General features: G+C 41.8%; 1 protein-coding gene across 1 annotated transcript; it reads left to right on the top strand.

The window, feature by feature from the left end:
• The first annotated feature begins 41,610 nt into the window (after positions 1-41,610).
• On the top strand, positions 41,611-54,595 carry Minar1 (membrane integral NOTCH2 associated receptor 1). Its single transcript, XM_038324073.1, has 3 exons — positions 41,611-43,911; positions 49,849-50,103; positions 54,388-54,595. The coding sequence occupies exons 1-3, from the start codon at positions 41,611-41,613 to the stop codon at positions 54,583-54,585; spliced, it is 2,754 nt and encodes a 917-aa protein (XP_038180001.1). The 3' UTR covers positions 54,586-54,595.
• The last annotated feature ends 17,494 nt before the right edge of the window (positions 54,596-72,089 follow it).

The following is a 72,089-nucleotide window of genomic DNA, read 5'->3' as shown; positions in this document are numbered from 1 at the left end:
GTGGTATAGCACTTGCCTAGCATGTACTAGGCTGTAGGTTTGATCCCTAATACAGCAAAACCAAACAAAAAGAAATCAAAACTGCCTCAAACTGATAGAATGATGTCTATCTGACTTAGGGAAGGCATTTTGCATTATTCATTCTACCAAAGTAAATGTTAATCTCATTTTAAAATGTCTTCACAGAGGCCCCTCCAATTATGTTTGTCCTAGAATCTATGCTCCCTATGGACAAGTCAGGCTGACAGGATTAACCAGCTTACTGGCTGAACTCTAGTAACCAGAGTTCGATCTTGGAAGGTTTGTTCACCCTGTGTCTGCATGAATGAAAAATAAAAAGAGAAGAGAATTTGAGGTTCAGGAATTAGGAATTTAAAATTTGGAGGTGGGTGTTGAAAGCAGTGACAGACAAGAGCTGGAAGGGTACCGAGGGAGCCTGTGCTGAAGTAACTCGGATTCTGAGCCAGGCAACGTGTCCTTTTCCCAGCATATTAAAGGGCTCTAAGCAAAGGGGTGAGCTCAGATTTGCATTTTAGAAAGGTCTCCAACCTGCCTTCCTATATTGGGCAGAACACTCCTGGCATTCATTACTCAAATGCTAACCTAACTGGGCACTGGAAAGGCTAAATCAAAATTGTATCTGCAAGAACTGTCAAATATAACCTTGCTCTTATCTGTAGAGACAGCTGAAATCAGGGAGGTGCAGAGCTACTGTGGCCAGCATGGTGTGTTCTCCAGTCCCTTGGAGGCAGGCCCTCCTCTTCTCCTAGAGCTCCATTTACCACTCATGACACTTCTCATCCCTGGAATGAGGATGGTTTTGAGTTAAAGCAGATCAGGAGCTGTTCCTTCTGGTCCTTGCTATAACTTCTGTGACTTCCCATTGTGTCAGAGATGTGATCTAATCAATCCGCCCTTCCCCCAGTCCCTGCGTGGCTCCTGTCTTCTCTCCAGCCTTTGTCTGTGCGCTAGTCAAAGGAGTCACCTTCTCTCCCTGCCACCTCGGGTTCTCTTTCTAATCTCAGTTCTTTCTTTTTCTATCCCTTTCCTTTGCCTGAAGCATTTTGTTCTCATTCCTCAGTGCAAGGATTTTCTTAAACCCTTCAAAGCTCAGCCTCAGTATCACTTTCCCCAAGAGTTCTCCTCTCACTACATTATCCAAGCAAGTCACCTGTTCATTTTTTTTGTCATGGTATTTAATTATGGTTTTTAATTGGCTCTTTTGGTCATGTGTAATCATTTCATCTTTGACTGCATTTAATTAACTCTTGTCCACATCCCTTGCTACAATGTAGTGCCACACCATCAGGGATATTGACCTACCTTGCCCATCTTCAAGTTTCTACTAGAAAGAATACTGCTTAGTAAGAAACAGACACATGATAATCACTTGCTGATTAAATGAACAATACCAAAGTGATATTCAGCCTGAGGTTGATGAGAGCCACCTAATTATCACTATGGTTAAATGCTTGCTATTAGATATGACCAAGAGGCAGAAAATGGGAAAGGAGATGATAATTGTAATGTTGTCCAATTATATCACTTTTACAAATATTAGCTAATCTAACGAGGACTGAGTATATCATCTGGAGACTCACATTGTCCTGTGAATAATTGATATTTTCTTCTGATGTCCAGACGGTTGGAGAGTTTAATGTCAAAGGACCCTCTGCTTCCATTCTCCAACAATGAAATCAACATTCATGATTAGTACAGCCATGTCCAAGTAGTGAGCAACATCTGTGGGTAAGCACATGACATACTAGCCAGTTTGCATGGCAGGAGCTGTAATCTACCTGACTGGGAGCTAAGGCTCATGGGAACAAAATTTCTTCCTAAATGCTGAAAGGGACAAAAGTAAAACCTGAACTTGGGTTTTCCTACTCCAAAAGACCAAACACCTTTTACGCTACCACATAGAGTAGCTACTACAGTACAGCTTTGGAGTTTGTAATGTCCCTTTCCATGGATATATTTTTAGTTTATAGAAAAATTCCAGTCACAGAATAGGTACTCAATAATTATAATTAAATGAAAGAATGAGGTCAGTCCTTAGGAACCAGTGTTTTCTAATGGGGGTAATACTTGGTATATTTTTGTGATGTAATAGCTAGCTCACAAATATTTGTTGATTTACATTTTTATTTAGGAAGTAAGGAGAAAGTAGGTTTTTTGTTTTTGTTTTCACCAGAGTACAAGAAAGAGACAGAGGCCTCCAGAAGAACTGAGGGGTGGTTCTCTCCCAGGAAGGACTTTTGTCCCCAGAAAACTTTTGTCAGTGTCTGGAGACAATTTTGATTGTTGTAACAGGGGACTTGGCATCTAAAGGAGAGAGGTGAACGCTGTTTTAAACACCCTGAGATACAGAGGACAGCCATTCGACAGAACAATACCAATCCACATGTCAGCACATCAGGACTAATCAGAGAAGATGCAGTGGTGGTGAAGAGGACAGGGTAAAGGAGGTGCTTCACGTTTTTGCCTGTGAATGTCAATATGTGAGAAAGAAAGAAGATAAGAAGAAAAGAAGTGGGAACAGAATGGGCAACGACCTTCCTCTCAAACAGTTTGTACAATGGAGTGTGTTAGATGCCAATGCCTAGTGCCATTTTCAAGCAGATGTGGTCACAGACTGAAAACCCATCAGTAAGTTTTCAGACTGAGTTGGGGAGTTACTTTGGAAGAGAAATTCTTCGTTAGGTATATTTTTCATGACCCCTCATTAAGCAATATGAGCAGTGATGGAGGTGAGGGCAAGGAAAGGAATATCTTGTCTGGAGTCTCCCAGAAAGAAGAATGTACAAAGCACTCAAGACACTTGTCATCAAAAGAATAAATAATCTGATAAAAATGTTATACAGACCTAAACAGAGAACTCTCAATAGACAAGTCCTAAATGGCTGAAAGACACTTAAGGAAATGCTCAACATCCTTAGCCATCAGAGAAATACAAATCAAAACAACCATAAAATTCCACCTTACACTTGCTAGAATGACCAAGATCAAAAACACATGACAGCTTATGCTGGAGAGGATGTGGGGTAAAAGGAACACTCCTGCATTGCTAGTGGAAGTGCAAATTAGTACAGTTGCTTTGGAAAATAGTATAACAATTTCTCAGAAAATTAGGAAACAACCTACCTCAAGACCCAGCAATACCACTTTTGGTTATATGCTCAAAGGATGTGCAATCATACCACAAAAACATGAGCTCAACTGTTTTCATAGCAGCATTGTTTGTCATAACCAGAACCTGGAAACAACCTAAATGCCCCTCCACTGAAGAATGGTTAAGGAAAATGATACATTTATACAATGGAGTACTACACAGCAGGAAAAAAATTAATGACATCTTGCAATTTGTGGGTAAATGGATGGATCTAGAAAACACTATACTAAGTGAGGTAACCCAGACCCAGAAAGACAATATAATATATACTCACTTATAAGTGGCTTTTAGACATAAACTAATGAAAAACCAGCCTACAATTCACAATCCCAGAGAACCTAGACACAAAGAGAACCCTAAGAGAGGCATAGATGGATCTAATAATTTACATGAGAAGTAGAAAAAGACAAGATCTTCTGAGTAAATTGGGAACATGAGGATCATGGAAGAGGGTAGAAAGGGGAAGGAGGAGAAAGGGAGGGGGTAGAGAAAAATATATTGCTCAATAAAAACAGTAAAAATGGAAAAAACTCTCTAAGTCAGGAAAAAAGAAGAACATTTGGTAAGTACTTATGGGAGGTGATTTATTTTGAGATGTGGCCTCTGGGATCAGTAAGACAGATGGGGAGAGAGGGCAAAGGGAAGCAAGAAATGCTGATCAGGACTGTGCTTTTGAGTTTCTTATTGATTGCTATTGATTCACTAAGAAGCAATGCAGAATTGACCCATGAATGTAGAATGAAGTTTATGTCCTGCCCTGTCCCACAGACATTCGGTCCCAACAAAACACACAGAGGCTTTTTATTAATGCTCATGGTGATGCACAGATTAATGGAGATGGGTTAAATTAAGATGTAAGAGTTAGCCAATAAGAAGCTAGAGCTAATGGGCCAAGCATGGATTTAAATAATACAGTTTCTGTGTGATTATTTTGGGGCTAAGAGGCTGGAAATGAAACAAGTGCCCTCCTCCAACATATTACTTATAAACTGGTTGGCCTATTAGCTCAGACTTATTATTAACTAGCTCTTACAACTTAAATTAACCCATAATTCTTATCTATGTTTAGCCATGTGTCTTGATACCTTACTTAATGATGGATTCTCATCTTGCTTCCTCTGCATTGGCTGATGACTGCAGACTGAGCCTTTTCTCTTCTGAGAATTCTCTAGTCTGGTCACCCTGCCTATACTTCTGCCTGAGTACTAGCTAATCAGTATTTTATTAACAAATACAAGTGACAAATCTTTGCTGGGTACAAGAACATTATCCCACAGCACATAAATATGCCCAGAATGTGGGATTTTTATGTCACTGGGCATGAAGGAAGGGTTACTTAGTTGACAGGGATCATTGTTCCTGATTATCCAGACACACTGGACACATTCTGACATCTCTGGGCACATGGTTTACAGTGTGTCCATCAGCTACAAAAGAGCGGAGCACTTGTCAGAACTATTTAGACTGCTTAAACAAGGTGAAATCCCTGCTGCAGTAACCTGTCCTGAAATCATTATTGATGTGCATTAGCATTAATTCTTATTTTGTGTGTTCCCTAGAATTCATACAACTTCTGTGGTTTGCCTGGTTCTTGGTGGGGCGACTTATTTCTTTATCCCAAAATATTCTGCACCCTTACCGCACTTGCCATATAGACTGTCCTAAGAGGATCTCAGCATGCCTCTGTGTTCCACATATGCTCCTTTGAGACCTCACTACTGCCACTCTAGTTTCTAGGAGCCATTGGGGACAACATACCCTGCCAGTGTGGTGGCTGTTTTCCTTACTTTCTAATTGACTGGCAAGCGAATCCAAAAATGACTAGATCATTGTCTTCACATCCAAGTTCAGTGGAATGAATCTTAATGTGTTCCTCATTAAGCTTCCCCCTAGATACAATCTTGACAGTCTAATTTAGTTATAAAAGCACACGTTTTTGCAAGAAAGGCTTTAGGAATAAAGGTGAGAGATATCACAGCTACTCTGTCTTTAGGGTTCTGCACATACACATTCTAGATATCAGGAACATTATGCTAGGCAAAGTCCTTGTTTCATCAGATATTGCACTGTGGAGGGAAGACTCCAAATTGTATGGACATTGTCCCTATTCAAAAGACTGCTCTTACCCAGTCTTTTAAGAAGATCTTCATTAATTTCCCAAGGTCTTTCATCTGAGGTAGTAACCACCACAAAGTCAAGTGTCTCCTTTGTTATTAAGAAAAAGAATATCTGCCAGGCTCTGGTGGTGCATGCCTTTAATCCCAGCACTTGGATGTCAAAGGCAGTTGGGTCTCAATTAGTTTGAGGCCAGTCTGGTGTAAAGATTGAGTTCCAGGATAGCCAAGGCTACATAGTGAGACCCTGTCTCGAAAAAACAAAACAAAACAAAATCCACTGACGTGAAAGAATATTATTTAAAGTGGCTTTGTACCCAGTCTAATATCCTGTGAACCCTTGCATGAGGTTTGGAGGTACATTAACATTAGGTAGGAAGACTAATCCTGTATGTGAATTAGGTGACAATTTCAGTAAAGTTGAATTATGTTACGTTGTAAGATGGAGGGATCTATTATCATCATCCTGGTATATGTGGCACATGGTTAGTGGTCTTAAAGGATTGTGTCAGATCAAAGTTCCTGCCTGACAGGACAGCTACTCAGTTGCAAAGGGAGTTAGATTGTGTTGGTGAGAAAAGCCCAAGCCTGGGCCCATTTATAATTTCCATCCTGCCTCTGTGCCGTCTCCATTTATGAGCAATTGCTCAAGCACTAATGAGAAAAGCTAGCTGCTACCCAGGAGACAAATCTGGCAGTAGAATCTCCCTTTAGTGTGTACTCTCTCATGAACATTAATGTGAAACAAAATTCTATGTACTGTGAGCTTTGGGCTTCCTATCGAGGCTCCCTGTGAGCCTCCTTAGACCTAATTCTGAGCACACAAACTTACCCCAGCTTGAACCTCACCCTTGCTTGAATCCAAGCAGGAACCAAGGCATGGCTGAGTAGTTTGCTAGATGTCTTTCAAATGGGAATTAGTTCTCTGCTGCAGATGACATGGCTTAGACCTAGAGAGCTAGAGGTTCTAGGTGCGACTGTCCTGTTGGGCTTGCTAGAACTCGCCACAGATTCTTCCATCCCTATTGGATTTTTCTACTGGGCTTGAGTAGTTGGGAGCTTGATACAAATTCATATGAGCTTGCATCTGCTAGAGAATCCTCTTTCATTCTTGCTTAGCTCAAAATGTCAACACATCCAGTCGACTTATAATTGGACAGAAATAACATTCTAAAGGGCTCTATGTGCTTTTTTCCAAAATTAAACAAAGAGAAACAAAACCCTCAAACTTCTAAATAAACACAGTCACCCCCAAAAGAACCTGTTAAAATACATTATCAGTCTTAATGTGTACAAGGTATCTCAACCTATGTTAGAAGGAGGGGGGAGAGGAGTTGAGACAGGGTTTCTCCATGTAGCTCTGGCTGTCCTGGAACATGTAGACTAAGCTGTACTAGAACTCAGGGATCCACCTGTCTCTGCCTCCCAAGGGCTGGGATTAAGGCACACTTTACTTGCATAACAACTCCTTAGTCTCATATGTTTTGTTGATTCGTTGGGGGCATGCCTAGATTTCCAAGAATGTAAGGGGGGAGTTAGAAGAGGAGTTAGCCAGGGGAGATAAACTCATTGAAAATGGATGCCAGAAACTGGAAATCTGGGTCTAGTTCTCAAACTGGATATCATTACTGTGTGGCTGAGTGTAAATCACTTGAATTCTGCTGGGCTCTTGATTTTTCTCACCTCTAAAATGGAATTGGTGAGAATTCTTGCCTCTCAGGATTGTGAGACTCCAAAGGGAAAAGGTGCAGAAGTGTCACAGGTAGGGGCAGAGAAAGCAAGTGCCCAGGTCTCTGTATTTACATTCACCCTGCTGGCCAGCTCCCCTTTGGTTTCTGTTAATTACATTGTCCCAATAAAATGTAAACTAGGAAGGTAAAAGGAACTCAACATGACATAGATTTCCTTGTTAACTCAAGCACATGACTGCTTTCAGAAGCATGGATCTGTAATTATTTTTTGCTACAGTCTATAACTTGCATTACCAAGAAGGCCACAAGAAGCCCCTGGTGCCTAGCAACCCACTTGCAACTGTACCATGAATCCTGTAAGGAGGACAGGAGAAGGGGTTACATTCACAGGTGCAGGCAAAGGCTCATTTATGCATGATCTAAATCTTTGTTTAGCTCTCTACTTTAGGGTCCAGATAGTCAGTGCCAAGGCTGTTAGCCAAGGGATGTCCCCGCCGGTTCCTATAGATAAAAACCATATAGAAAATCAATGTGCAAAACCTTTATTTTCCATTATAACTCAGACACACTGGCCCAGATACGGCTAGCGAACCAGGCAGTAACGATAGGGGCACCGTGAGTGCAATCCAGGCTGTTTGCAAAGTCAGAAATGCTGTTCAGTGTTCATGCAGATGGGCCCACTCAACATTAATTTGTTGGATGATTATTCCCCAAACAAACCTCAGTTTTCTTCACATGCAAACTGAGATTGTTAGAACAGATTTTAATACATGGTTTTCAAAGCTAATGTTCCACACGCTTTAATTGAGCATTTGGCCAAATAAAAGCACTTCGAATGTTTTCTCCAGCCTTCTGCTTTCATTAGAAAATTCTTGGTTTGTACCATAGCAAAAGAGGACATTTTCCCCCTTGTGCTTTGTTGACAGCCACATACTATGGATGAAAATATGTAACAGTGAAGAGGTCAAATCAGGTTCTCATTTGGCTGGAGCTGAACTTTGCATTCTAGTTGGCTGCATGCACCTGGAGATGAATCATCTAGTTGCTCTGAGCTCAACTTTTTCCTACCTGTAAAATAAGCCATGGCATCTACAGGAAATTAGTGACCTTAGTTGTTCTCAGAGAGATAAAGTGATTACCCAGGAACAAGTTTTAGGACATTATGTGCTATATCTGATTAAAGCTACACTTGATTGTACTGTTACTTTTCTGGGTACCTTGCATATCTTTTTTACACTATGAATTTTACAGCAGACATTTACCACCTATTCACGATGCAAACAAATATTTAAAATCCAATAAGTCAATTGACTATAAGCTTACACATTTTCTCCCAACAGAAAAACATGTAATATTATTTCTAGTCTAAAATTCTATATTCTTGGGATGATTCATGACATCCCCTTCATTTATCATCCTTACAGACTAATAAATAAGATTTTAAATGTGCTATCTCTCTAGCAAACCAAGAAAAGTGACAGATGAAACATCTCATTCTCATCCAGGTCATTAACAAGTGTGAAAAAGGCCAGTTCTGTTCGTCAGGATAAAGCATCCATCCTTATTAGTGGAGGCATAGGAGATAGTGACACCGTCACCTAATTGCATCTTCTTAATCCGTGGCAGCACTTGCAGGGGCTTCTGAGATGTGCCCAACCAAGAACTGCCTTTAGTTCCAGGACAGCAGACAAGAGTTTTTATTGCCATCAAATGGAAATTGGTTTAGTTAATATAATAAATTACACCACTAACTTAATTTAGCAGGAAATGCCTGCCATTTGGGACCTATGAGATGTTGCTTGAAAATTTCTGCACATGTATTTAAACTTCAGCCTGTGGGGGTATATAGAAAATATATATATATAATATATATGTATATATATTATATATATATATATGATATGCACACACAATCTCATAGATGTACAATAGATAGGACTGTGCCTAGCACAAGGAAGAAGTAAAATGATGAAAACTGGCAGCGACATCTCAGAAACAATGATTTTCAAGAGGATTCAATTTAACCTGTAATTTCACAAGTCGACCACAATAAATTTCCAGAAGCAAGTACTGCATTTTATATAGGAAGAGATAGAAAGGAACATGCAATCTCATGTCAGTTGTGTGTGTGTGTAAGAGAGAGAGAGAGAAAGAGAGAGAGAGAGGGAGACAGAGAGAGACAGAGAGAGAGACAGAGAGACAGAGAGACAGAGACAGACAGAGAGATAGAGAGAGACAGAGAGAGACAGAGAGCGAGACACAGAGAGAGACAGAGCAAGAGAGAAAGTGTCCTTTTGACTCCATACCCCCAAACATCCTCTTCATATTTGTCTTACTGAGTTAAAGCTCAGGAGACATTCTGATTGTTCACAATTAACACTGACAAAGAGATTTGTAGGATTGCAGGGCCAATAATTTTGTTAAATCAAGTAAGACATGTGGAAAGAAACAGTTGCAGAGAGGGTGGGTATCTCACCTGGTATTCGAGAGACAGGGAGAGGCAAAGCATAGAACTTGTTTAGTATGCTTTATGGTTCTGAAGATCTCTTGACTTCTGGCAGGAGAATGAGGAAACGTTCTGGCTAGGGAAGAATAATTTGTGGTATCATAAAGGTAAAGACACAGTTGAGTCCTTCTGAGAAGAGGCTGGGAAACCAACAGATATAGAACCCGCAGTCCATGGCTCCAAATTTTGTTATTCAAATTCTATCATCCTTTTGAATGATTATGCAATTCACAGGAAAGACATAGCATTGGCAGGTCCGTCATTCTGCACCACTGGCAACTATCTTTAGAACTCTAATTCACCATGTTATTGGACCACCAAAGAGCATAGCATATGGCAGGTGTTCTGCAGAGCCTGGTGGAGGGGCTGCTACTCTACAGAAGTAACTTGAAAGCTTGGATACAAGAGTCTGTGTTGACTCTTTCAATGCACATCTTGGTTAGAGTAATTACCTTCTCAACATAGACCTAGGATCATCTGAGGAGGGAAAATTGCCACTCAAAAAAAGGAGCTTTTACTTTGTCTCTGCTGATTATTTATTATTATTTTTTACAGCTGAAAACGTATTTGTTGAACCTAGATCATGTGCCATCACTAGGAGGTCTTAGGAGAGTAGAGTTCTGTGGAGCAGCAACTTTACAATCGTTTTGGGATAAGAGACACATGTAAGACTTGGGTAGTGTTGTCCGACTCCTCTCTGGGGTGAGGAAATCTAATGTCACCATTTCATGACTGTACAGTATTAAGCATGACTCGTAGAACTAAACACATTGTGCTATTTTAATTTCATGATCTTAGAGTTTTGATTAGATCTCTTATTTTTAATTAAGCAACTAATAAAACATCCCTTTTTTGTTTTCTTGAGAAAGGGTTTCTGTGTGTTGCTTTGGAGCCTGTACTGAAACTAGTTATTGTTGATCTGCCTCTGCCTACCGAATACTAGGATTAAAGTCATGTGCCACCATTGTTGGGCTCCCAGTGAAACATCTTAACATTTACTAAAGCTTGAAGGAGGCTGCAAATTGTTCAGCTTCAATATCTATATTTCCTTAGGAGAAATGTCCTGGTTATATTTGTTATTCTGATTTTGAGATGGATTTAATTAGTGATAGCCTTTCTAGGAGGAGACCAGATATGGAAACCATTAGTCAAAATCAATAAAAGCAGTGCCTAAAACTTCTGCAAAGTGAACCTAACTAGAGGAAATTGGTCATGAATTTAAGTCAAGGCTCTACTCAGCTGGCATGCAACCAGAGGTAAGTCAGAGCAAGAGTGCTGAGACCAGGGTCTGGAGGCTGCTGGCCTCTTCTTTCGACATTGGTCTGGGGTATATGTCTGTGTAAGCTGCATTCAGAGTAAAAACAGTCTACCATAAAATAAGAAACCCAAGCATTTATTGCAGGTGTGTGTTTTTATGAAGCCGCTTGTTTGTTCTGGCCACTTGGCAGCTCAGACTCAAAATAACCACATAAAAACTGTATTAATTAAATCACTGCTTGGCCCATTAGCTCTAGCTTCTTATTGGCTAATTCTTACATATTAATTTAACCCATCTTACCAGATAAGGTTCCCAGCATCTGTCTCTGGTGGGGCTTCTCTCTGACTGTGCCTCTTTTCTCCCAGCATTCAGTTTAGTTTTCCCCACTTACCTAAGTTCTGCCCTATCAACAGGCCAATGCAGTTTCTTTATTCAACAATGGTATTCACAGCATACAGAGGGGAATCCCACATCAGGTTTGAATGTGGAGGACATAGTTGGAAACCCGGAAATGGCTGACAGTTTTAGCACACAATTCTGTGGGTTGTGGGGAGGTAACCCTCTTCCCTTTTTGAATGCTTTTTCTATTCTTGTTTCTTTCACACTGAGGTAATACTTTTTAAAGAAACTTTTGTAGAAAAGTCTTGCAACTATTTTGCTTTCTTCCCCATACCTTCTGATTTCTGTCTACATACTAAGGGATCTTACTTGAATATGGTTTCTTTAGATTCTTTTTTATGGCATATCTTAAAGTTGTTTCTCTGTTTAAATGTCTGTCTTACTGGAGTGATCTAAGAATACATCACCTAAGTGGGGATGCCATACTTTTCAAAACCCTTTTTTTAGTACTATGACTGTTTTGTCTACCATAGCCTTATTCCGCACCTCTTTGCTTCCTACTCCACCTTAAAAAATGAGTCTTGAAATTCTTAGTGTAACTCAGATCTGGTAGCTTCCATTTGTATTTCAAGTATCTCTTAAGTTTCTCACTTGGCACATCTGGAAAGGAGGAGCTGATTTGTGATGGAACAGATTTCTTGGCCAGTTAGCATCAGCTGCCTATCATAAGAGAGTCTCAGCTTGCCAGTTCTGTTATCTCTGCCCAGGCGACACTATCTCATTTCTCCTGAACAGACTCACCTTATTAATAATGACTTTGTTCTCTGAGGGAACTATTCCCTTGCTTTTCTTGTTAGAAATTCCCCATTCTCTTGTGAACTCTGATCTTCAAGGTGAACAGTTCCAAGGGGGAAATCCACTGCGGAAATAGCTTGAGACACTAAAGGAAGTAAGAATATAAAGTAGACAAGGGAGAATAAGTCTAACAATATACCCCTGACTAGCACAAATTCACAATAGTCTACAAGGCAGGCTGAGAACATGAAGACTGCGCAAGGACAGACACTTTAGTCTCCGAGAACAGGTATCACAATCTGCTGACAGTTACAGAAGCCATCAATCCCCAGCAGCATCTTCTGCTCTCAGCACCCCTCCATGCCCATCTAAAGCACAGTAATGGACTGTGTCTAGAACACCAGAGTTTATACTACTGTTAACACAAATGCCAATGAATAAAGACAAGAACTGGACCTTCAAACTGTGGTTTATCCAAAGAGACAGTGATTCGAGAAGACGCTAGGTCTTAGAGCTATTTCATCTTTAGCTAGCAGATCCTATAAAGATGGGAAAGGCAGTAAACCATATAAAATCTCAGTCTTGGCCCACAAGTTAAGAGGTCAGCCTTGTTCCGGAGATTTATGGCCTTGGCAACCCTGTGCTCATCATCTCATGTATGTATCCTTCATCATTATCTCCCTGGGCAGCTGGGTTCAGAGACACACAAGCATGCTGAGATTAGGGTCTTCAGTCTGTCTTACTGTCTGCTTGGGTAGGGTTTAGACCAATAAAGGCATTAAAAGTGTATGCTTGCTGAGCTACTCATAATGTGCCTATCTCTTCTACAATATGGAGTACAAGTATACCCTTGAAATATAGAATGTGATAGTGCCCATATCTGTCCTTCTACTCTATCAATGCTAATTACCAATGAACCTTTCTACCATGGGATCAGGTAAATCTGCACCTTCTCAGGGAACTTCCAAGTCTCTGTTGTGTAGTACTGTTCTCTGGCTGTGACATGACCATCTTGAAAACGAAGCAGCTGTGATCAATCACCCACACAGCAGTTGTAAGGTTAGTTGACAAGAGGATTCTGTTTATGAAGCTCTCAGAAGGGCGTCACCCATGATGGGGTGGAAGTTTTTCATGCTGCAGCCATTCTGGGGTCCTCTATACCTCTATAAATAAGCTCAATAAACTTATTGGTTTAACTGGTCTTGAGCAGAATTGTTTCTCTGGTTTATCATCAATGCCATATCTGAGCTTAGTAGATGTTTGCTCACATCTCCCTTGGGCAAGCAGTTGGCAGGCATTGTATGCATAATAGGAAGCTTTGAGTGAGCTGGGCTGAACTCGTTCATCCCAAGAGAGAGCCAGCATGCTCCAATTGGGCTGTTGCCCTATCAAGTTCATTTCTTTTTTCTTTTTTCTTTTCTTTTTTTTTTTTTTTTTCTTTTTTTTTTTTTTTTGGTTTTTCGAGACAGGGTTTCTCTGTAGCTTTGGAGCCTGTCCTGGAACTAGCTCTTGTAGACCAGTCTGGCCTCGAACTCACAGAGATCCGTCTGCCTCTGCCTCCTGAGTGCTGGGATTAAAGGCGTGCGCCACCACCGCTCAGCCTCAAGTTCATTTCTTGATGGGGGTTACTTTTCTTTCATGTGTACTCCGGATGTGAGGATTTGAGTTTCACGTATTGCTCAGTTCACATAGTTCAGTTCTTAACAGTCACAAGTATGTAGAATACAGATTGGAGAGCTGTTAACTTAAGCACTTGTCTATTAAACCCAAGTAGGCCCTGCCATCCCTGCAGGCAAGTCTTATTAAGTCTAGTTAATGGCTTTCTAATCAGCACTGTAGTTCTCCTCCAAGGCTGGCCTCAGAAAGCATCCATGGTACTTGTAACATATGGATCCCGTAGACCAGCTTCCGCACCTCTAAAGCTACAAGACTTTAGTGTTGCATTCAGATGGACAGTACCCTTTTGGGAATTCTCTTCCCTCATCACTAGATCTCTCTTTGGCCTTTTTCCAGTGTCTTCTCTCAGCTTCCCATGACCTGTTTTGTAATTCCCTGTTTGCAATTCCCCCTGCCTTGTGGTTTCTAACTCTTGTAGGTGGCACAGAATTCTTTTCCATTTCTGAAAATGTGGAGCAAGCACACAGCAAGAGTCCAGGTGTCGAGAAGACAGAATCCTGATCATCAGGTAGTTTGGGGTGGTGGTCTGGGTTAGAAGCCTAGCACCAAAAGATACAAATTTATGCAGGTGAAAATAATTTGCAGGGCCTTGCAACATAGCTGTTTCTGAAGGATTCTGAATACCAGGTTATTGGTGCTACTTACAGGGTTTATCAACACACCCCATGAAGTTAAGCTGCACGAACAAAGATAGACTTTGGTCTAGTCACAGAATTATCATATATTTTTGATTCATGTTCTCTACTTTGATGAGTCATTTCTGTAATGTCAAGAACAAGTGTAGCAACTGGGAAAAGGTAGGATTCATCCTATGATTATCCTTGGAGATAAAGTACAGCTAGTCTAAGAGATGTTTATGGGAACAATTTGATAGGCCTTGCTTGAGAACTCCATAAAAGAACTGGCAGCCACGTAAGCACTTGATTCACTGGACGTGCCTACAATGGTGATGCTAGCTAAGCCTAAAATGATAGTTATATTAAAATACCATCACACCTTTTGTTGTCACCTGATGTTTATAAAAGCTTTGGATGTAGATACGGTTTGGTCACTTCTTTGGGATGTATGGTGGATAATGGTCATTGACAATCTGCCTGGATTTAGAATCACCTGTATTCTATAGTAATTTCTTTCAAATGAAAACAGTCCCTCCAAGAGGTCGCTAAGACTCATGAAATAGCCAATAAGTATAAGCCTCAGAGAGCATAGACTATAGGATTCATAAGGCCTTTCTGCAAGGCTACACAGGCAATAGTAATTACCAGGGAGAGGAGGTTCTCTGATGGGCCAGTCTCCAGCAAGTCATGCAGGGACCCAGGGAGGAAGCTGCTGTGAGTTCTCACCCATTCTTGGGTGGGCTTCCTGGTGATACAGCTGCTTTTTACATCATTCCTAAGTATCCACAGTAAATTCACAGCCATTAAGCTGGACTTAGGTGGAACTGTTTCTTTGTTCTATCACCCATGCTCCCAGTGGCGGGGGCTTCCTCTTGGATCCAGGATCAGTCACAAACCACAGCCTAACTCTTGTTTTCACCGAGAGATCTTTTTTTTTTTTTTTTTTTTTTTGAGACAGGGTTTCCCTGTAGTTTCTAGAGCCTGTCCTGGAACTAGCTCTTGTAGACCAGGCTGGCCTCGAACTCAGAGATCTGCCTGCCTCTGCCTCCCGAGTTCTGGGATTAAAGGCGTGCGCCACCACCGCCCGGCTACCGAGAGATCTTTTATTGAGTGGGGAAGAAAAATTCAAGTGGCTGCTTTCTGACTCAGACAGAAAACAGCAGCAATGACCTTGCAGGTGTAATTTTTTTCTTTTTTTTTAATTAAAAATTTTCACCTCCTCCCCTCCTCCCATTTCCCTCCCCCTTCCCCCACTCTCCCTCCCCCTCCTTCTCCAGTCCAAAGAGCAGTCAGGGTTCCCTGCCCTGTGGGAAGTCCAAGGTCCTTCCCCCTCCATCCAGGTCTAGGAAGGTGTAATTTTTAAGAGGAGAAGAAGGAGAAGTCTGTGTTAGAGTGGGGAAGGGTGTGGAGGTAAAGGAGCTAGGGGACAGGGAGAAGGGGGAGGGGACAAGGGAAAGGGGGCAGCGGTATTTGTCCTGGATGAACAAAGGGCTGCCTCTGGATAGAGAGGAGAGAGACATGACCCATAGCCAAAAGGCTGTCTATAAAGGTAAAGGAGGAACCCTGTGTTAGGATGAGGTGCTTAATTTTAATTGGGCATGTTAATTAGGTGAGCTAAAAGGGACTTTGGATAGCTGGACTTTGGTAGTCAGCTTTAGGAGGAGGAAGAGGCCAAATAAGGGATTAGACCTTGGTGGTTAGCTTTAGGAATGCAATATAATGGTTTTTAGCAAGGCAGAGGGATGGGGGAGGAGGGCAAGGCCTGCCAGAGCCACATGCTCGAGGGGCCCACTGTCCCTTCAATATTTCCACAGGAAAAGTCACATGACAACCCAGGAGACACACCTTTAGCCGTGTCTCTGTTTCCAGAGAGGTTTAGATGAGAATAGAAGACTCACCTTGAATGTGGGTTGTACCATCCTAAGGCCTGGGGACCCAGGATGAATATAAAGTAAACTGAGTGACGCAATTCATCTCTCTTCTCTCCACTTCCCCACTGCCATGTGACCAGTCACCTTCTGTTCCTCCTGCCATGCCTTCCGTGTCATGGTGATTTGTACTCCCTTAAACTGTGAGCCAAACTAACCCTTAAGTTACTTGCTTTTATTTTGTTAGGCATCCCCTTAGCCGATGCACACAAATAGACCAATAGGAAAAAAAAAAGAAGGAAAGAAAAAGAAAAGAAAAAAGAAAGCCACTTTGGAATACTTCACATCTGGTACCAGTACCTGGCACTGACCATTATATTAAGTATTTGCTACTGCTGAGCTTAGAATTCTTCAAGTTTTACAGACTAGCACCTTCTCTTCTGTGTGACATGAAGTGGGCTCACCACTCCCTGTTGCCTTTGCTCACCCTCCCAGGGTTAGAGGATCCCGTCATCCACCACCCACCCCACAGAGCATTTCGTTGCACAGATACCCACATCTTCTGAGGTGGGGAGATTTTTACACAGCAGTGAATGATGCGCAAACTGTCCCGTGAAAGACCACTGCATGCTTTTTTTTAAAATTTCTAATCTGCTCAAACCAACACTTTCACATATTAATATGAAAATGCATTACTAGAACAGTAGTTACAGCAATTATAAATTATCAAGAAAGTTAATGCATTAAAAAATTACAATAAAGTCAAGGAAGGCATGCAAAAATAATACAGAGTTGCTTATGAAAGTCAACACTTTGAGAGAAGAATAAATAAAAAGAAAACCAACACACACATGTCGAGGTGTTAAGAGATTTCCAAAGGTTTAGTCTACTTCCTTTCTCCTGTCGGGGGTGGGGAGGCGGCAGTCTGGGGGTCATGGTAGCCTGAGCATCACATTTTAAGCAACAATGATACAGAAGTTGCCGGGACCTGCCTGATAATAGAGTGAATGATCAGCAAAGGACGGTTTCAAACCCATGGGTTCTCCTTCCACGTCCAGGGAGGGCTTTGTTCCTCCTGTAAGCTTGCCACAGCGTCCACCTGAAATCTGTCTCTCCTTCAGCCAGGGCAGGAGAAATTCTCTGAGGTACATAGCACTTAAGCTCCAGTGGTGTTGAAATTCTGGAGTAAGAACCCCCTTGTACTTTCAGAAATGGCCTCCAAAATGATAAAATGATGGAGATTCCATTTTTTTTAATGATGAAAAGAACAGTGAAAGAATAAGTTTTCTAAGTGTGACAGACATGATTGTGTGGCATAAAGAAGACCTGGACACACACTTGCCCTTACTTGCCCCTTAAGTGCAAAACTAGCACTTCTCCAAGCAAGACAGCACATCCCAATTTGAAATCTGACAGCCCTGTGTTTGGAAGAAAGCAGGAGAGAGCCCGTAGCCTGGTGGTGAGAACTTGTTTAAACTTGCTTTAATGTTGAGAGAAATAGTGGAAATCTGGGTAGATGGGGACATACCCTAGGTCAATGAACAGTTTGTCACCCGAGGAAGAAGGAGCCTGAGCAACATGACAGCAGCCTGGCAGGATCTGGGTGAAGCTGAAACCCTTCCTAACTCTCAGCCTTGTGTCTCATGCAACCTCGTAAAAAGCCACATTCCTCAAGCAGAAGCTTCGCCTTTCTTCACAACCAGGTAACATCATTTGGAAATGTTCTTTCCCACTTAGATGAGTCAGGTCTCCCAAGATAAGTTTCAGTCAGAAATGAATAAACACTAAAAAATTATCACGGAGCCTTAAGTAAGAAAATAGAGGGGAGATGGCTCAGTGGTTAAAAGCATTTTCTGCTCTTCCAAAGGTCCTGAGTTCAATTCCCGCCAACCACATGGTGGGTCACAACCATCTGTAATGAGGTCTGGTGCCCTCTTCTGGCCCATAGACATACACACAGACAGAATATTGTATACATAATAAATAAATAAATAAATAAATAAATAAATAAATATTTTTTAAAAAAGAAAAGAAAATAGAGTATGGAACAGGGATTCAACCAAGCACCCAACCAAACACATAAATGACTAGCGAAGAAGCTTAATGGAAAAATACTGTCACAAAATTGGGCTGAGTATATGCCATGGTTTCCAAAATAAATGTAACCAATCAATATATATAAGCAAATTTCAAAGGACAGAAGGGAAAGGAGAGGGGAAATGTGTTCAAACAGCTAAAGAGAATCATGAAAACTGGCAGAAGACTCAAAGGAGTGGAGGAGAAATGAAAGAGTTTCAGAACTGAAGCCCCAAGTGAAGGACAGTGTGCGCTGACAGAACCTAAAGAAGGGTAAAATTTCAATATTGATACATTAAAATTTCATATGCCCTTTCCCTCAGCAGTTATACTTGCAAGGATTTGTCCTGCAGGTATTTAATCACTAATGTGTGAGAGGGTGTGCATGAGGACTTCAGTTGCATCAACATTTACAGCAGTAAAAATCTGGGGAAGATCTAGGTATCCACCTCGAAAGTCATTAGATAAGTGCACTGGGACGTTAAACAAAAGCAATAAGACAAATGCATGCAAATCTATATAATCTCAAAATAAAGTTTAAGAAAAGAGTAAGACAGAGAGAGAGAGAGAGAGAGAGAGAGAGAGAGAGAGAGAGAGAGAGAGAGAGGCACAATATATAGTAGTCACCAAAATATTTTTGTGGTGGTAAAAATTAATATGTAAATAATGTGTATGGGATACTTACCATTGAATAAAATAACACTATGTTAATTGACTTTTATTTCATTGTCCACATATGGAAGGGCTTATAAGAAGTTGGCAAAGTGGTTTTTCCAGGAGAGGATGGCTCTTTTGGTAACTAATACTTGCTGTAAAATTTTATAGCATTGTATCTTTTACCTATGCAAAGCAATAAATCAGTTTATCATGAAAGTGACACTCCTGTTGTCCTTATGACCCTTCAGTCTCCACACCATTCTGTATTTAATTAATAACCCCGAGTTCTAAGAACCTTTTTTGTGTCTATTTCTCCCAGTGGAGAGTAAAAGATTTTAAAGTCGAAGCCATGTGTGACTTATCTACTCTCCTGTGAAGATACAAGATAGAAGACAAGTTCTAGACTCAAACTTTCTGGACTCAAATCCCTGACCCAGTGCTTATGAGCAATGTGACCCTGGGAAGAGAACTAAATCTCTCACTGCTTCAACATTCCATCTGTGAAATGGGAAGAAAGACATAACCTGCTTTATAGAATTTTATAAGGACTAAGTAAAATTAGCCCTAGGACAGATGCTTCATATATGAAAAGTTCTAAATAACTGTTAGCCATAGGCGACACCATTGCATTCAGGTGAAATTAGTGTTCATGTTGTGTGTACATGCATGCTACCCTGTGGTCTATGCTAACCAAGTTGTCTTTTCTTCTTAGTTCAGAGATGGTGCTGGGTGGTACAGGTTGTACAGTAACCTCAAGACCCTGAGACGACAATAAATGGTCATTTCAGCAGAAACCTGGAGACACATGCATTTGTGCCAACCTTAAAAACAGTTTTGTTTATCTCAAGGATCCAGCGAGCTTCGGGGATGTAGTGGGAATCTCTAAGGGAGGCTTGGTTTCCAGACTGTCTGATGGAAACACCGGGCTTTATCTGATCAGAAAACGCCACTCACAGTTCCAGCAACGCATGCAAGTATCAAGGGAGTTTTCGTAACCATTCTTCTGGATCGTGTTTCCTTCCGATGACTTCTCCTCTGAAGACAATATATTTGGTGTGCTGAATTAAGATCTAATTCTTTCTGAAGCGCAGCCTACTGGAGAAAATGTCAGATCAGCGTTTGACAATCCCCCCTTTTCCAAACGACCTTGGTGAAGTCCTTTCAGTCTGTGTGTTCACCCATCTGTCACGTCATGATAAGGAAACAGACAACCTCTTTCCCTTCAGGGGCATATTGTGAGGTTAATGCTAGGTTCCTGGGGAGCTACCTAGATAGAATGCCATGGAAATACAGAGATGGGTCTGCAAACACATGCAGAGACCCTCTTACATCTTGGGCCTTCTACTTTATTTTGGGGACTTACAAGTGAGTGAGATTCGTTTGAAAGAAGTTTTACAAGAGCATCTAAGTTATGAGGTAAATATTTACAGAGTGTCCATGCTTCAGGCACGGTTTTCTTGCTTTGTATATATTAACCCAAATCCACACAAAGTTGTTGTTTTGGCTTCCCAAATCTCTTGGGTGTTCTTGAATATTTGGGTGCTGTTGAGAATAAATAGAAGAAACTCTTAACTACTTCTTTCAAAGATTTAAGTTTCAATGTAACAAAAACTTTATCTGTGAATGATATGCCAAATGAAAGGAGGAACTGTGGTTTCCCCTTAGTGTGGTATATGGTTACGGTCCATATGGATGCTGCAAATTAACTGGTAATGAGAATGGCTTGCTCCCCAAAGTACATTACCTGAGTGTCCCCCATATATACTGTATCAGAACAGCAAATCTCTCTCTCCTTTCTCACATGATGAGATTACATAAGGCATGGGAATACCTCCTCCCTTTCCTGCTTTCCTCCCTCCTTTATCTCTCCATCATGATAACTCATCAAGAGGCCTTACATATTTGAATGTAAAAAGCTAGAATTTGGGATGTTTGGGGACTCTCCTCTATAAATACCAGGATTCTTAAACCTCAGAGCATCATAGGTGTCTAGGAACATCTAGTGCCAACCTCTTCATGGAACAAGTGAAACAGAAGGCCAAAGACTGTAGCACCTGGCCCAAAGAGTCAGACATAGTAGAGCTGGGAGTGGGAACCAAGCCTCTCACCTCTGTACAGTGGTCCACACTATGGTGCATGTGCCATCTGGCAGAGTTCTGTATCTGTGGAGAAGCAGGCAGTGGGTGCTGTTGTGGCCCTAGGAATACAGTTCCAACACCTCCTTCTATTACGTACAGCTCAGAGCCCATATCTGGGATTTCCAAAGTATGAGTTTCCAAGTATTCAAAGCCAATCTTCCTATATTAGGCAGTCAGGACTCCGAGCTACTATCATCAGACACTGGCTCTGCCTGCTTGGGCAGCAAAGGAACTTACTGGAAGGAGTTAAAAAGCTCAGTAGTTGGGCTGGATAAGCAGCTTAGAAAATGCACAGAGACTGGGGAACCTGGAGGGAGAGGAAGGGGGGCTGGAATCCCATGCAATGCCATGCTACACAAAGGGTCTGTTCAGACCCCTGCCACTCCACAGCTCCCTAGGTCACGGTTCCACACACACCACAAGGGTGTGGAACAATGTCTAAACTTAGACACTGTTGCTGGCTTCAGATTCACAACCTCGAGCAAGTGAATGAGAATGGCCAACCGAGGCCACCTGCGCACACTCTGGCTGCCAAGGTTCAGAGGTGCAAACATCAACACTCCGCAATATCAGCTTCTTCCAAGATAAGGTAATAACAAATCTGGACAGTCTTAAATAGCAACAACAATAATATTAATAAAAACGAATATCCCCTGTCCTTTCAAACATACTACCAGCCTCTAGTTGTATTTGGAGAAGCTCCTGGACAGTGTGGAGGTGCCTTGGATGTGCACCCGAACTCAGTTGAGGAAATTCAGGGAGGAGTTCACTGTGAACCCCGTGTTGCCCTGGAAAGAACTCCATTCTATTTTCAGACCTGCGGAGTCTGGTTCAGAAGTTTATAGCTCCTTCTGGGCTTCATTTGCATGATCAGCAATCTGCTAATACCAGTCTCTACCCACTGGACACACAGCCAAGGATACAGGGCTGGGAAGACACTCTGTTCACTGAATCCAAGACTTATGTCTCATATGACCTGATGCTATTTATTCCCAACAGTGTCGAAGGTCCTCTGGGAACAGGCATTATAAACACGATCAGCAGGAGGTTAAGTTACAGGGTAGAAGCTGCTTTTCTATTATTTGAAACCAGCATCTAAATCTCTTGAGATTTCTTTCTGCTTAATACGCATCCTTTTAAGTCCTTAGACATTCTACAAGACTAGTGAGCTTTCCTGGGATGGGACCTGGAAAGCTCCAGGTAAGCGCTGTACTGACGGGTGACAATCCTGGAGCTCATGGGAGCTTTGAGGACTCAGGATTCTTGGGCTGCCCAGAAGAGCAATAGACGATGCTGTTGATCACTGACCTTTGTGCCGAGCCCACCTTTTAAATCAGCAAGGCAATATCTCTCAGGAGGCAAAAGGAAGCTACACTTTACTTATGCAGCCTAGAAGAGGGAGAGGTTTCCCTTGTTCCTTGGTACAGTCAAGCTTTTGCCTAGATCCCCAAGATATAAGGGCTTACTTTTCTTCTTCTCCTTTTTCTTCTCTCTCTATGGCTCCCATCCTCCCTCTGTCCCTTTTCCTTTTTTTCCTTTTATTTTTTCCTCCCTCCTACCCCATCCTTTCTCATCCTCCCTCCCTCTCGTCTCTCTTCTGCCCTTTCTTCCTTCTTCTTGCTTGCCACATACATTGACTGAATGTCTGTGATGAAACTTACAAATGCGGGCTTCCCCCCCCCCCCCATTTTCTGAGCAATCCTATGAGACTTGTGATTTCACTTCTATAGTTGTGGGAACCAAAGCTCAATAGAGATTAACTCAGAAATAGTCTCAAGTACTTATATAGTTTTCAGGCAAGGAGAGAAAACATCTTTGCTTAATGATACTACAGTCTATGCCCTTTCTGAGATATATTTTAGCACATCCAAGGGAGATTTCGTGATGGACAAAAAGTATCCATGTGTGAACTAGGGTCTGTCCCTAAAGAAAATTCTGATCTTGCTCATTTTCTCCATCCTCATCTTTCCTCTGTAGTAAACAGATAAAGTCTGTATGTATGTAGTATATATAGTATATGTATATATACATTTATATATACTTTTAGCCTTGCCTGGCCCTGGAGGTAATAAGGGCAGAATTCTGGGAAAATCTGGATGGCAACTCATTACCCCATGAGGCTTATTTAAAGTATCCATGTATTAGCAGGTTCACTTTTAGAATGCAGTTGCTTCCAGTCCTAGCAGGAAACTCACGCAGGGAAACTGCCATGGAGACTTGCATCCCTCCAGCCTCCACCACCTCCCAAGGCCAGAATACGGACCAAAGCTCCCTAAGCTAGCATTTGACTGAACTCTTGGAAAAGCCGCCTACTGTGACCCAAGGAGATGGCGCTATCCCTAACAATTTGTTTCCCCAATGCGTAGGGGTTTTCTTTTCCTTAGAGTCTATGAGTTTGAAACTGTGACTCCGTTTTTGTGTTGTAAAGCGCCATTGGTGTGACTTCCTCAGCCGAGGGAGAAGATCTCTATAGATGGTAGCACCACAGGCTGGCTGCCGCGTTTCAGTCCCACTGCAGCGTATAGGGTGACTTGTGAAAGGCCTCCGGTCCTGATCAATGTAGATGTATCCAATTGGACTTTTGGAAATCTATTCGGTTGTGTGTGTGTGTGTGCGCGCGTGTTTGGGGAGGGCTGGTCACGTGGCCGCCAGGCTCTCCAATCTGGATACCAATAAAGCAGACACCGGCCAAGAGGGAAAAATCAATGAGTGAAGCGGCCGGCCACTTTGCCCTGGCCTCGCGGAGCACTGCAGAGTCTGAGGCCCCGGAAGGGCGAGCAGAGTGAACGGGGAGAAAAGGAGAGCGGCGGACACCGTTAGCTTCTGCTTCGCCACTGGGGGCCGCAGTCACCTTCAGCATCAGAAACTAGGGAGAAACGAACCCCGCGGGTGAATCTGGCCGCTAGGTCCCTCAAGCTCCAGTTTCTGCTTGCTTTTGCCCCGGCGCCGCAGGCACGACCCTGGGAAGAACAGGGCCTTCTCGGGGCTCTAAGGATGCGGGCACCCACTCTGTAGGCGACTGCAGCCTCTGGCAGGGCACGCCCTCGGCGGTATTGCCGCGCCCCTCCCGGGTCCGCCCCTCCCGCCCCAGGGAGCGCGCACCCGCTGCTGGAGAGTCCTGCCCGCCTCACCTTCCCAGGCGGGAGAAGATGGAGAAGACAAACTGGGTCTCCGGCCATCGGATTCCCGGCCCGAGCTGCCCAGGATATCAAAGCCCGTGACGTGGTGGCACTGACCGAGCCTCAGAAACCGAGGTTGGGGCAGATCTGGACGCTGAGGCCGCATCCCCCAACCGCTGAGAGTCCCAGCATCATGCATGAGGGTCCTGCCTGCCGGATGCCCAGGGAAATCCGGGAGCAACCTTAGCTTGGGCTTCAGATCCCGACCCGGCGCTCTAAGGGCTGAAGTCGCCCTGTGCCAGGGGTGTCGCCCCAAGTGCAGAGTGTGGGCTGCTCTGGAACCTAGGGCTCTTTTGGTTAGGGAACCTTCGAGAAGCACGCGTTGGAAGCCGTGTGGACCACCACCTTAGGGAGCCACGGGAGACGTGCGGAGGGCCAGTAGCCCAGGGCCCCGAGCAGCCTCAGAGGTAACTTCGGAGAGCGGGAGCCGGAGACCGGTGGGGACCTGAGCGCACGTGTGTGCAAGTGTGTGTAAGTGTGTGTGTGTGTGTACAAGGTGTGATCGCTATGTGCCGGCTGCTAGATTCACAGGAGCACTGTGTAAACTCCTGAGCTGCTGGCGCTTTTCCCAGGCTCCGCTGGGTTCCCGACTGCGAGCCACCTGGGAGCCGGGGTGGGGAGGGGTGGGCTTTTCGGTGATCTAGGTACTCTAGTGGGAAAGGGGTGTGCGTGTGCGCGCGCATGTGGTGTGTATGTGTAAGCGTGAGTGTGTGGTATGCATGTGTGTGCGTGCGTGTGGCAGACGCTAGGCTTGGCCATATCTGGTGGAGGGAAGAGAAGGAAGAGACACAAGGCCAACGACTATGTAGTTTTGGGCAAGTTTTCCTGATCCAGAATTTGTTTCCTGATTGAGAATTGGTTTCAGACAATGGTGCTTTGGGGGTTAAGTAGGTGAGCTGTCTGTGAAAAACCCCGACATATCAGAGGTGCAAAGTAAGGTAGAAAACTGAACAAATCCTAGAAAAACTGACCCGTGTATCCCATTCTTAAATTGAGATTTCCAGTCACGTTGGTACGGAAAAGGGGCTTCTTTCCTCCCGGAGATGGTCAGCTTCACCTGCCAGAAAGCACCAACGCCAGGCCTGGCTGGCAGCAGGGCTTCAGTTCATTCACACACTAGCTCACCGCTCTGCAGCCTTTCCCACCTGCTCTGTCGCTATCCCTGCCAAGTCCAGTACTCTCTGGGGCCACCGAACCAGCAAAGTAATCATTGGTCCTCTCTGCAGGAGTGCAGGGGGAAGGTATTTGAGTAGCTTGCTCAAACAGCGTTCAAGAAAGCATTGTTTGTGTGAAGTAGTGGCTGTATTCAAACCTTTTACACACGGCGGCGGGGTGGTGGGGGTTGTGGTCGGATTGTCTTTTCAGTGGGAATTAAGTAAATGTTTGCCAAGATCCAGAGGAGGAGAGATGTCATCTGTGCTATTAACGACACACAGGTCTGTTGTGTAGAACTTACATTTTCTTTTGTGTGTGGGGTGATTTCATTGGGATCTGCCCTTGTGACTACGATTGGGGGTTTGAATATTTGGCTCTACTATGATGTTATGCAGCATGACCCAAAGAATTTCCAGGAGTAGTTGAGAGGCAGTACACTTGACTGGTCCCCCTCGCCATCTCCCTGCAAACAAGCTTCCATTACCGCTTCTCCTGATGAAGTCTTCCTACAGGTAGAAGCTAGCCACTTGCTCTGGGTATAGGAGCCTTCTGAGATGAGTTCCAAGCTCATTAACAACCTGGGGAGGGGGCCCTTTCAGAGACTGCTCAAAACAGAGTAGTGGGAGAGAGTTGGGTGATTCAAGTCCAATCCCTTTGAATAAGCTTTCTTTTTGTATATCAGAGGATAAGGTAGAATGAGAAAAGCTAGCATGTCTATGAATCAGCCAGTTTAGAGATTTTCTTAGGTACTGGCACCTGCAGGGAAAGCCTTAAATGTCTGGTTCAGGAAAGCCTGGTTCTTATTGTATGGGTTAATGATTTGTATAGATCTGCAACTATGTAAAAATAAATGTTAGTTGCCAGGGAAAGAGCAGCTCAAACAGTTCATTTGCATTTCTGATGAATTTGGTGTGTGAAAGTGTTGCATAGCACTTAATAGTTGGAAGAGAGACAAAGGTTTCATTGTCGGTGCTGTAGTCCTTTGGAATTTTGGATATATAATGTCATTATTTTCTTGGCCAATACTAGAGGCAAAAATTAATGTGCCTTTCCAGCATCTAAAATGGCTAATGTTCCCTTTAAATGTGCCTTTGGCAAGTTGTCTGTTCTGTCTTTGTCCATAGCACACAGAGCGAGTATGGGATTCTCTTCTTTGCTGTTTTCTCAAGCAAGCTCTTTGGAAACCTTGGACAACAGGATGCAGAAAGCAGGGCTGTGACCATGGCCTGTGCCTGGGGATGGGGGGTGTGGGATGGGAAGGCCAGGAGCAGGAAGGGGAAGGCCCTGCTTGCTGCACCAGTCAAGTGGCAATGCATGTGTTCTCAGTCTAGCTGGGAAAAGGTTCCAGATTCCTCCGTGAATATGGTGCTAATACTCCCTGATTAGCTTTTCCCGCTGACATTCAAATGTTTGTTTTTGGAGCTTACCCTGCTGGCTCAGTGTAAATTAAAAGGAAAAGAAAAAAAAGAGGGATATTGAATGTAAGGCAAGCAGAGACAGTTGTATGCTTTTAATTCATTGTGTGATCTTGGTTAATGCTTAACTTTTTGCATGCTTTTGGGCATTTATATATATGCAATATATATAATACGTGTATATAGAGTATCAAACCAGATTCTTGAACCATGTCTTTTTTTTTTTTATCTTTCTTAGAATAGAACCCTTTATGTTAAGCTTACGAAAAATTTAAGTGGATGAAACTGATTAAAAATCGGGGGAGGGCCACGGAAGCCTATTCATTCTCAGTGTGGTGTCTGGCTCCCTCTGGAGCACTGAAGGGCTCCTGGGAACTGGAAGGCTTCTCTCAGGATTGTGGCACACCATCTCCTTTGAGCTTTCCAAATGGAATGTTGTGGTCTTTAGTTCAGTGCTGTCAGTGTGCCATGTACCTTCCGCTGGTCCTGAGTCCTTCTTAACCCAACGACAAGCACATACCTCGAGGTGGTATTTTTTTCTCCATCCCTGGCTACTGTGAAATCCTTTCTCATTAAGTATTATGGGAGTGGGATGAATTCATAGGATGAATGGGCCATGCAATATAGCTATGGCAGACTGATATAATTTTTTTATTCTTTATTCAAGTTAGAGAATGACCTTCAGAATAGACTGTGGGTTGCGTGCGTGCGTGCGTGCGTGTGTGTGTGTGTGTGTGTGTGTGTGATTTGACACTATCATTCCAGCATGATTTATTGAACATGACCACTGTATGGTTTTTCTGGTGCCCTGAGTATTATTCTATGGCCTCTAGTAATGAGAGCTTCCATGGCAGACTTTTCTGTTGCCTTGGCAAGGCTTGCCAGTAAGTGATGCACTGCCCTCTGACTCGAGAGTCTTCCTCAGTGATGCCATTCTCTGTGCCCTTGCTATATGTAATTTACTCATGTTTGGTAATTTTAACCCATTGTGGTGTGATGGTCACAATGCAGCATCTGGGATAACTCTGAGACTTCGAAAAAAAGAACCATTTCAAGAAGTATGCTAACCATGCAGCTTTCTGGATATCTGAGGAACCCTACAACAAGTAGCAGGGAAAAGAAACCAACATAAAAGGTCAACAAACTTAGAGGGACTGGAGAACTTCAGAATGTCATGGAAGCTTATGTGACCAGTAGCATGAGAGGCCACCATCAGAAATGAGGGAAAGGTTGTTGGAGGATTCGTCAGACCTGTAGAAACTGAACTCTTTTTGACTATGTGTGTGGGGGAGTGTGGATAGGTAGGAGGGGTAGAGGAGTACCCCATGCATGTGTGAGCAGTGTGGGTCCAGAGTATGGGTAGGTAATGCCTAGGGAATGGGTAGACAGTAGGTCTGAAGGGGCTGGGTAGATGGTGTGGGTTGTTGGTAGGCAGTGAGTGTGGAGTGAAGGTGGAGGGTGGGAGAAGTGTAGGGTATAGAATATGGAGAGGTTAGATGTGCAGGATGTATGTAGGTAGTATTTGTTGTGTTCGGGTAGGTAGTATGTTCGGGGGAGAAGTAGTAGTCTGCGTGAATGGGATGTATGTAGGTAGTGTGAGGGTGGAGTGTGGGTAGGTGGTATGTGTTGGGTATGGGTAGGTAATGTGTATGAGGTGTGGGTAGATGGTGGTGTCTGGTTTTGGGCTGATACTGTGTGTTGGATATGGGCAGTTGGTATATATGGGCTTTGGGTATATGTGCAGTGTGGGCTATGGCTGGTGACCAAATCTTCAAACACAAGGTTTTGGGGGGAAACTGACCTGAATAATATCAGGAGGTAAATACCTCACTTGGTGCTTTTCCACTTCAGAAAGAGAATATTTTTAGGCTCCTTATGTTTATTAATATTAAAATGATCAAACGAATTGATGTTCTTTTCTGCTTCATTTGTTATAACATATGTTCTCCCTTTGCCTTCCTTCCTTTGTAAACTGGCCATTTTTTGTTTTGGGTTATTTATCCCTTATTAATTTTTAAGAGCTCTCAACAAGATACAAGAAGCTTCTGCTCCCTGCCTTTTCCAAATTTTATAATGTCTAGAGACATGGTGACCAAGCACTTTTCATTTATCTAAATGAATCTGCCTTTTTCTCACTGATTTGAGCATTTGGGATCTTGTAGAATATGCTTCCAGAATCCCACATTACCTAACCCTTGACTCAAGCTTTTGTTGTTTTGTTTCGGCTTTTCTGTGCAGACCATGAGTAAAGGTGAACTCACTTGTTTAACCAATAGTTTACTGACTATCCCAGTAATACTTAACCAATAAACCACTGACACATAATTATTTCTATTGAACAAACCACAGTCTTGTAAATTGCCTTGAAATGCTGCCTCTTGTCATATGCTGTATCCTGACTTATGCCTTCATCTGCTTCTTGTCATCCTGTTCCACTGATTTATTGAAGTTTTAATATTTAGCCACCCAAACTTTTTTTACTTTGACCAGAATTCTTCTGTACTTATAGTATATTTTTATTTATTTGTCTGTGTGTTTGTGTCTGTGTGAATGGATGCCGCACACTCCAGGAGGCCAGAAGAGGATATCAGAGCATCGGGACCTGGGATTATAGACAGACGTGAGTCCTCAACGTGGGTGCTGGGAAAGGAATCCGGGTCCTCCTCTTAGCCAGTGAGCTTCCTCTCCAGCTCTACTGACCAGGATTCTTTTAATTAATAAATAAATTAGTTATTTTTAAAATGATCTTTTCTCATTTTTCCATACCTATCCCAGTTCTCACACCATCCCTTCCTCCTGCTTCCCCTACCTTCCTCTCTCTTACCTCCCATCCATTCCTCAGAGAAGGTAAGGCTTCCCATGGGGAGTCAGCAATGTCTGACACATCACTATGAGGTACAGCCAAGGCCCTCCCCCTTTATATCTAGGCTGAACAAAGTATCCCTCCAAAATGAATGGGCTCCAAAAAGCCAGTTCAAGTACTAGGGATAAATCCTGGTCCCACTGCCAGTGTCCCCATAGACCGCCCAAGCCACACAACTGTCACCCACATTCAGAGGGCCTAGGTTGCTGACCAGGATTCTGAATTAGTTACCTTGAGCAAATCGTTCTTTCCTGTTTCCTCTAACATGAAGAGTTTTCCTCATGAAATAAAGCTAGGAAACTAAACTGGCAAGGCACAAATAGTAGCAAACAAATAAACAATATGTGTGGTTGGTTTCTTAGTGGCTCTTGCCTTGGTCAAGCCGTCTATGTAAATTAGCACCACGTTTAACATGTCTCAGCCAGAAGGGAGTACGTGGGAACTTACCCTTCTAGTGTTACATTTTATGTATGTATGTATGTATGTATGTATGTATGTATTTATTGGCAGAGGTATTATGTTGTAAAGCAGGCTGTTCTGCTACTCACTTAAGCCCACATTGGCCTTGAACCCCTGACCAAGTTGCCTTAGTGTCCCAAGCTCACCACCATGCCTGATTTTACTTTTTTTTCCCCCAAGACAGGGTTTCTCTGTAGCTTTCGTACCTGTCCTGGAACTAGCTCTTGTAGACCAGGCTGGCCTTGAACTCAGAGATTTGCCCACCTCTGCCTCCCAAGTGCTGGGATTAAAGACTTGCGCCACCGCCCATCTTATTGGTTTTTTTTTTTTTTTTTCGGACTTTACTTTTTTTTAATTAGTGCATATTTTCTAAAAATTAAGACGAGTACAGAAGGCAATCATAACAGATGCCCATGCGCAGCTGAGATTTCAAAGGTGGTAATGGCTGTCATCTTTGCTTCAGTGCCTGGCTTTTGTTTGTTTAAGGAAAGGGCTGTTATAGTTTATTTCCTTTTTGTTGTAGTCACCTGCTATTCTTCCCCTTAATGAGAGAAGATGCCCATCCCAGATTAGCTGAATACGTGTCATGTGACCCTGGGATTGACCATCACCTACTAAGGAGCCTGGTGAATGCTACATTCTTCCCAGGGCCACATGGGTAGGACTTGGGAGTAGTGTGAACAAATGGGCTGTGGGATACAGGGTCTGTGATCTCAAAAGGTTCTCACAGGAGGACATGATTGGCCTGCTCCAATAATTACATGGGCTGCAAGGAGCCCATCCCTGCTACTGGGAGATAGGTAGGAACTGTACATGTCCCCTAATAAGGAAGGTTGTATAAAGGACCTTACTATTGGAGCAGAGTAGGAACTTGTGGTTAAGCTTTCTGAGGCTCTCCTGATTTCACCAGATGTCAAGGTAGTCATAGCTGAGCTTGAATTTTTTTTTTTTTTTTCGAGACAGGGTTTCCCTGTAGTTTCTAGAGCCTGTCCTGGAACTAGCTCTTGTAGATCAGGTTGGTCTCGAACTCACAGAGATCCGCCTGCCTCTGCCTCCCGAGTGCTGGGATTAAAGGCGTGCGCCATCACCGCCCGGCCTGAGCTTGAATTTTAAGACTTTCACTAGTCTTTCTGTCCACACCATCCCAAGCCTGTTGTTTTCATTTCCACATGTGCTTTTACGTATTCTTTTAATATGCCACTCCTACATGATATTTGGATTCTGTTTTTGTTACATTGATGGTGTGGTAGAGCCATGTGGAGGCTTATTTTTCAATGTGTTCTTTATTTTTTCAAGTTTATTCTCAAATTTATTAAAAAAATATATGGGTTTATATTTTGAGTAATCCCAAGCCAACTCCTCCACTGCACTAGTCTCTATTAAAAGAGTAGTTGGTAACAGTTTTATTTACTTGTGAACCCATGTTAGTGCTTAAGTTAAATAGATTACCGTAAAAGAAATACCTTTTGTTCTTTAGAGCCCTACTACAAAATGATTTATTTTAAATTGAGAGCTTTATTCTTAGGTTCAGAGTCTGTTTATAACATCCTTCTTGTATTTACTAAGAGCCTAATTTTCTTTCTTTTGGATCTCTCTCTCTCTCTCTCTCTCCTCTCTCTCTCTCTCTCTCTCTCTCTCTCTCTCTCTCTCTCTCTCTCTCTCTCTCTCTCTCTGTGTGTGTGTGTGTGTGTGTGAATGATATAGAAGTCTCAAGATGAGATCATGAGTTTGGCATGTTTCCTATAATTTTGTGAATTTTACTGCATTAATTTATATGGTGAGTTGTTTCATAATTTTTTGTAGCTTTCTGAATCTCAAATTCTTTTTCCAATTTAAAGTCTTCCCTTCTATGTTAACATAATAAAAATAATTGTAGTGCCTACTTAATATTTGCCAAGTACTGCTACAAAAATAACTCAGTCGTTTGAGGTAGGTGCTATGTCAGTCACGTTGTTAAAGCTAAGGAGACATGTACAGAGAGACCTGCCAGTTATGAGAGTCACATAGCTGGAGGACAGAATAGCTTAGATGAAAACTTGGGCAGCTTTTTCTAGAGTCTGTGATATTTACCTGCTATGACTATGAACCACATTTTGATATTTTTGGACTGATAGATCTGATTTTCTTTATATTTTTACTATCTATGTGATTGTATTTGTGGCTATATCTCTTTGGCTGCTTTATTTCATTTTTTACAAATACAACTTCAGTCATTGTCTTTACACAAGTTCATACTCTTTACATTTATTGTGATATGTATCTAGAAATAATTCTAGCTAGGCAATGGTGGAGAGGGTGCCCGAACTGGCATTGCCCTGTATTCAGATTGATGATTATCTTAAATATCACCATAGAACCTTTGTCCAGCAATAGATGGAAACAGAGGCAGAGACGCACATCAGAGCACTGGACTGAGCTCCCAAGGTCCAGTTGAAGAGTAGAAGGAATGAGAATATGAGCAAAGAGGTCAAGACCATGAGGGGTTCATCCACTGAAACAGTTTACCTGAGCTAATGGGAGCTCACCAACTCCAGCGGAACTGGAAAGGAACAAGCATAGGACCAAGCTTGTCCCTCTGAATGTGGTTGACAGTTGTATGACTGGGGCAGACTGAGGGGCCACTGGCAGTGGCACTGGGATTTGTCTCTGCTGTATGTACCGGCTTTTTGGGATCTTATTCTCTTTGGATGTATACCTTGCTCAGCCTAGATGTAGTGGGAAGGGTCTTGGACCTTCCACAGAGCAAGATACCTTACCCTCTCTTAGGATTGGAGTGGGGCTAGGTAGGAGGGTGTGCGAAGGGAATGGGAGGAGGGGAGAGAGTGGGAATTTGAATTGGTATTTCTTTTTAAATTTAATAAAAAATAAATTAAAAAAAAGGAAAAAAGAAATAATTCTATCTTTGGTGACTACCCTAGTTGTAAGGAGTGATTGTGTTTCTACATGTAGTATTGAGGTAGTATAATGTTCTCAGTGTTGTAGTTAAACTACCTATTCTATATATGTATGTATAAATACATTGGTGATGTATTTATACCTTTTAAAACTGTGGTTCCACTTTGTGAAATTCTTGGACTTAAAATCTTGTTAGCTGTTTTATGTCTTTTGACTCATTGTTGACCCCCCCCCCCTTTTATCTGCTTTTTGAGACAGGGTTTTTCTGTAGCTTTGAAGCCTGTCCTGGAACTAGCTCTTGTAGACCAGGCTGGTCTTGAACTTACAGCACTGCCTCCAGAGTGCTGGGATTAAAGGTGTGTGTCACCACTGCCTGGCCTAACCATTTTTTTCTTTTGTGTTTAATTTGTAAAATTATGACTCTTATTTCTTCTCTAAGACAGTGATCTCTCACAAAAACCCATAACTGTCCAAGGCAGTTTTATATGTGTTCCCACTTGTATGCTGGAGCATCAACTTTAGATGTAAAAGTCTTTAAAATGTTTACATTATATATATATATATATATATATATATATATGTGATGTATACACACATATAAAACATATAGGTAAGGTATATATCACATATGTACATCTCTCTCTCTCTCTCTACACACACACACACACACACACACACACACACACACACACACACATATATATATATATATATATATATATATATATATATATATATGAGACATAAAACAAAGTCTACATCTTAAAGACTTTTTTGGGTCTGGATACAGAACCTAGGCAGAGAGTGACAAACTGACAAATGTCTTTGTTTCCTGTTTTGGCTAACAGACACCTTCACCCCTTTTCCTTCTGTAATTTGGGTTAGATAGAAAACAGTTCAATGCATACTGCAAGTTCCTACTCTCTGCCCTCTACTTCTCCACAGTAAGACTTCCTTGCCCTCCAGGACAGCCTAAGTACTTCCCTGCCTCCTGTGATTTCCAGCTTTATCTCTGGTTTTCTGAGCATTTGTCTTGCCCTCTTGCAAGTTTAGCATTGCATCTTACAAACAACAACAACAACAAAAAGCTTTCCAGAATTTCTAGACTATCAGATACCATGTTAAGAAAGTACCTTCCCTTCAGATCTGGGGATAGCTTTATAACTTTGAATTCTAAACCAAGGGCTTGAAGCCTGGGTCAGGCTTCTCAGGGACATACTAGAAAAATGGCATCACAGTTCCCTTCCCATTTCCTTAATACCCTCTTCATCAGATCTGTATGGAAAAACTCAGGCTCTCTTTCCTTTGATTTGAAATTTAAATCAAGGGAAACATGAAGAATGAAGAGCTCCAGACCACAAATTTTAGATCTCTAGACTGAGACCTTTCTTTTATAGTCCTGAGCCCACATTTTCATTAAATCACAAGAACAACAATCAACCTGGAAAAAAAAAGAAAGAAACAAGGAAACCACAAGCCAGGATTTCCAGCGACCTGATGATGAAGTCTCCCGAGGTGTGCTTTTTATGCCTGTGAGTGAAGTGAGAACATTGTGGCTAGTTCATTTTGTGTTTTGAAAAGTATATGGCAGTGCCTTAGTAGAAATACTTTACAGCTGACTTTTGCTAATCCAGTTCAAGGCTTATGCTAGCCACTCATATGAGTTGTTAGTGACAGAGGGGTGATTAAGCCTTTAGGAGTGAGCAGGAATGATATGCAGAGATCTCACACAGCACTCCCAAGACTGTTAGAGCAAGTCACGTCTCTCTTCTGCTCTATTTTGATTAAGATCCAATGTCAGCAGTATGAACACTTATGTCTGGGGGGGGAGAAGGGCAGACATTCTCTTTAGCTTTGTAGGCTGCACACTAGCCTTTATCACTGCTAGACCGTGGCTTGAGAAGTAACAAGACGCCACAGTGTAATGGAGGTGGGCTGGGAGAAAAGTCAGGCATCTGGTTCCTGCCCTTTCCAAAGTCACAGACTGTTCTATGGTGAGAATAGCCATGGATCAAGATTCAGAAGAGTCTGGAATTTTCCCCTTGTCCAGACACATCAGAGCTCTGAAAGGTAGAAAAGAATATACATCTGAGTATGTGGATCCCAATCTGGGCATCCCGTTTTTGGGGTGGTCAGCTTAACCTCACACTGTTGCCCCCACACCAACAACCTATGGCACTGTCCCAACTCTTGTTTCCTATGACCTCCTTCATTGGAGTCAGTATTATGCCTGTCTTAGGGAACTGTTCTACTGTTGCAGAGTTCCTAAAACTGGGTAACTTATAGAAAATGTTAATTTATCATTTATGGCCCTGGAAGCTAGGTGGTCCATAGAAAGGCAGCAGCTTCTAATGTCTGGCAAATGTTTTCTTGCCACATCCTCAGCCTAGCAAAAGGTGGAAGAGCAAGCATGTGGCAGGCTGTATGAAATGTCTCTCTAAGGGACCCTAATCTGACGTATTAGGCACTGTATGGCTTAATAATTTCTTAAAAGTCCAACTCTTGATTGTACCTGAATTTTGGAGGCATCTTTCCAAAGCACAGAGTACCCTAACTAATTCCCACCTGTTTGTCTGTTTCTCTTTTCTCTGCTCATCCTGACCAAACCCATAGACTCCACTCTGTTTTCCTGCACCTTTTGGCTATCTGACATTCGCCTGGAGGACTTTTTGTCCCTCCCCCTCTGAACTCAAAACACTCATCTCTTCAGTCTTTTAGTGTAGTGAAAGGAGCGGCGGGCTGCATTCCCAGTGCCTGGCCGCTTGGCTAGTTTTCATCCAAAATAATTACACAGAAACTGTATTCATTTAAACACTGCCTGGCCCATTAATTCTAGCCTCTTATTGGCTAATTCTCACATCTTGATTAACCCATTTCTAATAATCTATGTAGCACCATGAGGTGGTGGCTTACCGGAAAAGATCATAACCTATGTCCGTCTCGGGTCAGAGAATCATGGTGTCTGCCTGACTCTGCTTTCTTCCTCCCAGAATTCTGTTCTGTCTACTCCACCCACCTGAGGGCTGGCCTATCAAGAGGCCAAGGCAGTTTCTTTATTAACCAATGAAAGTAACACATAGATGACCCTCCTTCACCATTTTAGGCCATTGGAGATAGTACCTCCTCTACAAAATTGTCTTCCCTTTACCCCCTTAGCTGGATTCCATCTTGTCACTGACTGAGGCACCTTGATTAAGCTCCCCTGACCCTTGGCATTCACCACTAGCATGTTGTATGGAAAAATAGGATAGGTGTCAAGAGTATTGGCTACCAGGACCAGATTTCCCACTACTTCCACATGTGGCTTTGAATGGTTTAGCTCACCATCTGGGCTCCAATTTCCATATCTATAAACTGAGGTACTTTGTTGGTGATCACTGTAGTCCCAACCAGCACCGATCCCAAAGACCGTTTTCCTTATGGAGACCATGGACACCAGAAAGAGATGGTGTTAGCTTTTCCACCTGATCCTTGCATAGTGTTGTACACATGCTTGGCACTACAGAAATAGAGTTTTGTGGTTTTGTGTGTAATATACATTCATGTGGAGACCCAGGAGAGACAAAAATTGTCGACTGCTCTCTACCTTACTTTTTGAAATAGGGATTCTCAGTGAACTTGGAGCTCACATCTTTGGTGAGACAGACTGGCCAGCCCCAGAAATCTACCTGTCTCTGCTTCTTTAGCAGTGGGATGATTAACACATAGCTCTGTAACTGTCACTGAAAAACTGTGGATCCTGGGAGACTGAACTTGGCTCTGCATGTTTATGTTACAAGTGCTTTATCAATTGTGCCATTCTCCAGCCCCAGAAAAAGGAACTATAGGGCTGAATGATTGCAGATGAGAGACTAGTGCATGGGGTGGGTACAGGGTAGCAATGGTCATGGAGAAGTCTGGCTTGGGAGTCACATGGCTTGAGAATTGAGAAGACATTTTCATTGACTCTGAGTGGAAACTTCACCTTTGGTTTTCAGAACTTCCCTACGGGATGAGTTTATGATCTCCCTTCCTATTTAATAAGAGTTGAATAATGAGTCCCACAATCAGCTTGTTATTTTCTCTCTGAGGAGAAGTGTAATCTAGGCAGAGGCAGTAACTCATGGGACTAATGAAGGTCCCTGGAAGTGTGTGATTGAGGATGGAGTTTTCTACAGTGGGAAATTAGAAGACTCTAAAGAACTTGGAAATGAAAAAAAATAGGGAGGCCCAAATTGTGCTTCAGGCAAGCTGTCTTACTCTTTATACAAAACGGAGTCAATTTTCAAACTTGATGCCACATGGTAGCTACATCAGTCTACTCGGGAGAGTCCTCTTCCCTCTACTTCATTGCACATGGACATATTTGCTTCCTTTAATACAAGGTTGAGTCTGGTGCAATGGCAAAAGGCTTTGGGCCACTCATTCATTATTGGACGTCAGGCAACTTGAGCATTTTCTCTGATTAGCATGGTATTGTCAGTCAGTTCCTTCGTTTCCTTCTCTGTAACTAAGGATGCTCTTCCTACTCCGTAAAGTTGTTTGTGTGGTACGTAGCCTGTCGGAGGCTTCATAGTGCACACTGGCTCCTGTTATTGCCCAAAGAGCCTGGGAGCTCATGGTCAGCACATTCCCACTTGGCTCCTGTTGCTCTCTGGGTATCTAGGAGTTACGTAGCCAATCTTACAGCTTCTCTAATGTTGGACCACCCCTAAGTCTGTGCACCTGTTTCCATCCCTAGGCTTCTAGTGCCAGTTGTGTGTGGTGTATGTATGTGTTCATGTGGGTACATGCACATGGGTTCTACTTTGCTTTCTGTTGCTGTGATAAAATATCACAACCAAAAGCAACTCAGTGAGGAAAACATTTATTTCCTCTTACAGCATAGTCCAGCTTGAGAAGGAGTCAGGGAAGTAGTTTGAGGAGGGAACCTGGAGGTGGGAACTGAAGCAGAGTTCATGGAGGAATGTTGTTTACTGTCTTGCTCTCCACGGCTCACTCAACTTGCTTTTCCTACAATGCAGAGCCACCTGCCTAGGGATGACACCATCCACAGCAGCCTGAGCCCTATTACATTAATCATTAACTAAGAAATGCCCCCAGAGACTTGGCTAAAGCCCAGTCTGATGGAGGCATTTTCTCAGTGAAGGTTCTCTCTTCCCAAATGACTCTAGTGTGTGTCATGGTGACATAAAGCTAACCACAAAATACGTAGATATACATTGTTGGCATCTGGTGATCTCCTCTATTATCTCTCCACCTTAATTTTTGAGACAGGGTCTCTCCCTGAACTTTGAGCTCATTGACTGGGCTAGGCTGGCTGGCCAATGAGCTCCGGGGATCTGTTCATCTCCTACTTCCTAACTCCAGTGCTTGGGATGCAGTTGTATACTGCAGTACCTGGCTTTTTTGTGTGGATGTTAGAGATTCAAACTCAGATGGTTATGTTTTCTCAGCAAACAGTTTACTACTGAGCTATCTCCCTAGCCCACTTCGGTTAGTTTTAATGATAATAATGATAATGATAATAATATAATTAAATGATGCAGCTTTACCCATAGCATTTATCCTTCCATCAGGAGACAATGAGTCTTAGTTTTGTAAACAGATTTTTGCAAATAGATATTTCAGGGATATATTTCTGCCAAGTAAAGCAACAGTGAGGACTGAGAAGGCCTCTCTGGGGAGTCATATCTTGGGGCTTTCCTGGGAGGTACATGGTGGACTTGGAGTAAACTCAGCTCAGCAGTCCCGGATTTAGGTCTTATAGCTCTCAGTTGCCACAGTCCTTTAAGTTCCCTGGTCCCATTTCCTCATCTGTCAGAGAGTAATTGTGAAAGCAAAAGAGGTTTTTTAAGGTGGTTACAGGGATTAAAGTAAAAAATTGCTATGAATGCGATTTGTGCCACCAAATCCATAAAATACGATATGCATTTGCTGCACGCTATTCTCTAAATTACATTCATTTGTCCTATGCTGTGATAGCTACACCCATTTATTTACTTCAAGACCAAGCGTGACAGGTTGTCCTCGCCTCTAGCAAGCTAGAACATCCTGACACAGAATGTTTTCATCTGAGAGAAGTGAGGGCTGGGGCAGGGCAGAGGCTCTGTGTGGGCGAAGTCTGTCTCCTGGTGGCTTGTTCCTTCCCGGCAGGAACAGAACCTGTTAAACTTTATTTCCCTTTACTATGCGAAGTAAGGGCTAGCCACGAGTCTCCAGACATTTATGGCAGGGACCATACTAAGATTTAGAAAAGCCTATTAGGACCAGCTGCCCTCAGATTGGAAAAAGAGCCTGCGGCGTTCCACTATTGAAGTATTGTCCGAGGAAATTAATTGGTTTTGTGGAGAATGAGCTAGACCTTCCAGGACTGTGCCAATTTAAAAATCAATGGCAATTAAAATATGTCTAGTGTTCAGGGAACAGAGTTAGGCTGGACTGGATCTCACTATGTAGACCAGGATGGCCTGGAACTAGTAGCAATCCTTCTGCTTCTGCCTTGTGGGTGTTGCGATCACGCGGGGTGGTAGGTGGTGTAGAAAGGGCTTCAGTGGGCCCCTTCTAAGCAGCGTGTGATCAGGGGAACACACAGTGGGTGTCACTGATGTATTTTAAATTTCAGAAGCGGTGCCTATGCTAATCCATGCAAAGTTTTCTTATAGAAATCCTATTTGAGTTTTAATTTTTGTATTTCAGTTTAGATCATGCTGGGATTCTCTTCCATTTTGCTTCCCTCTTCAGTTGAATTTAATGCACTGATGGCAGGCATCCACGGGGTGGCTGCATGTGGTGAGGAGGGTCTCCACCTGCCAGTGGACCTTTGGGCAGGAAGGCTGGAACTTTCTCTCCCCCTCTCGGGAAACCACTGATGTGGCCTATGGCTGGTGTCGGAAGCCCGGTTCGCTCAGGATCCACTCGAGGTCTCTACAGGACAGCTATCAATCAGGGTGGGGAGAAAAAAAAAGGGGACAGTCGGCACTAATGCAACCATTACAAACACAGGAGAAACAACAGATAATAAGCAAAGATTATATATGCTCAACAAAATGGCAGCCAAGAATGCCTTGCCCTGCAGACTGTCTAGGATGGCCTCCCTGACCTCCCCTAGCAACTGACATCAGATGCTGAGGCTCAGGGGTGGCTTTTCCCCCAGGGGAAGTTTGCAGGCCATTTTTGCTTGGCATTCAGGGCTAGAGACAAGCTCCAGCATGTGGCTGGCTGAAAGATGCTCTCCTCGCATGGCCTGCAGAGGGACTGCAGCAGCTCCTGTCCAGGGAGTCCTCTGCAGGCTTGGCTGGCCAAAGCCAAATTTATTGTTATTATTGTTTGATGACTGCATAGTATTTTCTCATTGTAGGAACTTTAGAAAAGATGAAAAATTATGAAGAAAAATAAAAGTTGTCTATAAAATAAAACAGTATTAGGGACTTTATGGACAAGAAAGGGGAAACATTCTAGATTTTTATATAAGCATTAGTTATATAGTTATATGGTTTATATAGACATTGGTTACTACATAGGCATACATATTTGCCAAAGCCAGACAAGGTACTGTTAATGTTTGTGTCCTTCATTGTATGTAAAGTTTATAGAAAAAAATCAAAATAACCATTGGACTCGCAAAACTGATGTGCATTGTAAATTACTTAGGGGTAAGTGCATAGATTCCTGCAAGTTACTTTAAAGAGTATAAAAAATCAGGTGGCTTGATTATGGATAGATATGTTATCAACCAAATATAGTAAACCATTAATGGTAGGATCCAGATGGTGCATACATGAGTGTTTGTGATAATATCCTTCCAACTTTGCTGTAGCTCTGAAAATTTGCATGATAAGATACGGAGCTAAAGAGAGTACTGTTTCAGAGAGCAATCCACATTTAAAACTCAAACTTAACTACTATTTACATTTGAGTACACATCATCTTCTTTCATTTTGGTTTCTAGGAATACATGATTGCACATCATGAAGGCCTTACTTTATGCAGATTTCTTTTCATATTTTTTTTACTCAGTAGTGTATCTTACTTTTATCATAAAAGTTTTGGATAATTTTTAAGTTAAAGCATCCTTTATAAGCCGTAAAATTCACACTTTCAAGTGTATAATTCCATGCACTTGATGGATGTATTTTGCAAACACAACTGCCAAGAGATAGACTATTGATCTAGATTATTTCTCCATACTCCCCACTACTGATCTATATTTCAGAGTGGAAATAAAATAGAACCATATAGTACAACGTGTAGTCTTTTGACTCTGGCTTCTTTTTCTCATGCTTTATTCGCATTGCATATCCTAGCAGTTTGTTCTTTTTCTAAACTAATAAGGTTGCATTATAAGAATGTACGCTTATGGAATTTTATGTTCAGGAAAGCTCGTTGTGCATTATAACTTGTTTTATTTATGTATTTCTTATTACTTCGATATTTATAATATTTTTTGCTATTATGGATATCTTGTAGGGAAGATCGTTGTGTCTAATTTTCCTTGGTTCTTTGAGGTAGATTCCTAGGAAAGGAATTGCTAAATCAAATGTAAGATTTTAAAGCCCTGAGACATTTTGACATTTTTAGTCATTAAAATGTTTTTCTTGTTTTTTTTTTCTTTTTCTTTTTGAAATCGCACAGGAAAGTCTGGACTCAGAACTCTCCCACTGTTTCTAACTGTCTCTCCTGCTTTCTCTTCTGCTGTTGTTACTATAGAACTGACTGATATTCCAGTGCAGTCAGTGAGCTTGCAAATTCTAAATCATGGAGCCCAATCAGGAAGTTTCTCTCTTTTTGGTGAAGATCTTAGAAGAACTGGACAGTAAGCAAAATACTGTTTCCTATCAAGACCTGTGCAAGTCACTATGTGCTCAGTTTGATCTGTCGCAGCTTGCCAAACTGAGAAGCGTGCTTTTCTACACAGCGTGTCTCGACCCCAACTTTCCAGCCACTTTATTCAAAGACAAGATGAAATGCTCTGTAAATAATCAGCAGTCAAAGAAGATCATGGTGGCAGCAGATATCGTGACAATCTTCAACCTGATCCAAATGAATGGTGGCATTGCCAAGGAGAAGCTACCCACAAGTTGCCCCAAGGTACGCAAGAAGGAGGCATCCTTTGAATCTTGCAGGTCGGACAACGAGGTGTGCAATCCGACAGTCTGTGAGCCTATGAACTGTGAGCTAGGTGAGAGGCCCTTTAGCCGAGGCTACCCCACCAGGCAATCATCCAAATGCCGGAAGAGGGACTGTAAGGAATGTCCACAGTTTGTCCCTGTCTCTGAGCCCAACTTCCTCTTGGGTGTCAGCAAAGAGGTGAAAACCCGGGCAGCATCTCTGGACAGGCTACAAGCCCTGTCCCCATATTCTGTGGCCAGCCCCCAGCCCTGTGAGATGCAGAGGACCTATTTCCCCATGAATATTGAGAATGAGTCCATTTCAGATCAGGACTCACTGTCCATCAGCCAAGGTATGAAGGAGACCTTCATCTCCAGCGAGGAACCATTTGTGGTTCAGTCCTGTGTTCAGAAAAGGAACATCTTCAAAGAAGAGTTCCACAATCTCATGACTGTATCCCCCAGTTTTGTTGGTCCCACTAACAAAGCTGAGGGGGATCATGGGGAGACCCAGGGTCAGAAGGAGCTTCACAAGCCACCCTTCTTTAACCACAGCTTTGAGATGCCTTACCACAATCAGTACCTGAATCCAGTGTACTCCCCGATTCCTGACAAAAGGCGGGCAAAGCATGAAAGCTTAGACGACCTTCAAGCCTCTACCTATTTTGGACCCACCCCAGTAATGGGAACACAAGATGCTAGACGCTGTCCAGGAAGGTCCAGTAAACAGACTCCATGGCCCGCCAAAAGCTGGAGCCTAAACACGGAAGAAGTGCCTGACTTTGAAAGGTCCTTTTTCAATAGAAATCCCTCTGAGGAGAAGCTACGCTATCCAAATTCTGGCAGCCAGACCCCCAACTTCTCAGGCCCAGACAGGCATCCAACTTACCTGGTGCCAAAGGATCAACAGAAAGTTCTCCCTGCTGGCTATGCAGTGAAACCGAATGGACTCAAATCTAAAGAGATCTCATCCCCTGTTGACCTGGAGAAGCACGAAGCAGGCAAAAAGTTTAAAGAGAAAAGCATCAGCTGCACCAGTGGGCAGCACAGCTCAGACACCAGCAGTGTGGGTACCCAGACAGAGCAGCACGTGCTCGAGGCCCCCAAATGTAAGGACTTGTGTACTCTGGGCCAGGCCAAATACAGTGACAGACATGCCATGAAGCACTCGGATGACGACTCGGAAATTGTCAGCGACGACATCAGTGACATTTTCCGGTTTCTTGATGACATGAGCATCAATGGCTCCACAGGAGTGATACAGTCATCCTGCTACAATAGCACTGGCTCCTTGTCTCAGCTTCACAAGTCAGACTGTGACAGTTCCCCAGAGCATAACCTCGCCAAAATCACCAGTGGAGCCTCCAGCAGCAAGGGAGACAAGTGTAACCGGCCTGAAAATGTCCACCATTCTGAAGAAGAGTTGAAGACCAGCGTATGCAAACTGGTTCTGAGGATCGGTGAGATCGAGCGGAAGCTGGAATCGCTGTCAGGGGTCCGTGAGGAAATCTCCCAGGTCCTTGGAAAGCTCAATAAACTGGATCAGAAAATACAGCAGCCGGAGAAAGTGAATGTGCAGATTGACTTGAATTCCCTAACCAGTGAGGCACCTTCTGATGACAGTGCCTCTCCAAGGGTCTTCCGTGCACACAGTGGCTCGCACGGGCCCAAACTGGAGAACAGCCCCGACTGGTGCTGCTCAGATGCCAGCGGAAGCAATAGTGAAAGCCTGCGTGTCAAGGCCTTAAAGAAAAGCCTCTTTACTAGGCCATCTTCCAGGTCCCTGACTGAGGAGAACAGTGCCACAGAGTCCAAAATTGCCAGCATCTCCAACTCTCCCAGAGACTGGCGAACCATCACTTATACCAACCGCATGAGCCTCAACGAAGAGGAGATCAAAGATGCGGGCCCGAGCGATAACAAAGACTGGCATCGGAAATCTAAGGAGGTAATGGAAATTTAAGTTCTCGTGATTGGTCTCAGCATTGCCACAGCCTCAGACATTCCATGCTGGTAGCTGTGCATTGCTGGTTCCTCTTCCTGAATTGGCAGGCTCTGCGCATTAGAACAGAGAGGGCAACATGGGCAGGCTGTTTGTTCTGCCAAGGTGCCAGTCAGTTGGGTGGAGCTCAGGCTGTGCTCCTGCCAACAGTAAACAGGGTGGTTGGGATCTTGGACAGGTGGTGTGAGAAGGATTTCACGAAATGGGGAGTGCATCAAGGCAGGCAAGCCTCACCAAGGTTATCTTCCTGTCCTTGCTGAAGTAGTGGGCACCAGGCAAGCAAGGGAAGAGGCTTGCCAGTGTCTTTGTTGCTGGGTCTCTAGTATGAATTTGGTTGCATGCATGATGCTACTTTTGAAAGCATGAGTCTTTTTCCTGTAAGATAAATAGTTGGCTACCAAGAATAAGGAAACAATGTCATTGTTCCACCATGGAAAAACAGCCAATCAGAAACAGTCTTTTTCTCCCTTTTAGTTGTCTCTTCTTCGTATGTAATAGGTGTTCCACACTTCTCATGTGAGTGTTATTTTTGACCATTTGTCGCAGTCCTCTCTCCACCAGCACTGGAATCCATGTAGGCATGTGTCCAAATGCTTCCCTTTTCTCTATTGCAGTGAAGGGACCTGTTCCAGGAGGCGTGCATTTGATCCCTCACTCTAGATGGATTCCAGTGTCTCTGCCAGACTGATGCATTCTCAGTCTGCAGCTTGTCTTCACGACATTCTCTGCTTCTATGAGTCCATGACCTTCCCTCCCAGGGACTCTGAGGACTGGACTGTCAGGGGAGGGAGCAGTAGGAAGGGCTTCAAGGGTGCTGAGCCAAAGAAGAGGTGAGGTATGGGTTTCCCAAGTGATGTCAAGAAGGACAAATTTGCAAAAAAAAAATGGCTTTGAATTCAAGATCCAGAATGAGGGGAAAGAAAATTAAAGGGACATTTTTTTTCTAATTCCAAAAGAGCCCCTGTGTCCCATGGTGCTCTTTTTCCTAAACTGCTTGCTATGGACACAAAGTTAAGGATAGATTTCTGGAGCTCAGGGTCCTATATAACATTAAAAAAATGATGACCATTAGAGGACTTACATGGTTAGATCCTTTGTAGTATTACCAAACCAAAGTGAACCAGACTGACCTCCAATCTGTGAAGTGCTAATACTTTACCAAACCACCAGAACTAGCTGCAACCTTAGATACGATCCACTTGGAAAGTCCACATCAAACTGCTACTGTTTGAAGCAAGCCCTTTGGACTGTGTGGTTATTATTATTATTATTATTATTATTATTATTACAAATTTTCACCTCCTCCCCTCCTCCTATTTCCCTCCCCCTCCCCTTTGCCCCCCCCCTCCAGTCTAAAGAGCAGTCAGGGTTCCCTGCCCTGTGGGAAGTCCAAGGTCCTCCCCTCTCCATCCAGGTCCAGGAAGGTGAGCATCCAAATAGACTAGGTTCCCACAAAGCCAGTACATGGAGTAGAATCAAAACCCAGTGCCATTGTCCTTGGCTTCTCAGTCAGCCCTTCTTGTCAGCCACGTTCAGAGAGTCCAATTTGATCACATGCTCCATCAGTCCCAGTCCAGCTGGCCTTGGTGAGTTCCCATTAGATCAGCCCCACCGTCACAGTGGGTGGGCGCACCCCTCGCAGCCTTGACTTCCTTGCTCATGTTCTCTCTCCTTCTGCTCCTCATTTGGACCTTGGAAGCTCAGTCCAGTGCTCCACTATGGGTCTCTGTCTCTATCTCCATCCAACGCCAGATGAAGTTTCTATGGTGATATGCAAGATATTCATCAGTGTGGCTATAGTATAGGGCCATTTCAGGCGCCCTCTCCTCAGCTGCTCAAGGAGCAAGCTGGGGACATCTCCTTGGACACCTGGGAACCCTTCTAGAGTCCAGTCTCTCGCCAACCCTCAAATGGCTCCCTTAATTAAGATATCTACTTCCCTGCTCCCATATCCACTCTTCCTCCATCCCAACTGTCCCATTCCCCCAAGCTTTCCCCATCCTCCCCTTCTCACTTCTCTCTCCCTATCTCCCTTTACCCCCATCCTACCTCCACCCCCAAGCTCTCAATTTTTGCCTGGCAATCTTGTCTACTTCCAATATCCAGGAGGATAACTACATGTTTTTCTTTGGGTTCACCTTCCTATTTAGCTTCTCTAGGATCATGAATTATAGGCTCAATGTCCTTTATTTATGGCTAGAATCCACTAATGAGTGAGTACATACCATATTCATCTTTTTGGGTCTGGGTTACCTCACTCAGGATGGTGTTTTCTATTTCCATCCATTTGCATGCAAAATTCAAGATGTCATTGTTTTTTACCACTGAGTAGTACTCTAATGCACATATATTCCACACTTTCTTTATCCATTCTTCCATTGAGGGGCATCTAGGTTGTTTCCAGGTTCTGGCTATTACAAATAATGCTGCTATGAACATAGTTGAACAAATGCTTTTGTAGTGTGATAGGGCATCTCTTGGGTATATTCCCAGGAGTGGTGTGGCTATTTTCGTTGTGACTTTTCTTCTTGGCATTTGTCACCTCTTGCTGATGATCCTTGTTGGGCTAACCAGCTTTGGTCACTGTTTCAGCTTTGGTCCAGTGTCAGAAATTGCTGAAAGCCAGATCCTCCAAATGTCTTGTCACCATGCCTAGGTCAAAATCCTCTTGTTTCAGATTAGATTTCTATTCTTTGTAGCTAGTGTTTCTTCTTTGTTACTGCTGTGGGGAATGGCCACCACCCCAGCAGTTCTCCCAGCTGACGAGCTCCTCAGGAGCTATGGCTCACACATGTCCAGTTGAGCTTCAGCTTCCACATATTTATTTTTTGTGATGTCTTTTTCATCTTTGCCTCGTTTGCTCTTTGGTATCCTCTATTCCAGCTTTCACATCTTGCCTGGGGCCTGGAGACCCACCCCTCCACTTCCTACCTTATCTCATGGGCTACTTCTGTGTTTGTTGCCCTAAAATTGCCATCTACAGGTGTGCAGTGTCTCTTCTTTCTAAATCCCCTGCAGATCTTCTTTGCTCCAGCAAAAAGTCTCCAAGTTCTTACCCAGGCTTTTGTATTTTTTGCTTAGGTGTGTGTGTGTGTGTGTGTGTGTGTGTTTGTGTGTGGAGGTCAGAGGACAACATGTAAGAATTGATTCTTTTTGTCTACCATGTTAGGTCCTAGGGATTGAACTTTGGACACCAGGCTTGGTTGGCAAATGCCTTTACCTACTGAGCCTGAATTTCACATACTTTTAAATCAAACTGCTGTATTTTATCCCAAAGGCTGTTCTGCCTTGATGAGCACACTTGTATTTCCTCAAGAATGATATGGTTATCCACTCAGTCACCTAATTAGCAATTCTTTCTTTATTCATTTATTTTTGATTTTTATTGAGCTCTACATTTTCTCTGCTATCCTCCCTGTTTCTCCCCTTCCCTAAGGTCCCCATGCCCCCAATTTACTCAGGAGATCTTGTCTTTTTCTATTTCCTATGTAGATTAGATCTATGCCAGACCTTGTTATATGATCAAGCATAATTCATACATCAAGATTGTCCAAAATGCTTTCTCTGTGCTTAGAATAAGGTGAGAATGACTGATGCTGATCTGTGCATGCTCAGGCCTCTGGGTTCTGTGCACCCCTCAAGGCCTCCTCATTCACACCTCTCTTGACATGTCTACAGGGATTGTTGCCCATTTCTTACCTCTAGCTTTCAGTTCTTTTTGTTCAGATGTACTGGGTAAAAACATTTACTGGAACATAGATTATGTATATACATACTGACTACTGTTGTCAGTGTTTCTGTCCTGCCTGGTTCTCGCAATTGTTATGTCCCAAAGAAATCACACAGAGGTATATATTAGTTATAAACTGATTGGTCCATTAGCTCAGGCTTCTTATTAACTCTTATAATTTATGTTAGCCCATTATTCTTGTCTGTGTTAGCCATATAACTCAGTAACTTTTTTAGCGAGGCAGTCACCTCTTGCTTCTTCTGTGGATGGGTCATAATGACTGCGAACCAAGCTTTCTTCTTCCCAGAATTCTTTGTTCTCATTGACCCACCTCTACTTCCTGTCTGGTTGTCTTGCTTATACTTTCTGCCTGGCTACTGGCCAATCAGCGTTTATTTAAAATATAATTGACAGAATATAGATCATTGTCCCACACCAGACTACCATCTTAGAGTTTAAATTCATCTGTAGTAGGAACAAGCCTGGGCCTCAATGAGATGTTCTTAGAAGTGTGAAATGGTTCAATGTCATTTCCTAGCTGTGCAGCATAGAATCTCCCTCTTAGCCTCTCTCACCTGATCTTGCACATCCACAGTGGAGAGAATTTCAGCTGTGATGCTGAAATGTTAATGAGAAGATGCTATGAAGTGCTGCAGCCTAGCACCAGGCAGAGAGGTGGATAGACAGCCAGCCCAATGGCTGCCACCAAGGTTATTGTCATGGGGATTTCTGCCATTCCCAGCTTTGTGCACGATCTGCTTACATTAGGACTGGGGAATGAGACATGAGCAGAATAAATAAAGCCAATGGAGCCTCTTAGAAAATCTGTGGCTTTGAAGAGTTAGAAAATAAGAAGGAAGCCCATGTTGCTTGATTTACTGTTCCTCTGTCGGTAGCATCCATGGTTTTGAATAGCTGAGCTACATCACTTCTGGGCATGAGCCAGTGGATCGGGTGTGCTGGTAAGTGCTTTTAGTCCACGTTCAGGTGTATGATACACACACTCACAGCTACGCACATGCACTCATCATGTGTTCACTTGTCACATGACCTCCCTTCATGCTCGTCTTTTCCTTTTTTCATTATTTCATATTGAATGCTTTGCTTTCTTTCTCCTACCTTAGGGCCATACTATTGGTTTCTATCCTTTGGACAAATCCTGATGGAGTGTCCTATTTATTAGTACCATTTTTTCTGGGGCCACGATTAAAGGACAAACAAGCTATTCCCTGCCTTGGAGAAACTCAGTTCAGTGGAGAAGGTAGGCTGGCAGATAAGCAGTTACAGTTTAGTGTGGTGAGCTCTAACTGAAGGGTCTGCACGCAACCCTCTAAGATCACAGAGATCCACCCCATCCCATCTGTGAGGGAGTACTAGCTGGAGGGTCATCTGTGTGAAAAACTGGTGGCCTCCAGGTGGATGTTAAAAAGATCAGAGGCCCTGTTCTTACAGGCTCACTGGGAATAGAATAGCCTGTGATGTGTCTCAAGGCCTGTGGACATAACTGACATCGAGCTCACCTCCACGCTGCTGCCCAAGCTGCTCCTTTATGTTTAGTGCTGTACAGATTCCTTTGAAAGGGCCGCATGCCACCACGGACAGTCACTAGAGACTCTCCGCGTGGGATTTCCAGCTTGGCTACTGTCTCCCAAGGCAGGTCTCAGCAGAACTTTCAAGCAATTCCCTGTGGAATGGCCTGTGTCTTTCACTCATTGAGTCTCAGTTTAAAGAGGGACAGCAAAGAAGGGTCAGTAACATACAAGAGCCAATCAAAGACTCGAAAACTACTTGATTAGGTTTAAAACCGTGTTCCGCTGTGTGTTCTCATACAAATAATTGAGTCTTTCTGAGCTCCATTATCTGACTGTACAAGAGGAGTCAATTGTGGTAAGGATGGTGTAAGGACCAGGTCATAGGAACTTCTCTAGATATGGGAACACCTGCTCTTCCTAGTACTGTCAGGATCAGAAGCTCTCTTTAGAGAATCTCTCCCCAATCAGGCAGACTTTGTATGGGTTCACAAGTAAACTCATATTGCAGTCTGGGTGTCTACTAGGATCTCATTGATAAGACGTTGGCTGGTTGCTCAAAGGTACTGTGAGACCTGATGGCATCTCTGTGGCTTTTCTGGATGTTTCTGTGCTTCCCTACAGGCAGACCGGCAGTATGACATTCCCCCACAGCACCGATTGCCCAAGCAGCCCAAAGATGGCTTCCTGGTAGAGCAAGTATTCAGTCCACATCCTTATCCCACCTCCCTCAAGGCCCACATGAAGAGCAACCCCCTGTATACAGACATGCGGCTGACAGAGCTGGCTGAGGTTAAGCGGGGCCAGCCTTCTTGGACCATAGAGGAGTATGCACGGAACTCTGGTGACAAGGGCAAGTTGACAGCCCTGGACCTGCAGGTGAGACTCATTGTTTCTAGGTGGGAGGAGCCCTGTCATGGGCTGTGTGGATGACTTAAATCTGGCCACTCCCTCAACCTTCAACCTCCTTGGGTCCTTGCTGTAGCATTCTGAAAGTTAATAAACCAGAGAGGAGAGTGGTCTTTTTCATTGTTGTTTTAAACAAGGGGGTTTATACCTTGTGGATTTGCTTCTAAGTATTTAACAATGAGGGTGCTTGCTTTATATATATGTTGGCCATCTGATTTGCTAATGATGCATTTAAAATCAAGTGCAAATTCTAATCTTTGCTCACAAGACCTGAGCCAAACTGTTTAATGAAACACAAGCTGATTTCTCCTTCCATATGTAGCACGTGGGATAAGCATGTTTGTGGGAGCCAAGCTATGGATTATGTTTCCATATGGAGCCGCCCCAGGTAAGAGCCATTCCTGGAAGGTCTATGAATGCCATTATGGCTAGAGGGCATGCTTTTTTGTTCACCCACCACAGGGCTGGGTTTTGGTTGCACTTTTATTTTGGTGGGCAGCTCAATTCCATTCACAGCACGTCTGTCTATGTTTCCTACAAAGGAATCCTTGTGGCCACCCGTGGGCTAAACTGTGTGGAGAGAGACGCCATAGCACCAAAGGCATGCGCTCTCTCCAGACAGCCTGTGCACTTGAAGCATGGATGGTGAGAGCTGTTTATAAACCAGGAAACAATGGAAGCAGGAAGCCCAGTGAGTTGGCCCAGGTCAGACAGGTCTGGATCTCTACTGGACCAATGGACAATAAGTCTCCTGTTCTTCCTCCTCTCTTTCCTTGGTAGCATTTCCCTTTGCTATTGCTGGGAGTTTAACAGAACTTAATCTCAGACAAATGGATTACAATCACACTTGTATATCTGGGAACTTAAATGGTAGCAATTCAAGCAAGTTCAGGAACACCCTAAAGTCTCCCCCGCCCCTCCTACACTTGTAATAATATTCCCCATGCATGCCACATGCCACTTGTCACTTTGGGCTGCTCTCTTCCCTGTCATCTTCCTGATGATAAGTAGGCTAGATCATGACTTGAGTCTCCCACAAGCAGACCTCTGTGCAACTTTGTTAAACGTGGCACCCCTTTGATCAGCGTGCCTAGGTTATCATAACCTACCAGCCAGAAAACACTCAGAATTAGAAACAGCTCAATAGGTTGTAATAACCAATATTTCATAGCGACCTTGAAAACAGATTTTGCAAGTTTAGGGAGAGAAAGCATGCAGTTTGAATGTGCCAGTGTTTTAAAGAATAAACCTAGGATTAGCATAAAATAGCAACAGACATTTGGGTTACAGAGCTTTGGGTAACTCTGCTTAACAATGGAAAGTCAGAGTATCCAACAGCACATACTGAAGGGATAGAGCTCACTGCTTGGTGATGCGTTGGCAGAAATGTAGGACAGACATCCGGGCAGGTGGAGCAGAGTCACCCGCTTATCTGTTTGTGTTGCTTTGCAGAGATTCAAGTGCTGTTCCAGGTTAGCTTTGGAACAGGTTTCTTGGGGCTCATTTTTGTTCATATATAAATGCATCAATGATATCCACCGAGGGGGTAAGCACTGGTGTAGGCCTGGCTTTATTTCATCATTTGGCAGGCCTAATTACAAGTGAGTCTGTGTGTGGTGTCCCTGGGAATCTGGGTATTACCTCTTTGTGCTGTGGTGCCATTACAGCTTGACGTTATTGAAAACAAAACTAATTAAAATAGTTTATTTCAGAGGCAGACTCTTAGCCCATAACAAAGTGCAGATAGCTGTGAGAGGAGGCTGATTGCCTTGTTTTGAGATGGAGGGACCAAAGCCCCCAATCTCTGCTCCCTGTGTGTGCTGCTTCTCTCCTGGGCCAGCCCTGGGGAATCGGGGAAAAGAGCAGCTTATTCTGGCCATAATGACCAGAGTTTGTCTTCAAGGTTAGAGGGCAGGGAAGGCTGTTAGTCTAGCCTTCCACTCAAACCTAACCTTCATGAGCACATCATTCACACGACAGGTCAGTATTCCAGTAAAACAGGCCCATCTTTGGATCCCTCTCTTCCTTATTGAATGCACATTCATCTGCAGAAGGATTTTCATGTCACGGAGAGCAAGTGGGGCCCAACTGTGTCTATGGAGAGCAGAGCTCTGTGTGTGTATATGGTTTGTGTGTGGGTGCATGAGAGTCTGTGTGTGCGTGAATATGTGTGGGTATATATATATATACATGCCTATGAATTGTGTGTGCATGTTGCACATATGCATGAACATCTGAAAGCCTGTGTTTGTAAATGTGTGTATTTGCGTGCATGTGTATGGGGGGCACTATAGTTCTTAGTAGTGGTGCTTAGTTGTTGCAGAGCTGTTTAGATCAGTTCCATGGATAGGCTCGACTCTGGCAGTGGACACTAGGCCCTAGGAGTTTCTTACGAGGAGGATATATATTTCCCCACATCAAGAACATCTGGTTTATATCAGGGATATCATGGGTGGCCAGCACTGCCTTCTGCCCTTCTATATGGCTTGCAAAATTTATAAGCCAGCCACGCTAAGTTCTTTTCTCCTGCCACTGTTCATTGTTGTCCATCCTGCCTCTCCTACCCACTGCGGCACCAGAGTGGCTCCAGATGATTTGTGAATGACTATTCTGATAATCTTACTTTTGGCCATCAAAGTTAGCATTTCACACAGTCTTTACATGTCATCAAATATTGTCTTCATTTGATTTACTTAAATTATTTAAAAACAGAAAAATCATTCAGAGTTGGAGGACTGTACAGATCCCGGTGGCCAGCCGGAACTGGCCTGCAGTCTACAGTCTGTCGACCCCTCCCTCAAATATATGGTAGTTATCAACAGGAGGGATGAAATCTTGCTATTGAACAGCAGTGAGTTGTCAGCTCTCTGCAGGAAGCAGATGACATGCCCAAAGGGATGATGGGAAGAGCTGCTGGGAAAGAGGCATGTTCACGGTGGTGTAAGCAGGTTAAGGGCCAGCAATGGTCAGTGAAACCCCCAGAGAGAGCAGACTGAAGAAAGAGAGGAGATGTTGCCTTTTTTGGGACTGAAGGTCCAAGGGCAGAAAGCTGTTGATGAAATCCACCTCAGCCCACAGCTCTGCAAGTTAGAGTCTGGTGGGCGTCTAGCTGTTGGCAGGCTAGAACCCGGCAGGAAGAACCCTGGGAGAACCATCGCTCTACTGTTCTTTCCTCTTGTTCCTTTTGACTGATCACACACTGTGGTGCAGAGCAAGGTGCGGATGGAACTATCTCTCTAGATAGGGTGGGCAGGAAACGCTGAGCATGTTTTAGAGGCATGGCTACTCTAGCAACAGTGTGCCACAGTTGAGGTTTCTCAGTCCTGTAGGCCTGGGATTTGCTTTTGTTTTTAATCCCGTGTGTATAAATTTAATGTGCTCATGTTTATAAAACATAAACAATCTAAGAACCCTTCTTACAATAGGTGTTGGGTTGTGATTTAGAGATTTAGGTGGCCTCACTTGGGACTGTAATGTGTTGTTGCTTTTTTGATGTCACATTATTAAATGCTTACCATAAAACAAGACCATAGCTCTGCTTCATGGAAATAGATTTTAGCCATCAACGTGCGATGGAGTCCATGGGAAATGTAGGTTAAATATGATACTTCCTCTGCAGACAATGCATTAATCTTCAGTAGGCATTTGTTGCAGGAGCTGACTTTGGGGGAAAGTGTCACTTAGTCTAGAATTATTAGCAACACAGGCCCAGGGTGGGGACAGTCGGCCAGGGGTCTGCAGTCCTTTACTTTACTTTGCAGTTCTAACCTGCTCATGCAAATGCTTGCAATGGAAATATTTTACATTTTGATTGAGCTAGGGGTGCCTTTGAGTTTTAGTAGAAGCTCTAAGAAATGAGCTGACTAGAAATGATAAGACAATCTTGCTTACAGAAGATTCTGGTAGAGATTATTTTTCAATGACTTTTCTTGCTTCCCTTACAGTGGAGCTAACCAAATCTCAGTCACATGCCCTTAAAGTTGAGTCTTGTCTCGGCCATTTTGCTGATTTATACAGATATGACTTATGAGTTTTGTGCCAGTTTTAGTGAGGGAGGAGCCAGTGCAGTCCACGATGTATGGATGGGTCCCTAGAAGTCATTCGCTGACATAGGCCTGGTGGGAAAGCATCTTATGATGCTGGCATTGCTAGCTACCAACTGCAGATAACTTTTAAATGTTCCAGGAAATCGTCAGGATGTCTTGGACCTGGTCTCAAGTATTAACTGTATTTCTAACATCTCTTTACTTTTAGACTCAAGAATCTTTAAACCCAAACAACTTAGAATACTGGATGGAAGATATTTATACTCCAGGCTATGATTCATTACTAAAACGGAAAGAAGCTGAATTCAGACGAGCCAAGGTCTGCAAGATTGCTGCTCTCATCACTGCGGCTGCATGCACGGTCATTCTTGTCATTGTTGTGCCCATCTGCACGATGAAGTCCTGAACCTGTGGACCCAATGTTACACGCAGCTCACAGCTTCTACTGTTTTCTTCTGGATTTCTAAAGCTCACCTCAGTGTGGCTATTTGTTGAAAAAAAAACTCAGATGCTTTTCTACAGGGCTGAAGGTTATCTTCAGAGAGTATATCCTCTAGAAAGAAGACTACCTAGCTATTAAGCTTAGCTGTAGTTAGATTCTGATATATTTTCAAAAGTACAATACCTTTTTCCACATAATGAAGGCCATGAATTATCCGTAAATAAAAATTGAATATTCCAAGCAAGAAAAAAAAAAAGGAAGACTAATTGGCTTCTTTCATTTTGGTGATGATTCATAGTGGGCATTAAGTTATGCAGAACAGATCTAGTACCTGCTCTTTGGAGGAGCTGATGGTGTCACAAAGATGCAAAAGCAACAGGGGTGGGATCAGTTTCCTTAACAGTCTAAGACTGTTGCTGGTGAAATAACTGGATGTGTCCACCAAGAAGGTGGCTTCTATTCGGTTATCAAGGGCTACTGACTTCCTCATTGCCCTTCTGTCATTGCCAGTGTAGAACATCTGAATTACTGCAGTTCTTCATAGCGATATTCTGAACCCTCTTCTTGGGCCCAGGTAGCAAGGAGCCATACTTCCACACCGAGCATGATACACAGTGTTCTTTTTTTGCAGAATGGGCCAAGATACTCAGAGTAGGCCACATATCTATTGTCCTCATCATGATGTGGGGAGGCTTTCCTGCTGGGGTATGTTCAACATCTGAAGGTCACTGACAGCCCAAAGGATGTCCTGTTCTTGCTCTGGCGTGTGGCTCTGTTCCTTGATTTTCTAACTCTTGGTAGTACCCGATGCTCTACTTTGAAGAGTTTGGAACTTGTCCTTGTGCCTTGAAGAGCAGAGACAATGGTGACACTTTGACATTCTAACTTTAAACCATGGTTTCCGTCCATCACTGGTACCAACCATTTTCAATGACTTTTAAAAGAATGTTTTTTTGATAATCTGATAAAGGCACTAAGGTCTCCTCAACTACAACATCTGCTCCAGAGTTTTGAATATTTGTCAGCAGCGCAAAAAATAGAATCAATTTAATCATCTATCTATCTATCTATCTATCTATCTATCATCTATCATCTATCTATCTACAAGTCTAAGTATCTGATATTTGTTTGTTGTCTTCTCTGCTAAGTAAATTGGGAGCAAGACTTTTCCAAGTGTATAAGAAGCTGTTGCAATTTTATTAGAATTTGATCTCTGTTTCCACCTGATTGGTGCTTTAACAATAATTGGCGGAAAGACTCCTTATCAACATCTATGTCTAATGTCTTACAACAAACTAAAGAAAAATGATTGACAGAGTCTAGAAACCTTAAATTGATGTAATAACAAACTGGCATACACACACTGTGGTGGTAAGTATAATCACTTTGGAAAGTATGCACACTTTCTGCAAGGGGAATCTGAGACGCCTTCCAATTTCTAAAGCAATAGGAGTCCAGCATCCATTCTAAATAATTCCAAATGATGCTGAGCTTGCTGTACTGGATCCTGTTGTCACTAGTGAAGAGTAGACAATGCACTTTATGATGCCAACAGATGACAAATGGATTAGAGGTCTTTATGATATCTATTTCTATTGATATGTTATGTTTACTAGTGGATCTTCAATGAGGTGAATGAAACTTAAGTCTTAGAATGGAATAGGACTTGGCATTGAAAATAAATACATACACACATACATACATACATATATGCATGCACAAATACATGTCTGCTTGTCAGAATTTTAGTCTTTTGGTGCTCTGTTTTGGATTGGGCACTTCAAATAAGATTGTCTTTTTCACTCCAAAGAGGATACTAGATTACATCCTTTGGAGTCCCTCTTCTACTTCCTTCTTGTGAACAATGTCTCTGTACCACATTCTGATGTCACCATTCTGCCCTACAACACAAATTAAACTGTCAGAGAGTCAGAGATAGCAGCTTCGGCTTTCAACTTCTTGATCTGTGACTTTAGAACAGCAGAGATGTACTCTCCTAGATAATAAAAATCTTGTCAAACTTGGCATTAGCACACACCTTTAGTCCCAGCACTTGGGAGGCAAAGGCACATGGGTCTCTGTGAGTTCAAGGCCAGCCTGGTCTACAGAGTGAGTTCCAGTATGACAGTCTCCAAAGCTACACAGAGAAACCCTCTCTCAATTTTTTTTTTGTCAAATCCCATCCCAACTCCTCCATTTGACAGATGGAATTATGGAGGCCAGATGTTACTCCCTCTATGAAACCACTGATATAATGAAGCTAATAACACTTTATCCACTGACAGTGCCCTAGGACAAATCTATTTCTAATGGGCCCTATGTGGGTCGTGTGCCTAGCTACCTAGGGAGGGCATGACTATAAACATAATTCATGCATAGAGGTGAAAGAACTCTATAGAATTTTCTAATACTTTTTTTTATTTCTGAGGAGGTAACTAAAGAAATCCAATCTTGTTCTAAGTCCAGTATAAGTCCAACTCAATGTCGTCACATAATGAAAGCATCTAGACATGATAATAAACCAGGAGTCAGATCATGAAGGGGAAAGTAAGGAAGGAGGTTTTCTCTGGAAAGCGGCCATCCTCAGGCAGATAGTACTGAGGCTGCTGTTGAAGGACCACACCTTTGTCATATCTATGAGCTCATGAATGCCTGGAGTCTTAGAATTCATAAAAGATTACGTTTATAGTTATATCTCTTTCTCTTTGACCCCAAACTTGCTTTTCTTAGATCCCAGACTCACCCTAGCTCCCGCAACCACTCAATTTTCGTAATGAAGTAAGATAGATTACTTGATGGAAAAGTATGCATCCCTTTGTATAATGTGTTCCCCTTCTCTCCTGCTGCAATGCCCCCCCGCCCCCAAGGTGAAGGTGACTGACTGGCCTTCTGTACTGGCTGTCATCTTCTTTTGCTCTGTAGTTTTTTATAGAAAGTACATATTTTGTACCCAAATCCTAAGTCACTTCATGTTACAAATTTACTTCATTTTTGTTGGCTTTTTCTTTTGCTTTTTTTTTATTTATAACATTGATCAGATGACTTTACCATTGAAGGGATTATTTTGCAATCAAATGTCTCTATACAATGATGGAATTTAGAATAACTTCATCCTTTTTTTTTTTACTAATCTGAATTTGTTTTGAACACAGCCTTGCAGAAAAGCAATCACCAATCAAAAGAACTTTTCAACTCTCTGCTATCAGGCATTTTAGTCTAGCGTATCCTTGTTTAAACTACTGATACAATGAAGCCAATCACACATCGTCTGCTGTCAGCTAATCATAAATTACATGTTACTTTAGGGCATGCAGCCATGTGAATAATACATTGCAAGGCTAGCTTAATAGATATGATAAAAACAGTCAGTGTTCTGAATATCTGTACTATTGCTGCCATTGTCTTAATTCCTTGTGACACTTTATTTGTTTATATTATTGCACAAAACCCCTCTGCTAATGGTTTAATGGTATGAGAATTTATAAATGCTGGAATTCAATATGCTTCCTATTATTAATATAACCAACTTACAAGAATATTGTGATCAATTGTGTGAATACCAAATCATTATATACTGTATATTGTACTACAGAAATTTGTATTTTAAGGTAAAGATTTGAGTAACTGTTGGTATAACTGAAGAGTATGAGATATTTATTAAGCAACAGCGAGAAATGCAACAACCTTCCTTATTTATGCCTTATGAACAACAGAGTGTGAAAATGTAAGGCACAGTTTTATGTGAAGACCCTAAAGAGATGGGTTTCTTTGAAGGCAGGGATTGTGTCTTTCTGTGTTTGTTCTGTACAGCTCTCAGCACACTCTTGGTGCTTGATAAATGTTATATAATACCAATAACTAAGCACATTTTTAGATGTTTTTTCAAATGGCTCGTGTAAAATTTGGTTAATGTTGGTTTGAAGCTATCATGTAAATTCTGCCTCTCCAAATGTAATCCAAATAAATGGAAAATATGCAGTAACTTGTAATGAGATTTGATTTTATCCATAAATTATAGGGTTCAGGCTTATGAACATGTTACAAACTGTCCATCTTAATTCTTTTTCCCAAATTGTATGATTCCAAAGTAAAAAATATGTGAGCAAACTAGTCCTCCTCCTGCTCCTAGTCCCACTAAAACCTTGCAGAAATATCACCATTAATCATTCAATTATGTTGTATGCCCAGAATATCTCCACTGTTTCCTGCTGTTTCACAAACCTGCGAATACGTGACCATTTATCTATTCTTTCTGCTAATGAATGGCTATTCAGGTCCAACCTACAAGAGTACTGTGGTCAATGAGAATACCCAGTCAATCCATGCTGTGTGTTATACTGCAGAAACTTTTATTACAAAGCAGAAAGATGTAGATTGGTGCTCCTGGGGGAAGGACTTGGGGTTATGAATATTCTTGATGTACCCTTTCTGTAGCATGTATGACTTGATGGGTCATGAGAGATGCTAAAAGGTTAGGACAGACTGCTGAAGACTTTCTAGATACAGTTCTGCAGATATGTCCTGTTCCTGGGATTGTATGTGGAGACTCAATGTCCACATCTTCCTAATAAGGTCTAGAGTCTATTTCATTCTATTGAGGGGCATATCCCTGTTTTGAAAATATAATTTCCAGTCCAGAGAGATGATTTAGTGGGTAAAATACTTGCTGTGTCATTGTTTTTAATTTCTTTTCTGAAAAATGATTGGAACTGGAGATCATTGTGTTAAGTGAATGAAGCCAGACTCAGACATTATCAGAAAATTATCACATTTTCTCTCATATGTGGATTCTTAAGATTGTGTGTGTGTGTGCATGTGTGTGTGTATGAGAGAGAGAGAGAGAGAGAGAGAGAGAGAGAGAGAGAGAGAGAGAGAGAGAGAGGAAATTAGAAAGGTGATCAAGAGAGGAGGAAAACACATTATGGAAGGGGGAGAGGAGTTGATAGCATACTTGTGACATGGAAATAGATGCGGAAGCCTGAGGCCATGAACTCAGATTCCCGGAACTGATAGAAAATAATCAGTCCCACTCCCCCTATAGTGAGATGGTAGATAGAGACGGTGAATCCCTGAACATTCACGGACGCCCTAGCCTGGTATATACAGCACAGTGTAAACAAGGACCTATACCTCATACAAGGTAGATTACATATTCCTCTACCCTTTTCATGTAACCTGTCACATCCTATGTAGAATTCCAAAGAGCTTCCTCTCTTTGCAGTAGAGTTTTTTTTTTCTTATTCTGATCCTTTCCTTCACTGGCTCACATGAAGACAGCTTCTGGTCTTCCATTTACCCAGAAGTCTTTCTTTATGTTTATACCTAGTTGTTTGTTGAGCTGTGTCCCATTCTTCTTGGTTTACATGAACTGATTCTGTATTTTGTCCACTAATTCCTTTATAGATGACACACATAAAAATACTATTTTCCATTCTGTGAACTATCCTTTTAAACTGTCTCAATGATACCTTTTTATAAATAGAAGTGCTTAGTATTAATATAGAAATTTATAATTTCTTCATGTTGTTGACAATTGGGTCCTGGTAAAAAAAAATTTATAGACTCCAAAATCTTAAATATGTTCTATGTTTTCATATATATATATATATAATCTGTGTTCTCTTTGGAACTCTTTTTTTGTACCTGATATGAAGTAGGAGATTAAGAACTGTTTCTTTGAACATTTTGCCATCCATTAATCAGAGCCACTTATTAGGAATACTCTTTCCTCCTTAATATGCAGCTACTTATTATATGGTTTTCTGGATTTTATTCTGTTATGGTTCACTTACTCTTTCCCCATATAAACACAACTTCAACATAGTTTTGTTATCCCAGAGGTTTGAAGGCATTCCTTAACTCTGAAGGAAGTGAGTGACCCCTGACTTGGTCAGAAACCTCAGCACATATTTCCCTTGTCAAATTATGTCTTGGGGGATGCTGAGGAAAGAATGTGTCTGGCTCCTTTTCTCCCTTCTATTGTTCTCAAATGTTATTGGCTTCCCTGCCTGAGTCTTTAACAAAGAGTGATTACTTTAACTATGAGTCCAGTACACTGGAAGAAGTAATTAATACTTTGACATCTAAGCAGAAATCTCATAGGCAAGCTTGAAAAAATGGTAGGGTAGATATACAATGGTAGGTAAAGAATACATCTTAGTTTTACAATAAAATATTAAATAAAAATTAATAAAACTTATAAAATATTTAAAAATGCATTAATCCAAAGTTCTCATTTAGTTGGACTGCATCTGGGTTGATATTCTTCCAAGTGCTCTGAAAAAGTGTATTAAATAATATGTACAGTAATGTCTGTCTTCTCTAAGAGATTAAATCAATATGCAATATGCTCCTGTAAGACATTTTAATCTATCATTAATTTAGCTTCCTCCATCCAAGTACAAGAAAAAGTCAATACTTGGTTAACTTACTTTACATTATTGAATGTGCTTTTTGGAAAAGCACATATCACTTCCTAGTTCTCTAGAATTTAGACTTTGTAATCTCCAACTATTTTTTTTCTAACATGAACATGAATCATTGAGATCTTGCTGTATGTGGACTTTATATCTTCATTAGTCCTTGTGATGACTGGGAAGGGAGCAAGGTCTGTGTTGTATGACACAGTAGCACATGCATAAAACGCCACCATTTTGAATGCTGAGCAGTATGACTTTCATGAGTCTGAGGACACTGCCCTATATACTGAGTGCTAAGTCAACCAGGATTGAGATCCTATCTCAACCCCAAACCAAACCAAACCAAATCCCCAAACAAAATCACATTACAACATCATCAACCTCCCCACAAAAATGATAAGAAAGAAAACAGGAAGACTGTTAGTTTCTGGGAAGAACAGAGCCCCACATTCAGCCCATGGAAGGATGTCCCTGATAAACGGCCTCTCTGAATCTCAACACGGACTCCAGTTCATTGTGGTTTAATTAAAATTCCTAAAAGATTCATCAACTCCTGCACATAAAATTATTGTTAGAAGCAGCAGTGCAAGTGTGGTTATTACAAATACAGTTTCCTTTCACTGATCATGGAAAGCACTTAATAAATTATGCTTATATGCCTGAGTGGTCACCATGCTAATAAAGAACTAGATATGGCATTTTCATGCTGCCTACTCAGAGTCGTGTTCTACATTTCAAAGATTCTTGTATAATTTCAAAAGTCTTAAGAAGGAGCTGTTCCTAACTCATTTTCTCTGCCATGTTGGATCTACATGTCTCTATGAGTTTAATTAGCATTTTGGTGCTTTCTTATTACAGTTCAGTTTCATCATTAACAATGGACATTGGCTCCACATACTTTTTTCTGGTTCAACCCTTTCCTCTGCCATTTGACTTGTTCATTTATGTACTTCATCAATTGCTTTTACTGAGCAATCAGCATATCCAAAACAATGGTTTGTTGATGAAATGCTGTCTGTGATGCTTTCACATCCATCAGTCTTGTGGTATACAAGTGATGTAAGGGATGTATTCTTTCATCTGTTCTCTCATAATTTCAGTGCTCATGTGTATTCAGACAACAATCAATCAATGAAAATAAATAATTCCAATCATCAATAGGTACAACAAAATGAAGGAAATGAAATGATAGGAGAGAAGTCAATTTGGAGAGGCCATGGAAAGCCTCCGGGAGGCAAGATTGTGTGAACAACTAAAGAAGAGCATTTTCAATGCAAATATTCTTCAATAAGAATGAAGATTGGGTAGCTCAGGGTAGCTTGAATGTAGCGAATTAAACTAAGGAGTGTGGAAGTTAGAGTTTTAGAGTTATTTTAGGCCATAACATGGAGGTAAAATGTAACTTCAACTGTGAGTGGAAGATTTGAAGGTGGCTGGCAGGGATGGAGTATCATCCACATATTGTTAGCAGATCACCTTTTCAGTGTGAGGACTGGAACGAGGGAGACAAGGACAACAATGGGGAGACTTGTCAGGAGACACATACAATAACCTGGGACCTGGAAGAGCCAGTGGATCTGAATATACATTTGCAGGCACAGTCAACTGCACTTGAGGGCAGGGAGGAAATTAGAAGTCATTAAGAAGGTCTCTGGTGTTCGGGATTTGAGGGATAGGAAAATACTGACTTATTTCTTGAAAAAGGCATTAGAAGAAGCAATAACTAGGATTTTAAGACATGTCATGTTTGAGTTTTCTTTCTTTAGGCTCCTACATGATGACTTTTTGTATTTTTACTTTTATTAATTTATAATAGTTGTACGTATTTATGGAATATAACATGCTTTGATTCATGTGTATATTGTATAACAATCAAATCAGGGTGATTAACATATCTACCCGTTTTGATTTTGTATGGTGAGTACATTCAAATCATCCTTTTGCTCTATTTTAGGATACACAGTACATTACTGTCAATTCTATCCACCCAGTGGATATTTTTTCCTAACAACCTCGTCCACACTCTACATTTTGTGTTTTTTGTTCACTGATCATACCATATACAGTTATATGTATGCCCAACATTTATCATTGATAATCTCCTTGGCATCAGATTCATTTCCCTTGAGAAGTCTTGGGTGTCAAAGTCATTCCATCTTGCTCCCACACATGGTCAACAAATCTTAGTTGCTTGTAACAACAAAGATTTATTTATGTCTCACCTGGTATAGTCAGACTTTCCTTTGTGCTGCCAGTTCACAAATAATGACACAGAGACCTATTGTAAATTATGAAAGCTTGGCCTTAACTTAAAATTAACCCATTTCTATTATTTCTGTCACATACTGCCATCCTGCTTCTTCTGTGTTCCTGGTGTTTCTTATGCACCAAGATTCATTTTCTTTTCCATTCATTCTCTGTCTGGAAGTCTGCCTATACCTCCTGCCACTAATGGATATCTAGCTTTTTATGAAGCCAATCACAGTAATACACCATCACACAGTGTACAAATATCCCACAAAATTTCCCCTTTTGTCCAAATTAAAAGGAAAGATTTTAACTCTAGCGTAGTAAAACTATATACAATAAGAACATTTATCAAGTAAGAAATATATTCACAATGCCCAGTCCATTAATCCACTTGGAAATTCAGGGAAGATATTCTATTATCTATCACATCTTGGTGAGTCCAAAGTTTTGAACCTAATTTATTTGGATACTAACTTGTATTAGCAATCCAAAACTATCTTTTTATACCTCAGAACATTTTCTTAAACAACTTAAACTTTTATGCACCTCAACCCTATATATTTTATGCTTCTTTTGTGAGTTCTTTTCTGAATTTGGTAACAAGGAAAACCAGTTACCCTCCACTCCCCATCAGAGATCCAAGAAAGATATAGTATTTCCTAAGTAAGCAGGAAGTGCAGAGTATGCAACTTTCAAAACTAAGAAATGACAAAGATATCTGGCTTCCTGGATAGTTACCCAAGGTTCCTTTGCAATGTTGGACCATGTATCTTTGGTCTATAGGCCTAGAATATCTGACAGACTTTTCTGCAAAGCAAGAATTTTGAAGGACTATCTTACCTTGTCTTGGCAAAGTTTGACAGTTGCCTTCTTTTGTGTCCTGCTTTCCAGCTTGGACAACATACTGGCAGCACTCATGGCAAGGGCAGTTTCTTGACAAAATGGTTAGCTTTGCCACATTGAAAGCAAACTCCATGTGGAGGTTCTTTAATGCCTATCATTTTTTTTTCGAAGTAATTTGGTGCTTCCAGGAGCAGATGTGTCTCATTGTCATGAAAAGCCTTAATTTATTAAAAATTTAAATGCCATATTCAATAGATCTTTGAAGTGTTTGAAGATCATCTATCTATTTAAAATATAATCTGTGCTTGACCTTGAAATCATACCTAACATGACTATAAGTCTGATTGTTATAGATGACTATTAACCTTTCTTTATTATCATCCTAAATATCCTTCAAGGACTAAATCTTTACATCACATTTTTAAATGACCTGCATATACAAAATACCTTAAATAAAGACAATATATATATATATATATTTGTATATATATATACACACACAAAAATAAACTTAAATTTGCATCAATATACAAAAAATGCCTTAAACAAGAGTAGAAACATATATACAATATAATAAAAATAATCTAAATTTGTTTCAACATTTAAAATTCATACCAATGTAAACTATTTGAAACTGGTAGTTGCTATTTAAAGTAGATTCAATAATCTACCCTTTTATACTATCATCCCTGTGTTCCCCTTCTTCTTTGCAAAATGTGATCCCTGAACCTAATCTCCTTGTTCAACTTTCTTCCTGATCATGACCAACAACAATTTGTAACTAACCCCCCTAAATGATGAAAAACATCCATAATCTACTGAATGACTAAAAACCACCCACCCACATCTTGGAAAAGTGGATGTTATGTTTTCTAGACTACCTCCTATTGTCTGGGGGTTATGGAATCTTTAGGGGACCCTGAGAATAATGATCAAGTCTAGGGAGAGCTAGTTGTTGTAGGGCTTATATGAAGTTTGGTTTGAGCATCATATGAGGCTGAACCATCTCAGCTAACAGCTTTAAAGTTGTTCTAGATGCAGAATTTTGAGGAAACGACAACAAGAGGCATTCTGAGAGGCTGGATCACCTGGGTTACTAGTTTTATTGGTGTATGGATTTTTTTCTTAAAACTCATAAACTTTTAAAGGTAACATATATATTTGTATTAACACAAGTATGTAATGTGTAGTATGTCCAAGTCAGTTAAAGATGAATTTTGTTTTATGTTTGTGAAGGTAAAAGGTATCTGTCAACTTTTTAAGTCTGTTTGGATTAAATAATGAAACCTCTACCCCTACCATATAAGGATTTTATGTAATAATATGTCATGAGATTTGTATAGCCAACAAGATTTACTCATGTCTCATCCAGTTAAAGAGCTGTTTCCATAGTAGAGGGATCAACATATATGTTACCTGTCCTGTTTATTTCTTGGTTTATTTCTTCATGTTAGTAGCCAAGATTTTCAGGTCTCTCCCAATCAAATCTGATCTTTATCAGTTTTAAAGAGAACCATAATCTTTTGTTTCCTGTGGAAACAAAAGCATAACCTCTCCCCAAATGCAATACATTTTCTCACCTTCATTCCAAAGTTAAAACATTCCTAGAGCATATAGGCTGACTTAATTCAGCAGTCTCTTCCACAATTCAATATCTCCAAATGCAATTTCCATTTTCTGTTGTGTTAGTTATCATTTAAAAAGTTCAAATTTAACAAATACTATATAGGGTCCAAACTTTCTGTTTCATAATATTTCCCATCCTTATGCCACTTTTTATATTACATTACTGTTTCTTTAAAAGCTTCACTTTATTATTTTTAAACTATTCATTTATTTTCCTATGACAGTCTCTACCTATTTTCTATTCTTCCTTATGCATCTATGCACATTTTTAAGCAAGCATGCTGTATCTGTTTAGAGGTTTTTTTGGTTTTTTGGGGGGTCTGGACCTGACTTTTTGTATGTCTGCAGTCTTCTCTGACTGCATGAGTCAAACCTAAACTGCTAAGTGGTGGCTAGGCCCTCTGCCATGTGACTCCATTTATCACATGCCCTGGTGGCTGGCTGCTCCCCCTTAGGGTCAGTAAGAGCAGAGCCTCAGGCCTGGTCTATCTGCCCCAGCTCCAGTAGGTGCTACTATCTTGTCTCCCTCATCAGAGTAGTGTGCCACCTGCACCTCACAAACCCCATTCAAGTGCTTGGTAGCAGGTCCGCTTAAAAAATCTGCACCTCAAAATCTTAAGTATCAAACTAGTATTTTTCAGCCATAGTATGTTCACTCTGAGATAAGCAGTCTTCTTCACAACATGTTTTTAATATTCTCACACTCAAATTTTAGACAAATCAATTTTAATACTAGGTGCACCCCACATGCCCTTGCTTTCTGCAAACTACTCTTCTTGACAAGTTATGAAGTAGTTCAAGGAGGTATGGTTAAGGCTGTATTATTGAATGGTGCTGCTATGTAAATACTACACAATTTTTTTGTCATGTTGCAACCTTTGTTTCCAATTTAGTGACTGCCGCTATGGAATCAGATAGCAACAATGACAACATTATTAGGTTGTTTTTGTCTTTAAACTATGATTTAATAGCAACTGAAGTTCAAAACCCTTTGACTTTGAAGCTGAAGAAGGTAAACCTCTCCATTGTCACAGTGCCAGTGGTGGCCGATCCAGTGCATTGACTGTCTTGTTATTTATAGGCCTATTTCTACTGATAGAGAACTTCAGATGGGGGAGGGAACTGTTTCTATTTGCCTGACTTAAGTGTCTGAGAAACAAATCTTGTTCTTCTAGGGTGCAACAGAAAAACTTAACAGGGTTTTGGCATTTCCTTTTCTTTATAAAACATACTCAGCAAACTGCACCAGTTAACTACAGATTGGTAAATTGTTATGTTAACAATTATGACATCCACAATGCTTTATAAAGCAACTAATTTAATAAAATCACTATTGTGAGGGGAAAAAAAATCTGTATCTCGGTACACCAAACCTACCCGAGAGACTGCTTTCTCAGGCCCTATGTGGAAATACAGGCCCCCACATTGGATGCCAATCTGGCATGTACTTCATGATCAGTTACAGTTTAATTTCATCTATTCATTACTGGATCCAAACTGAATGAGCAGCCTGTGTCTAGGACATGCTGGCCTCATTACAGCAGAGAGGAAAAGATGGCAGAAGTACTTGCTGGTTCTTGGCACGCAGTCCATGTAGTCACCTCTCCTGGCAAAGCCAAATCATTGAGCCAAGTCTGATGTCTACAGTGTGGAAACAAATTCTCCATTCAAGGAACACAACAAGGGGAATGAACCCAGTAGGGAAGAGAAGCAGTTTGCTTTGGGGAGAAAGAGAGAAGGGTACGGTGCTGGTTGATTCATGTCTCACCCTAGAATACTAAATAAGAAAATCTCTAGAAGTAAACTTGGAGGCCCACAAATATGTTTTAGGCAGCACTATTCAGATTGTTTTTAATTTTAATATTTTAACAAATCAGTGTCTTAAACAATTAAGTCTATGTTCTTATAATCTGTTTCTGGAAATGCTCTTATAGACATATGGGGTATTGTGCTTCACCAATCTCTTAGGTGCCTCTCAGATCTACTCAGCCTGATGGTGAAGGTTAACCATTGTATTTGTGTTGGTGTTTTACTGCAAGCTATTTAGTACAGCTATGCTTCCAGTTCCTAGGCCTGGCAAATATCTACTGCTTGTTTCTCTTGGACAAATTTATAATTCAGAATCCCAGGGCTGTTAATTTGTGTTTGGATCAATATAAAAATGTAGCATGATTAATAAAATCCCAGAGACAGATACTGGGGTTCAATCTGAAGGTCAGAAAAGCAAAACAGCCAGCCATTGGCTCTTACTACTACCTCAGTCCAAAATGGTGATTCTGCCTCCAGGAATCCTTAGAATGAGACTGTGTCTGGGAACTGTCTCCTTCCATCTTCTGTTTCTCTCTAGTGCTGGGATTAAAAGCATGCACCACTATAGTAAGGGGTTGCTTGTTTGTTCCCAGCTGCTCAGACCTGAAATAATCACACAGAAATTATATTATTTATAACAATGTTTGGCCAATCACTTAAACATATTGCTAGCTCTTTTATCTTTAGTTAGCCCATTTCTATTATTTTATATTTTACCACAAAGTTTGTGGCCTACCGGCAAGGTTCCATCTGCCAGCTTGCATCTTTCCCCTCTCACAGCTCCATGGCATCATCTCACTGACTCCACCTTTACCCTCTCTCTCTCTCTCTCTCTCTCTCTCTCTCTCTCTCTCTATATATATATATATATATATATATATATATATATATATATATATATATATATATATATATATATATATAGTCCAGCAGCCTGGCTATGTTCTGTTAAGCCATTGACCAAAATCAGATTCTTTATTCTTTAACCAATAAAAGCAATACATAGACAGAAGGACTTCCCACACCACACCACACCACTACTGCCTAATTTCTTTGGCAAACTAATGTGGCTACTGGGATTAAAGGTGTGTGTCACTACTGCCTGGTCTGTAAGGCTGACCGGTGGGGCTGTTTTATTCTCTGATCTTCACACAAGTTTTATTTATTAAAATACAATTGAAATGTCACTACATAAAAAATGCACAAAGAAAGGAGTTTTAACTGATTGTCATTGTTCAAATGAAGATTGTTTCCTGTCCACCATGATTTGTGCATTACACAGCAGTGGGAACTTAATGAATACAGATTCTCAGCAGTGCCAATTACACCAGCAGTTAGCCTTTCAACACTTAGCATACATCAGGAAATCTATTTCTTAATCTTTGTAATCAATCTAAGTAGAATAACATCACACTTATTGTTTCAGTAAACAAAGGCTCAAAAATGTGTCTAAGATTATATAACTGGTAACTTGTATCTTGGATTCATATCATATCTTAATGTGTTCTAGAGAGTCTGAACAGTCACTGAGAAAAGAGTGTTCAAGAGAAAGAACTTAAGGGGAGGAAAGTCATGTGACAAAGCCCGGAAGTTGGCCCCACACAAAGGAAGAGAAAGGGAGCCTTAGTCAAGAGGTTTTACCATGATTCTAAGGCAACCAATGGCAAGGAAGTATAGGAAGGCTTAGGACTGGCCAGTTCAAAAGGCTCCACAGTGTGGTCCTTAGCCGTAGTTATGTGTAGAATAGCCAAGAATGTGGGAAACTGATAAATGTTTGGTTGGCATTTGGGCCCTGGATGAGTTGGTTTGCTTTTGAAAAATACACTCATAGATAAATTGTTTACTATACCCAGAAACTGACTATCTCTGGGAGGATTAGAAATACCCTGGGTAGCTAAACTTCAGAAAAAAAATAAAATGAGAAATGGACAAGCCAGACAGCCAGACTCCAGGGTAGCTGTGCTCTGTGCAGTCTCAGTGGGTACTGTCTGGGATAGCTGACTGAACAACTAGCATTTGTCAATAGCTACCAGGAAACCACTTCCAGCATTTGTAGGAAGATACATGTTTATAGTGTTTAGAATCAGACAGATTCAAGGTTGATTACTGCCACCTGGCATTTTCTGTTTAAATGTGAGCAAGTCTTATCCTCTCTGGGTTTCGCTAGACGAAAATAACTCAGTCCTCAGAAGATTTTGAGAGGATTAAATACAAAGTCCCAAAGAAAGCATCTGATTCTTAATTAATCAACCAATGTTGATGCCTGTCTCTAATTTGAAGGGTTGAAGTGGGCAGAAGGAAGACTGGGAGCTCAGTTGTGGGGCTTACAGGTCGAGTTAGAAGCCAATGATGACAACCACCAGATAACATGATCTTTAAGACTGAAAGACCATGAGCTGATCCACATGATGTTGGAAAGTATACGTTCAGAGAGAACAAAACCTCATGGTCCACAGAGAAGGCAGAGAAGAGAATACTGAAAAATAAGTGGAGAGTTACTGGGGGAACTTGAGTTAGCCTTCCAGGAATCCAGCACAAGGGTCAGGGATTCCACAAGGATAGGCTCTGACACTGGGATCGCAGTATCAGGAATCCAAAAAAGAATATAGGGAACTAGAGCACAGGGGGAAAACATCTTGTCTTGGGTATGCTTGCCAAGGGCATAATGGAATGCTGAATTTGCCGAACCATTCATTCATTCTTGCATCTGGTCAACCATTCATCTTCCTGTTCATTCATTCAGTACAAGTTTTAAGCAGTGGGATCAGAAAAAAAAAAAACAAAACAATGGAATCAAAAGACTTATCTCCAGGAAGTTTAAAATCAGCCACAGGAGAAAGAGTCATAAATAAATAATTACAGTCCAATGAGACAGAACACAAGCTATTGGGAGAGAAGAGTCTATGAATCTGGGGAACCCAAAAAGCAACTAAGAGGAGATGACATTGGTATCTATGTCTCGAAGGATGAACAAAAGTTTGCCAAAAGGTCAAAATGAAAACATTATCCCAAGCTGAGTACTATTGTTTTGGTAAGTAGCTCCCAAAGTCTTAGTCACTACTGGGAGTGGTAGAACATTTGAGAAGTAGGGCCCAATGGGAGGAAGTTAGGTTAGTTGGCCATTGCCCTTGGAAGAGATAATGGGTTGCTGATCTCTTCATCTCTCTTTCACATTCTGATAATGATGTGATGAATTCTGGCAAGTACCCTGCCCTTTACTCCTGCTACTTGTTCACAATAGCCGCAAATGGTGCCTAATCACTCACAGACCTAAACTTTTGAAACTATAACCTAAAATAAACTGTTCCTCTATCAAACTTGATTATCTCAAGTAGTTTGCTCTAGCTAAAGAAAACTGACTAAAACACAAAAGGAACTTGCCAATACATGAACAGCTATAAAAGAAATCCAAGTACAAAGAAGTTCAGACACCCTAGAGTAGAGTTTTAAGGATACATAGGAAATGGTGAAATGTCACTCTCTCCACTTTGCTACTGAAGATACCGAGGCTGGGAATTTAATGACATGTGCTGTCTGCAGTTCTTTACCTCCAAATCCCATACCATTTCTATTTGAGTATATCTGCTTTAATGATTAGCTTGAAAGTCAGTATTTGGGGACTTAGGGTAATTTTCCTATACTAGACAATTTATTTGAACAAAATTGAGTCAAGATATAGGTGTAATTACATGTAAACTTAGGTATATAAAGTAGGCTTTTATGCCCCAGGAATGGTTGGATTATCCAGTAAATTCTTAGCACAATTGGCTAACCTCCTGTGAAAACTAGAATAATGCCTTATAGTAACACTAAAATGAATTTTAGACAGGCTAAAGAATTCAGTGCTGAAATATAGGAAATGTTTAAGGCACTGGAAAGAAAATCTAATCAAATAAAAGGGACTTTCCTAAGCATGACACTAAGGAGAGTATAAATAAAGATTTGTTATATCTTACTACATAATATAAAAGAGTCAATATCTGCTTACAGCCAGGAAGAGAAAGCAACACCAAACTTGCTATTTCACAGTGAAAATCTAAAATCTTCCGTCTGAATTGCTGCAACCACCTCTCTAGTGTCTCTGCTTCTCCATTACCCCTTCAGCTCATCTTCCACCCAGAAATCAGGGTTGACCCTACTCTGATGACACCTAATGACCTCTCCCTACATTACAACATATGCCTTACCCTCAGAACTCCTATAGTCAGTACCGGACATAACACACATGTTCTTCTCCTTAAATGCTGCCACCATCATGCAACCACCTCCTCAGGGACGTTCCTGGATATCTAAACTAGTTCAGGCCTGGGCATCACCTAACATCCCATCACCTGCATTAGTCAATCTTTAGAACCTTTGATACAAACTTTCTTGCTTGTTTTTGTAAATGTGTGACTCGAATGTAAGTATGGTTTATGTCTTCATCACAGAGCCTACAATTAAGCCTAGAGACCGTCAATGAATGTCTATAGAAAGGGAGGTAATTTCTGTTACTTAATTTTTGTTTTAAAGGTGAAAATG

This window comes from Arvicola amphibius, chromosome 3 (genome assembly GCF_903992535.2).
Source record: "Arvicola amphibius chromosome 3, mArvAmp1.2, whole genome shotgun sequence".
NCBI lineage: Eukaryota > Metazoa > Chordata > Mammalia > Rodentia > Cricetidae > Arvicola > Arvicola amphibius.
The sequence above is the reverse complement of the archived record's forward strand: the minus strand, read 5'-3'. Positions and strand labels throughout refer to the sequence as shown.

Excerpts from the sequence above, each read along its gene's own strand:
- Minar1 (XM_038324073.1), top strand. The coding sequence starts at position 41,611 with ATGGAGCCCAATCAGGAAGTTTCTCTCTTTTTGGTGAAGATCTTAGAA. Across the intron at positions 43,912-49,848 it reads GGCATCGGAAATCTAAGGAG|GCAGACCGGCAGTATGACAT; the intron begins GTAATGGAAATT and ends GCTTCCCTACAG. Across the intron at positions 50,104-54,387 it reads TGACAGCCCTGGACCTGCAG|ACTCAAGAATCTTTAAACCC; the intron begins GTGAGACTCATT and ends CTTTACTTTTAG.